General features: G+C 41.2%; 4 protein-coding genes across 7 annotated transcripts in view; 1 reads left to right on the forward strand and 3 right to left on the reverse strand.

The window, feature by feature from the left end:
- LOC139458868 (integumentary mucin C.1-like) overlaps positions 1-3,117 on the forward strand; it is a 9,548-nt gene extending 6,431 nt beyond the window's left edge. For all 4 annotated transcript variants that reach the window (XM_071240303.1, XM_071240305.1, XM_071240302.1 and 1 more), the window contains exons 6-8: positions 244-513; positions 1,364-1,499; positions 2,874-3,117. In XM_071240303.1, the coding sequence (XP_071096404.1) occupies positions 244-513; positions 1,364-1,499; positions 2,874-3,054 (587 nt within the window). In that variant the 3' untranslated portion in view covers positions 3,055-3,117. The remainder of the gene's footprint in view (positions 1-243; positions 514-1,363; positions 1,500-2,873) is intronic.
- Positions 3,118-16,031: 12,914 nt separating this feature from the next.
- On the reverse strand, positions 16,032-34,308 carry LOC139459604 (uncharacterized). The gene is made up of 7 exons (XM_071241167.1): positions 34,196-34,308; positions 25,698-26,111; positions 23,555-23,735; positions 22,686-22,771; positions 20,846-20,932; positions 18,191-18,412; positions 16,032-16,177 (listed from the first exon to the last, which is right to left on the reverse strand). Exons 2-7 carry the CDS (start codon positions 26,094-26,096, stop codon positions 16,133-16,135), a joined length of 1,020 nt encoding a protein of 339 aa, XP_071097268.1. The 5' UTR covers positions 26,097-26,111; positions 34,196-34,308; the 3' UTR covers positions 16,032-16,132.
- Positions 34,309-40,577: 6,269 nt separating this feature from the next.
- LOC139458870 (peroxiredoxin-6-like) lies at positions 40,578-55,545 on the reverse strand. The gene is made up of 6 exons (XM_071240306.1): positions 55,379-55,545; positions 45,563-45,719; positions 43,963-44,103; positions 43,173-43,246; positions 42,056-42,128; positions 40,578-41,063 (listed from the first exon to the last, which is right to left on the reverse strand). Exons 1-6 carry the CDS (start codon positions 55,462-55,464, stop codon positions 40,938-40,940), a joined length of 657 nt encoding a protein of 218 aa, XP_071096407.1. The 5' UTR covers positions 55,465-55,545; the 3' UTR covers positions 40,578-40,937.
- Positions 55,546-57,957: 2,412 nt separating this feature from the next.
- On the reverse strand, positions 57,958-60,640 carry LOC139459453 (uncharacterized). The gene is made up of 2 exons (XM_071240899.1): positions 60,630-60,640; positions 57,958-60,070 (listed from the first exon to the last, which is right to left on the reverse strand). The coding sequence occupies exons 1-2, from the start codon at positions 60,638-60,640 to the stop codon at positions 57,958-57,960; spliced, it is 2,124 nt and encodes a 707-aa protein (XP_071097000.1).
- Between the last annotated feature and the right edge of the window lie 3,703 nt (positions 60,641-64,343).

Raw genomic sequence — 64,343 nt, forward strand, 5'->3', positions numbered from 1 at the left:
GACTCGATCATTTACAGACCGCCGTCATATATCTAACATACAGCTGCGCATCTTCCCGAGGCAAGGGAATTAACTGAGTTTCCCGGACTTTATTATCAGTTAACGCCCTTGCATGGGGAATATGATAACTGCTTGATGCGTTTCAAACAATAAACAGCAAAACATGTTGATCATATGTGTGATAAGTCAAATAATATGATCAATGGCAAAAACACATGATGGCATGGCAACTTCTATTTTTAGCACTGTACGGTCATTATTTCCCGGCTACAACTAATGCAACCGCTACAACGCCTCCTTCAACATCACCGGCCACAACTACTGCAGCCACCACAACACCTCCTTCAACACCACCGTCCCCGAAACAACAGACAAGCACAAGTGGAACAACAAAAACAACAAAAGTCTCAACAACACAGACGTCAGCAACGTCGTCGAAACACGGCTCTTCCACCTACAGTATTGTTTCCACAACCGGCTCTTCGCCCCAAACAACGACAGGACGAGCAGGAGGTAAGACGTATAAATTGTAATAAGACTTACCAAGATCAGTTTCGGATACAAAGGGTTGGTTGGTTGGTTGGTTTGTTGTTTAACGCCGCACTCAGCAATATTCCAGCTTTTTGAAGGCGGTCTGTAAATAGTCGAGTCTGAACCAGACAATCCAGTGATTAATATCACGAGCATCGATCCACGCAGTTTGGATCGATGACATGCATCCACCAAGTCAGCGAGCCTGACCACCCGATCCCGTTAGTCGCCTTTTACGGCAAGCATGGGTTCTGAAGACCTATTCTACCCCGGATCTTCACGGGTCTGGATACAAAGGGCGAGAGGTGGGGTGTTAACGTTCTAAACCTGCAGCTGCAGGGTGAGTAGGGATGGGTTTGAATCACATTTCAAAGTTTTACAGATTGAAAAAGCTGAGATCTTAAGAAAGGATAAGAATAGAAGAGCCGCTTTCCTACTTTGAACATTCTTACGACAAAACACAGCGCGGATTTGTTTATGAAACGGAAAATTAGTTACGTTTTTGTTCAGATTTAGATGAGGTATAAACGGGCGGGTAAGGATGGGTTTTCGAATTTGATGTTTGTTTGTTATTTAACGCCGCGCTCAGCAATATTCCAGCTTTTTGACGGCGATCTGTAAATAATCGAGTCTGGGCCAGAAAATCCAGTGATTGATATCATGAGCATCTATCCACGCAAGCGAGTGTGTGTGTGTGTGTGTGTTGGGGAGGGGCTGTCACTTGATAATGAACGCCACTGTATGAAAAACAAAGGGTGTGTGTGTGTGGGGGGGGGGGGGGGGGACGAAGCTCGTCCTATATATTACCATTGCATCCGTGTACTTGTTTCAGTACTGTGTGAAACCTGTAGTGGCCCCATGTGCGGCTTGTTCCCTGTACAGACCGCAGTTCAGTGTTCTGGGGCCACACCCTACTGCATGAACACACTGGTCAACCACCTGGATACAACTAAAACCATTACAAAATCGTGAGTATCATCTACAGTGGCCCTGATTTTCGCCCTTTATGAACAGAGAAGTAGGGGTAGAGCGTCTGGGTCGTGGGTTTTATCCAAAAAGATGTTAAAAGATGGTACTTGTTTTTACCCTGCCTGGCGCACGGCATGAAGGGGCTAAAACAAGGACTGGTCAGCTCGGCGTCATCATACTGTGTCTGAATGGGGTAATCATAATAAGCTATGGCATGGTGTCTCAGGTGGGCTACCAGTATAAAATCGGCATTAGTCCGAACTATTACAAGCAGCCACACACACGTGCATGCACGTCGCTATATAAGTGCAATAATACAGGCAAACACAGACACAGGCACACACACAGACAGACACACATACAAACACGTGCATGCACGTCGTCGCTATATAAGTGCGATAATGCAAGCAGACACAGACACCCGCACGGGATCGGATGGTCAGGCTCGCTGACTTTGTTGATGCATGTCATCGTATCCCAGTTGCGTAGATCGATGCTCATGATATCAATCACTCGATTGTCTGGTCCAGACTCGATTATTTACAGCCCGCTGCATATCAACAAACATGTGCATGCACGCCGCCATATAAGCGCAGTAATCTTGAACCCCATTTCATCTCACCGCCTTTGTGAACACCATACCCACGGCGCCTGGGGACCAAAGTGGTATACGTCTCATCACATCGAGTGTTTTCCCCACCCTAAACCAAGCAAGCTATGGTGATGAACGAGTCCAGGGTATTTATCATAACCAAACTTAGATACCCTGGACATACGAGGTTGGCGTAAGGCTGAAACGCCGTAAAATGGCAGAAATATTGTGAAACATTGAAGCAAAGCATAGATACAACAATAGTCTGTCTCACAGTTCCTGAACCAGATCGATTTCCCTTCCGCCCAGTCCTTACTGTAATGTTGTAGCTGTAAATGATTTGTGGTTGGTTTGTTGTTTAACGCCGCACTCGGCAATATTCCAGCTATATGACGGCGGTCTGTAAATAATCGAGTCTGGACCAGACATTCCAGTGATTGATATCATGAGCATCGATCCACGCAACTGGGATCGATGACATGCATCAACCAAGTCAGCGAGCCTGACCACACGATCCTGTTAGTCGCCTTTTACGACAAACATAGTCGCCTTTTACGGTAAGCATGGGTTGCTGAAGATCTATTCTACCCCGGATCTTCACGGGTAAGCTCTAAATGAAGCAAGTCTAGAGTGTCACGGCGTTCTCAATCTCCCATCTCGGTGGGGCTCCTTTTCAATTTAACAGTGGTTGCTTTTTTCTATGAAACATTTATTTTCAGAGACGAACGAAGCGTCAGCCTAATACAACAGCTGAATTGTTCTTATTGCTTATATCCTACAGGTGCGCCACTGTGGAGGCGTGTAGAGCAAAATGGTGGCATCAAACCTCGGACAGGGGCGAATGCACGGGTTTTAACCCAGGTCAGCCATTAGCGGTTGAGTTTACCTGTAATTTCTGCTGTGTCAAAGACAATTGCAACAAACCAATAGTTCCTGCTATTGGCACACTTTTCCGGGACTAAGAGGATCATTCTGCATGGGAATAGAGATTATATTTTTGTTCCAATAAATTGTTACCAATGTTACATCGATTCTACATGTTCCCTTTAGAGTCTGGGGTAGATTTTAGGACCCCTGTGCCCCATGCCGTTAAATGAGGCTCGGGTGGTGGTGATGTTTGTTTGTTTGTTGTTTAACGCCGCACACAGCAATATTCCAGCTATATGACGGCGGGCTGTAAATAATCGAGTCTGGACGAGACAATCCGGTGATTGATGAGCATCGATCCACGCAATTGGGATACACGTGACATGCATCAACCAACTCACCGAGACTGACCGCCCGATCCCGTTAGTCGCCTCCTACGACAAGCATGGGCTGCTGAAGACCAATTCTAACCCGGATTTTAACAACATATAGGGATTACTGCACAATATGCAATGATCTGTTTGTGGTTACATAAGTTTGTTTGTTTGTTTGCTTTTTAACGCCGCACTCCGCAATATTCCAGCTATATGACGGCGGTCTGTAAATAATCGAATCTTGACCAGACAATCCAGTGATTGATATCATGAGCATCGATCCACGCAACTGATACACGATGACATGCATCGACCAAGTCAGCGAGCCTGACCACCCGATCCCGTAAGTCGCCTCCTACAAGTGTGATGGCAAGCATTGGTTGCTGAAGACCTATTCTACCCCGGATCTTCACGGGTTCAGCCACATAAGAATGATAGTAGTAATGGCTAAAGAGGTGGTAAAAAGGGGCTCTAACGTCGAGGTTATTGCACTTATATAGCAACGTGAGTGCGTGAGGGAGTTGGGTTTAACGCCACTTTTAACAGTGTTCCAGTTATATCACGGCGTGTCAGCTTAATGTGGTAGGAAAGCCCGAAGTGATGCAGGTCTCAGACGGTTACCACTTCGGTGAAGCCCACGAGCACGGGTATGGTGCTGACAAACCTAGAAACATAATCGGGGCGAACCGGGATTCGGACACACAATCATAGGTTTCTGGCGTGCCCAAGGGACGCAACTCTGCACAGCGAATCGCGGCGCCTTAGACAACTATATATAGCAACGTGCATGTGTCTGGCTGTCTCTGTTGCTCTGTGCGCTTGTTGTGTATTGCTAGCCCCCTGGGAGACCTTGCCGAGAATACCCAACTCGGACACGGTATGCCGACAACGAGTCGACCAGTCCTTAATCCCGAGCGCCAGGCATGGAACGTGTATCTTTCAACGTCTTTTGGGGGACGCACCTTATCGGTTCGGCCCGATGTATTATTCTTTTACGGAATATGCCGTGTGGACCTAAATTTCTTCGACCATAAGGAAATAGAAGAAAGGCAGGAAAATTCGGTTTCCTTTATACAGCAATGATCAAATGAGAATTACTTCAACAGTAAAATTAGAATGATGGACAAATGATGTAAAAGATACGTGAACGAAAACAATCACGAAAAGCAATAAATATGTTTCAAACCTACTTAATGCAGAAAACGACAAGTGAAGATCCGGGGTAGAATAGGTCTTCAAAACCCATGCTTGCCGTAAAAGGCGACTAATGGGATCGGGTGGTCAGGCTCGCTGACTTGGTTGATGCATGTTATCAATCCAAATTGCGTGGATCGATGTTTATGATGATAAACACTAGATTGTCTGGTCCAGACTCGATTATTTACAGACCGCCGTCAAAAAGCTGGAATATTGCTGAGTGTGGCGTTAAACAACAAACAAGCCAAACAATAATACAGAAAACACATAAACATAACCATATATACGTGTTGGTACTGTTACCATGGAAACGAATCTCTGGAACTTGGTTTGATTGTATAAACCAAGAAACTATACAAACGATACAACCACCTCGTCCTGAACTCCTCAACACTGCCGCTTCAGTGTCTCCACTGCGAAGACTTGTGGTTGGTTCAAGTGCAGAGGCATGTACCGTAAATCTTTGAATAAACGCCCGCTTGGTCCCAAGGCCCTGCCTTTTTGCAAGGCAGGTGTTTACTTTTGTTCAGAAGGGGATTTTAATATCGAAGACTTGTGTTGATTTCCTCACGTTCTGCACCTCATACTGATATGGTATACGGTATGTATCCTAACATTAATTGGTAGGATTCACGGTGAATGTAGAGCCTTACGTAACTAGATTGTGTAGACTAAAATACGACCCCGCACTTATTCAAGGCAGAGGGTCGTTGGACCCGGCCTCTGTTCAAAGAGAGCGTTTATTCACGGATTTACGGTAATTAATTAACACAAATCTTAAAAGCATTGATAAAATGGTGCGATTTGAAGTTAAATTACTGAAATAAAAATTGAAAAATAAAATTGTTTTTACGTACACTATCATTTAAGATGTTGAATCATCGTACGCTATATGATTTTATGTTGTCCCGCACACCACACTGATGAGTCCCGAATGGCCTCTAAATAGACTCCCGAATCCTGCGCTCCTTTCCCGTGAAGATTCCGTGGTAGAACAGGTCTTCAGCAACCCATGCTTGCCGTAAAGGGCGACTATGCTTGTCGTAAAGGCCGACTATGCTTGTCGTAGACTAATGGGATCGGGTGGTCAGGCTCGCTGACTTGGTTGATACATGTCATCGATCCCAATTGCTCGGATCGATGCTCATGATGTTAATCACTGGATTGTCTGGTCCAGACTTGATTATTTACAGACCGCCGTCATATAGCTGCAATATTGCTGAGTGCGGTGTTAAACAACAAACAAACAAACAAAACCAGAAAGGAGTTGACAGTCTCAAAACATGGAGTACTGGTACTCACCTGTCCAACATTGATACATCATCAGCAATTCTAGCCCACGTTCAGCTGCAAGGGAGGGAACTCTACAGATCTATCTATCACGTGCATTCAAATGCTCATCAACATGCAATCCATTGATTATATACGTTCATAAACAAACAAAACATAACATTGCTTTCAACAAACTGTAAACAAAGTCATTCCATCATCAACAATTTTAATTGACAAGGATGCCTGATTATTGAAACCAAGTGAACAAATCTCCAAAACCATAATGTTTTCGAAACACTCTTAACAAATATATCAGCTAAAAAACATAACACAAAAAATCATAACATTTCCATTTGTATGCAAACAAAATAAAAAAAATTGAGAAAAAGCACAATCAAAAAGCTCTGTGGAACACGATTCACATGACAATATAAACTCTGAGCATGTGAACATCTTTGAAAGTAAGTTAGTATATTTTTCTGTGGCAGTAGTGGCACTGTGAGACAGCCTTAAATATAATCAAGGGAGTCAACACAAGGGCCAGCTTATATATAAATATAGATTTCCTGATGGAATAAAATGAAAAGTACAATGCTCACATTAGACCATAGTTATGACATTTAAACATATTTTCCAATATTAGAATATCAGACCATAGCGCTGATATTAGTCCATGGAGCCACTATTAGACCACAGTGCCAATATCAGACCAGATAGTGCTGCTACTACACAATAATGCCAACATAAGACCATGGTGCCAACATTAGACAGGGGAGCCAACAATAGACCATAGTGCCAACATTAGACCATAGTACCAACATTATACCATGGTAACATCTGTAGACCATGGAGCCAACATTAAACCTTGGCACCAACATGAGACCATGGTACCAACTTTAGACCATGGTGCCAACATTAGACCACGGTTCCAACTTAAGACCACAGAGCCAACATTAATCACTGGTACCAACATTAGACCATAGTGCCAACTTTAGACCATGGTGCCAACATTAGACCATAGTGCCAACATTAGACCATAGTGCCAACTTTAGACCATAGTGCCAACATTATACCATTGTGCCAACCTTAAGCAATGGCGCCGATAAGCAATCTCCCTGGACCATCATACTGACACTGATATGTACTGATCATGGAATCGGGGTGTGGGGTGGGGGTGGGGGTGTGTGGGGCTGTGGGGTGTGTGGAAATAATACTGACACATTGCCAAATAAACACCATTCACCGAATAGAGCATAACTGCAGTTCTTCTTCGCCAACAAACTCGTGAAATAACCTGATCCATGGGTGACCATATGTAGGTTCCCACTGTGTCCCCAAGTATCATGTTCTTTTGTGCAATACGAGAAAGACTGTTGAGCAAAGTGTGTTCATGAATTGGTGCTAATTATATTTTAAACCTGGAAATATTCAATATCCGAAAGCAATGTTGCTCAACACACTACCACTTGTGTCTGTGTCCAGTTTTTTATTGCAGTTTTTTTCACTTACGGTATATTAATTTTGTAATAAAACCGATATCTACCTGATAATATCAGCTTTATTATTCTTTACACCCAACACGCTGACAAAGAAAGTGTGAACATCAAAAAGAAAATGGAGTGCAATAACATGATACAAACATCATAAAATATCATTTGTTTATGTACTCTTAACAACAAGGGGCAAGACACTCTATCCTTTTAATAAATATCATCACTGCCTGTGTTAATGACTGAGAATCAGGGGTACAGAAGCTCACCTATATACAAAACAATCACACAAACATTTCTAGAAACAAACCACTAGAAAAGGCTGTGACAAATAGCACTACATCGATAACAAGCTGATTACAATCTTAACTACGGTATCAAACTTAATCAAAATGAAATCTACTACATATAGTACATTATATACAAATCATTCAAAATTTCACACAAAATAGAATGGTTAAAGAAAGAAATTGTCGTATTCTTTTGGTTCAGTGTTGATCTGAGTATAATTCAAAAAACAAAAATGCTTAAAACAAAGGTTTCAGCAAGATCAAAATATGTTTAGGAAAATTTAAATAATTTTTTTTTTTAGCAAATAAGAGCTTGGCATGTCTGTAGACCAACAAATTTGCCAGGCCTTAAAACTAAAAGCTTAGTCCCATTGGAAATATGAGATTTCAAATTCATGAAAAACATTTAGAGACTGTTATGAAAATTGTCAAATATTCATATTTCTGACAAGCATTTTTTTCAATCTTACACTAACAGTACTTTGATGTGACCATGACAGTTAACTCAGAGTATTTAATGAGCATATTTAGCTTTGAGCAAGACCTTGACCCACCATATGTTTGTAATATCTCCACCTAAATCTCCTCAGGGAGTCAACTGGAGCCCCAACACTTCTCACTTATATGCATACATCTGTTCAATGTTCATTTGTGTTATGTATTTAGTAATGGAAACATAAACTCAATGTTTTACTCCAGAGAAATGACACATTATGCTGGAACTATTTTCACTCTACCTGACTGACAACAGTCATAAAACTACATCATGAATAGATCATGTTGCTTTTCCTGTCAGTAACCTGTGTTTTCATCTTGTGACATTAACAAGTGGACATTTTCACCATGCATAAAAACCTCCGGGAAAAATCTGCATTTGACTGTATCAATTGTTTTGGAACAATGTTGTCTGTTTGTTGTTTAACACCACACTCGGCAATATTCCAGCTATATGACGGTGGTCTGTAAATAATCGAGTCCAGACCAGACAATCCAGTGATTAACATCATTAGCATCGATCTACTCAATTGGGATACGATGACATGCATCAACCAAGTCAGTGAGCCTGACAACCTGATCCCATTCGTCGCCTCTTACGACAAGCATAGTCGCCTCTTACGACAAACATAGTCGCCTCTTACGTCAAGCATAGTCGCCTCTTACGACAAGCATAGTCGCCTTTTACAGCAAGCATGGGTTGCTGAAGATCTTCACAGGGACACAATGTTGAAAATGTTGTTTTTTGCCGCTTTCTGTTTGTGTTTAAGGGAGTGTGAGAGGTAATGTGTTATTGTCATACAACGGAGACTACCACAACCTACACTCGACCTTGCTGCTCGGTCCGACATGTTGACTATTTGTCTGAATGAATTCCTGATGTCCGCGAGTGATGGCAGGTGATGGAATGAAGATAAGAAAAACAACAAACACACGACATTTGGAGAATGACAAGAGGAGAAAACAACATAGTTAAATTTTATATTTTATGATTGATAAATATAAGTGCTATAGAATATTACTACAAATATACACATATATATCATGTATTGTACACTAACAACACTAGCATCCCATGCAGAGAGGAGACCACAGGCAGCGACAATACCAAAATATTATTAATGAAGCGAAGATCACTCCAACTGTTGGTGAATTCCGGTTTAGAATTGGTCCCCAACAGCTATTACTGGTTGTAAGACCAAAAGGAAGTGAGTGAGTGAGTTGGGTTTAGTGCCGCTTTTAACATTCCAGTTATATCATGGCGTGTCAGCTTAATGTGGGAGGAAAGCCCAAAGTGATGCAGGTCTCAGACGTTTACCACTTCGGTGAAACTCACGAGCACGGGTATGGTGGTGACAAACCTAGAAACATAATCGGGGTGAACCGGGATTCGAACCCACAATCATAGGTTTCTGGCGAAACGAGTGCTCAGTGACTTGATAGTGTGGATCATTTACTTTAAGTATCGATCAATGGATCGACTGGTCCAGACTTGATTATTTACAGACCATCGTCAACAACAAACATGGTGAAATTAGGTCAGCATCAATCATTTGGCCCAGAGTTGTGTCCCTTGGGCACGCCAGAAACCTATGATTGTGGGTACGAATCCTGGTTCTCCCCGATTATGTTTCTAGGTTTGTCAGCACTATACACGTGCTCGTGGGTTTCACCGAAGTGGTAAACATCTGACACCTGCATCACTTCGGGCTTTCCTCACACATTAAGCTGACAGGCTGCGATATAACTGGAATACTGTTAAAAGCGACGTTGAACCCAACTCACTCACCCAATCATTTGACCTTCTAATTCTGACCTCATCATTGTCAACATATTCAATTTGGATTATTGCAGCATAAAAGTAATAACATATTAATTCAATTTTTTTACATTATGTCCCTTTTAGCTGATTACAACTTCTTTCCATTTATAAAACACAAAATAAAAAATAAACTTCTGCTTCATGTAATGAGTAAATCTGAAAATTAATAATACGTCTGTTGCTTTTCGGGTAGCCTAGTGGTTAAAGATCTGGGTTTGATTCCCAACATGACTACAATGTGTGAAGCTCATTTCTGGAGTATTGCTAAAAGGGGCATAAAACATACTCACTCACTCAATAAGGTTGAATTTCTATCATTCCATAATGGCAAATGTGCAGATAACTTAACAGACAATTTACATTCACATACATGCTTGCCGTAAAAGGCGACTATGCTTGTCGTACAAGGCGACTAACGGGATCGGGTGGTCAGGTTCGCTGACCCAATTGCGTGTATCGATGTTCATGATGTTAAGCACTGGATTGTCTGGTCCAGACTCGATTATTTACATACCACCGTCATATAGCTGGAATATTGCTGAGTGCGGCATTAAACAAAAAACAAAACAAACACTCACATCCAAGTAATATAAATGAACTGTGACATATTATCATGAACTGTGCAATTAAATAAAGAAAGTTGGGTTGATGGTAAAGAAGAAGATGACTTATGACAGTACTTGCATGACTAAAGTGTTAGAATCTACAGTGAAATGATCCTATCTATCAAATCATGTGACATTGTGACATTATGCTGATAATTTCATGAGTGAGTGAGTATGTTTTTACGGCACTTTCAGCAATATTCCAGCAATATCACAGCAGGGGACACCAGAAATTGGCTTCACACATTGTACCCATGTGGGGAATCAAAACCGGTTCTTTGGCGTGACAGAGATTTTCATGAATATGAATTTGAATTAAATTATTGTCTATTACATAGTATGAGTAACTTTTGTTGTTGATGTAATTTATTATAGGTAAATAAACAGTTATTAATATTTGGAAGAAATATTACAAATTTGCATAAATCTTTCTACGGTAACTATTTCTTTCTAAAATTTACATATTTACATTACATTTTTCAACAATATGCAATGCTTGAGTATCCAAATCACAAATGATTTAGGTATAAATGAATGCTTAATAGTAATATCTTTATATGTAAATAATGAATGAAACAATATAATGTAATGTTTCGATATTTGTTACATGTGTGATCTGTGTAACCAAATACCTTACAAATAGAGGTACTCTTGAAAATAGCATTACCAAACATGGAGATGTCCCTGTCACCAGGGGAGGTAATCTGGATTACGTTTGTTTAGATAAGAGACCTGTGAACAATACCAGGGCCCACTTGCACAAAGCGATCTTAGCGCTAAGATGATCTTAACTCCCATATTTTAACATAGGCTAACAATAGTCGTAGCGATAAGATCGCTTTGTGCAAGTGGGCCCAGGACTGTAAGGGTTGACACCCTGCGAATAAACCACATGATATACTGATAGGAACAAATAAGGAAACTATGAAAAATATAGGGAAATAAGCTTTACTGTCAGTACATTGGAAATAACGTGCATCAAATTCAACACGTCAGAATCTCATGTTGAGATGTGTTTCCGTCCATTGTTTCCAGCTTGTATTTGGTAGACAAGGCTGGAAACCAGTGATAGCATATCATTTTACTGTGTCTAAAACTAAATGTTCCCTTTTTAATTTCCATCAGTATATGTGATTCTTTGTTTTATGGGCACGTATGTGTCATTCATCTTTCAGGCATTGGTAATATTCCTAATAAAACATCATAAGACATATACACAAATATAACAAATGTTATATTTGTGATAACACTTTCTTAGTAAAGTACTGATTCAAGTACTATTTTGGGTTAAGTCCAATTCGCAGAGCTGTGCCAATTTACACTTGTCAGAGGGGTACACAAAGTACATGATCTAAACTACCAGTGTGTCAGACTTTCATTTTGTGGATGCCGCGAGGCTGAGTGGGTTAGATAGCTGACTTTGTGTGCTGGCGATTAGGTGCCTCACTCTGGCAGTGAGGGTTTAATCCCGGATGGGACTCCACCCAAAAATGTACTGGAATCTGTACTTTACTTAGAAAGTGTTATCCCTAACATATAAACCTAATCATTGGGATCGCCATTAAGTAAGAGACTTCTTTCTATAGGCATTAAAACCTGTTGTGAGGTTTTACTTTCCAGTCCGGTTAAATCTCATAAACAGGGACGTTGTAATGTCCCTGGGATTTTATATAATGTCCTGCGTATTTTATTAATATAACTTCCGTTCAGATTGTAACATGTAATGAAATGTAAAATCAAATGACAAATGTTTTCTTTATATTCCCGAGGATCGAACTCGCAACCTTCATATCTGTAGCCCAGTGAGTGTACCACGAGGCTACAGAGGTGTTAATAAGACTCACTGGTTTTTAGAATGTCCTTTTCAAGATCCGTACGCCAGCAACAGATATTTTACGAGCGTTTCCTAAGGTTCATGGAAAGTATGTTTCGAAACATAAAAATGTTGAAAAATGTTGTTTTAAGTTTCTTTTTTCGGTTTATAAGCATGGAAAAACACTTTCCCTCGGCTTCGCCCCCTTGGTTTTTCCCTCTCCCCAGGGCATGCTCTGTCTACCAAAACCTCGTGAGCGTGTTTTCTCCAATACATAACATTTGTTACATTTGACCACTTTCTAAATGGCATTGTGTGTTTATATATACAAATAGTTTTATAATATTGATGCCATGCTAACACAAATACTTCAATATTTCAGTACACTTCCCCACAAAGGCTCAGTTGAACCACATATACTACTCAAAACAAGTTAAGGAACACCCACAATTGGAAGGCAGTGTGTAGCAATACCAACCAATCATGACAGAGTAACTACAGGCATATGAACATATCGGGTGTTACTTTACTTCTTTTGAGCAGTATACATATCAGTGCATAGAAAAAGCATGTAACTTGTGGGGGAATACAATAAATATAGTCTAGCTTAATATACAACTTGCATACATACACAATATGATAGGAGATGAGTGATTGTATTGGGAATAACACGACTTGAACAGCCTCTGTATGTCCAGGGCTCACATTTCGGTAAACCTCGATATTCCTATGGTTCCATTCCCGTGGTATTTGCGATCTCATATTACCAACTCATAAAGAATTCCTTTCCTCCAAATTGAATTTGGGGGCTTTCTTTTTCATGTCAGTCAGTTTTTCAACGTTGAATTTCTTGCAAACTCTTTTTCGTAATCAATGGGACTGACGGCCATATTGTTTACACCGCCAACCCAAATTGAGGCTGGTTAGTAACTCACTTTCTGATTGGTTGGTTAGTGTAGGGTATAGGGCTGGGACAGGTCCAAATTTACTACCCGGGTACCCGACCCCCCTTTTACCCGACCCTACCCGGGTATCCACTGTAGGTCTCAAGAGTTGGTAACACAATGTCAAATTGGGAATAGTTTAACTGTAGCCCTGGCAAAAACTGTTAGATACAGATGGAAGATACATGTATGAAACCAAATCATGCGTACACTGAAGCTGACTAAAGCTTTATCTTTACTCAAACATATACAAGTCAAAAGGAATGTGTGCATCATCAGAAAGAAACATTAGCAACTTGTAGTGTAACCAGCTACTGAGCTATAGTGAGTTTTTGTCATTAAACAATACATGTCACAGGACTAACCACGGGTTGGGGTAATACTGTGGGTACCCAGGTCCTACTCAGGACCCACCTGACCCGAGTGCCGAGTTACCCGTCCCAGCCCTAGTAGGGTAGCAAATCAAATTGGCTAATGAATATCAAGGGCTTGTAATTCAATGATCACAAGAACCACGGGAATGGACCAAGGGTTTAGTCTAGGTTTACTGGAATGAGAGCACTGGAGACATGGAGGATGCTTGAACAGTACATCAGTTATATCACGGTGTCAGCTTGACGTAGTCTCATTAGAGTCTCATCTCTTACTCCGATACCATACCTCTCACAGCGTGAGGACCTGGGGACACATCCCAGGTTTTGTCATGTGAATATCTTAATCAGTAAATCAGCATCAAGGCTTATAAATTCTTGATACAAATAAGCGAAGCATATCTGATTTCCATCCTCGAAAACAAAGGTAATCGGCATGTTCCGAATGAAAATGAAAAAGGCTGCATCATTATATTGGTGGATATCTACACACTTCCTGAAAACCATGTTACCCACACTCAAAAAGGAGAACAATTGAAGGAACATGTGTGTCTTGTGTGGTGTTTCTGTTCTAAATTTCCAAATCGAGGAGGTAAAGAAATGAAACAAAACTATTTTTAGAAAGTTGACATCAATTTTCTCAAGAACCTGTGCATTATTTACACAGTGTTCCTCTGATATGACCTGCTGGGGAGGTCAGTCAACATTGGCTCAGGGTTCCTCTGATATGACCTGCTAGGGAGGTCAGTCAACATTGGCTCCGTGTTCCTCTGATATGACCTGCTGGGGAGGTCAGTCCACATTGGCTCCGGGTCCCCTGATATGACCTGCTAGGGAGGTGTCTCGGACCTTCATGCAAAGAGGTATCGTATCGGAGTAAAGATCAGATCTTAATGAGACTGGGCAGGCAGCTTCAAGATGTACATACTTAACACACAGCAAGGTGGAGACACTCCATGTTGTTGCACTTCCTGAAGTATATATATCGCCTTATATTTTTGATAACTGGCAAGAAGTCAGTGACTGGCATTGGCAGCACACAAATGTAGTACAAACAATGAAACCAGAACCATGGAGGGGAAATAATAGGGATTGCAACTAGCAGTTTCCCTCTAGCTTGGGTATATTAGTGCTATTTCAAAGCTGAGGTGAGGTGAAGTGAGGTGAAATGGAGTTTAATGTCACTTCCAAGATTATTGCACTTATATAGCGACATGCATGGACATGTGTGTCTGTGTGGCTGTTTGTACTAGTCAGGACTACTGCTGATTTCATAGTGCTCGCCCACTGAGATACTTTGCCGCAGTTTAACATGAATACCCCACGCAGACACAGTATACTGACTCCAGGCCGACCAGTCCTTGTTATAGCCCCTTAATGGGGTGAGTTAAAATTTAATGTCGCATCAGCATTTTTAAGCAATAGCGACCCTTAATAGTGAGCACCAGTCAGATTAACAACAAGTACTATCTTTAAACATCTTGTGGTATGACGCGGCCGGGGATCGAAACCCCGACCTTCCACTCTCCAGGTGGAAGCTCTACCACTAGACCACGGATGTCAAAAAGAGTCCCAGCAAGTTAAAAATCATTTTGTCTCTTAACAAATATTACACATAGACTGATAAAAACCCTTATTACACAGAAACAGTGTTTGAAATGATTAAAAAAACAACAAGACAGTCAGACAGGTGACCCATAAATGTTGCCTGCCCATCTTCAAAGTTACCTGCCCACATTCAAACATTATCAACATTGAAAAATGGTCTGCAAAGCATTGTGATGCAATTTCATTGCAGCGATATCTACAATGTAGATTTCACTTGATCTCACCCAAGTGATATCTCCTGTGGGAGCCACGTTTGGATAATAAATTGAGTTCAACTCCTAACTTGAAATCCAGAAGCCTGATAATATCAGTCAACCCATCAACACAGGTGCCACAGTTTATAAACACCACCATGATGAGGATACGATCCCTTATTACCTGAAACTGACACCACAGGACATGTGTCTTGGAGCAGATCAAGTGACATCTCCTTGGAGATTTTGCTGCAATGAAATTGTATCACAATGGTTTGTGGACTATTGTGATGTCATCAGTTACCTCAGTTACCATGACATCACAATCAAGGCCATCACTAATCTCCCTGCCACTAATGATGGTTACCTGTACTGTTTACACTCAACACACTAGTTACTTCAGTTTAAAAACTGAAGAATGATTTTCGATGATCTCACTAGAGTGTCATTAGACATGAAATATATCTACTTTTGTTGATGTATTTGATATCAAAAGACACTTGGCAGACATTCTATATTTCACATCCGTCAACTGAATTACAAATGTTGTGGCCAAAATATTTTATCAGCTAGCCTGTATGGCTTGTACTGTTCGCACACTCATGGTTTGTTGTTTATCTGTTGCCCTAGTAAGTGTTGCTTGTGTTAATTGAGACTGCTGACTGCTGACGGCTGTGTTGGCCCTGGAGGGTTGTCTATCATTGTCTCACATCCTGCCGACATATTGGGCATGTGGAGTTCCTCTGCAACAACAAATGGCCAATGTTATACCAGGCTCAATAGAAGGTTGGTTGGTTAGTTGATTTGTTGTTTAACGCATCACTCAGCAATATTCCAGTTATATGACGGTGGTCTGTAAATAATCAAGTCTGGACCAGACAATCCAGTGATTAATGTCATGAGCATCGATCCATGCAATTGGGATCGATGACATGCATCAACCAAGTACGGAGCCTGACCACCCGATCCCGTTAGTCGCCTTTTACGTCAAGCATAGTCACCTTTTACGGCAAGCATGGGTTGCTGAAGACATATTCTACCCCAGAATGTTCAATATAAGGAACTTGATTTAACTTGCACCAGGTGCATATGTTGACATGAAAACAGTTGCACCAAAGAAAACCAGGTTGCACCCTGGTCCCATTAAATTATGTAAGGTCGGTCTGCTGCCAGTGTCACATTAATTAATGACATATTGCTGTAAAACATAATAGGAATATGACCACATATTGTTGGTGTACCCACAGTTTGATGATGAAGCATTACAAATTAAATGTTACACAGGGATTAGTGATGTAGTGTGGTACATAAAGCTAAGAGGTATTGGTTGTGTTCAAAGATTAATTTTATGTGGACAAGTAAGGGTTAGTCAGGCACAAATTTGACCCTGAAGATCCAGGATATAATAGGTTTTCAGCAACCCATGCTTGCTGTAAAAGGCAACTATGCTTGTCGTAAGAGGCGAAAAAACAAGATCGGGTGGTCAGGTTCACAAACAAACAAACAAACAAACAAACAGACAGACACAATTTTGAATTCTTTTGACATGCACTTGGTGCATGTAGACATAAATATTAGTCTGCATTTTACAACAATATGTTGCACATGTGCATGTTTTATACAGCACTGTATACACAAGTACATCAGACCAGAAAAGGACTCATCGAGGCCCATATTTGGCACCATGTCTGCAGCAAATGTTCCCCAAAATACCCTGAATGGAACGTCTTCATCAGGCAAGGGAGGTAACTGACTATTAAAGTCCAGTTTCCAACCCTTGCCGAACTGGGCAGGTATTATGGAGTTACATTTTGGTTGGACAAACGAGTCTCTGCATAGTCCAATCAAAATCACATAACGAAATCGACATCTGGTTCATGAACTTCAGCGCAGTTTTCAGTCAATTGCAAGATTTGAATAGTGTGTGTACCATCAACATTTTTACAGTGGTTTAATTCCCTTGCCTCAGGAAGATGTAACTCTAATTAAAGATAGCATTTGTGTTTGTTTGTTTACTGTTTGATGCTGCACTCAGTAATATTCTAGCTATATGACAGTGCTCTGTAAATAATTGAGTCTGGACCAGACAATCCAGAGATTGGCATCATGAGCAACCAAGTCAGTGAGCCTGACAACCCAATCCTGTTAGTCGCCTCTTATGACAAGCATGGGTTGCTGAAGACCAATTCTAAACCGGATCACCATAGGGTCATTTTGTAGGGTGCATTTGTAGGACTAGGCTGAGCAGACGATCCACAACCTGGGGGGCGATGTTGGGAGGCTATGCTACCCACGCAGTGGGGGAAGCATATTGAAACCTTGGCGGGACTATCTTACCCCATGGAGTGCAAGGTTTTACCTGACCTACAAAACTAGGGGTCCAAGAGGAGAAATGGGGTAGTGTACGTCAAGCAGGGATAGAAACTAGCACTAGCCCACCAGCCTGAGGCAGTTTCAGTAATGTTAAAGGTACCCTTAGAGCATATAGAATTTCAAACATTTTCTGATTAGATTCTTTCTAGGTTAATTTCTATCAATGTTAAGATGTGATAATTACCTCAATTACAAAACCTTCATATTTCTTGCCCACAGTTTGATCCAATGAATATTACTTTGTGTCTCTTCAATGGGAAGCAAAATCATATTTTTTCCACGTCCTTTCTGGACACTTGTGTGAACTGGACACACATAACTACGTCATGTATAACCCTGGGAGTGACAGTTCAAAGTTGCCAGTCAAAGTTGAAGCCACCTACCTTAAGCCACTCGTCAATGCACTTGCTGTGATAGTCGTGTAGACAGGGTAGAGTGCGGAGAGTCTCCCCGGGCTCGAAGGCACTCAGACACACCTGGCAGTCTGTGTTCCGAGCAGCGGAAGCCCCGGCCTGGTACAAGTATGTGGGCAGATTCCCGATGTCCGCCTCACTCACCCCTTTCCTCTGAACCTCCCCCAGCCGCTCCGCTAGCTCCCACAGCCCCTGAACACAATCCATACAACCATCCAGAAAACGTTTCACATACTAGAGGGGAGCCATGTTTGTTCTATAAACTATAATTTGTTCAGGAAAATACTGGAACATTTATATTGATTCAGGATTTACCCACAAAAACGCAGTTTTGATGTAACCTTGCTGGATGTCCTGTAAAAGATGGGTTGTGAAAAGATAGACTTCACCTCTTTCTCAATATTCCTTGCAGTAGTGACCGGAAAACATATTCTCTTTCTCACAAACAGTTTTAAAGGAAGCATGTGATCACCCATTGTATCATATATCAATGTATCTATATCAAAATGCAGACAATCATTTATGTTCTCAGACATTCTTATTAAAATCAGACCTTAGTTCTCGCTCTGCTAAACAAAGATCTGAGGACATCCTAGTAGAGGTCACGTCAGAGCGACCTTTCATCCGACCAATCAGAGCGTCGCTTACCAGATCATGAAAGTGACAGTCGGAATGTGATTTCTAATCATGCATCCTCGAAAACAGGGTATTCCGAACGATAGTTACGGGTTTAATGACTGAATCCATACAATCTCGACCATCTATTAGCCATTCCAGAATGCTCTTTTGTTCAGGTTTCAAATTTGTAATCAGGAATTTGTCAAAATATGTTTCGAAGCATTGACGCCAATTTCAAAATAGTGCAGTAAAGCACGAGAAAGCTGCCTTCTGATTGGTCATTCCACTGGTAGGTCAAAGTTCGCGCAAGGTCCTGTAATGGGATGTCCTCAGATCTTTGTTTAGCGGTAGCGAGAACTAAGATCTGATTTTAATGAGATTGTGTTTTCAGATTTGTGGGTTTTATGGTGTATTTGATGTCCGGAAATTGTAATGTTCTAATTTCAAATGACATTTTCCGGGCACCGAATACTCAATAAAACCCGCAAATCACAAAACACATCTAATTTATCTCCTAAAAGATTCTCTATGATAAAGACTGCACAGAGACCATGTACCGAGTAACAGGCCTTGGGGCTTGTTGGAGTTAGTGGGTATGGTTTTATGCCGCTTTTAGTAATATTCCAGCAATATCACTAAGGGGAACATCAGAAATGGGCTTCACACTTTGTACCCTTGTCGGGAATCGAAACTGGGTCTTCGGCATGATGAGCAAACGCTTTAACCACTAGGCTACCAGCCACCCCGAGGCTAGTTAGAGACTGATCAGACAAGACCAAGCGTCACTTTCACGCGATACTGTCCGAGATTCGAAGTTCACATGCACGGGTTTTGTGAATTGACTACCGGTAATCAGCTGTCCAACCCTTTATAGATTCATAAACGTTGAGTTGTGTTGGTTTTCTTGAATTTTTAAAGGACATTTATAAAATATAAGTAACGATATGTTAGATACGTTGACATTTTTGCAAAATTAATTAATTCATTGTATTTCTTTGTTGTGGCATGATTTATATTGTTATTTATTTGGAAGTTTGTGAAGGACGTCCATCAGAAAGTATATCCCGAAAATGATTAATTTTTCTCAACTACACTTCATAATCCTACATATTATGGTACCTCATATTATGTATCTCAGTTAAATATCATAATAATAAACTAAAAGTAGACTTTAACATTTGACCATCATATTAAATTCAAAATTTCATTCATTAATGCTTACATTAATGTAATCCTCATAAGTAACCCCTAAGCCTGAATCTTTACATGACAATCAGGCAACTATGCTTGTCTTTACTAACAGGATCGGGTGGTCAGACTCGCTGACTTGGTTGATGCATGTCATCAACCTCAATTGCATGGATCCATTCTCATGATATCAATCACTGGATTGCCTGGTCCAGACTCGATTATTTTACAGACCGCCGTCATATAGCTGGAATATTGCCGAGTGCAGTGTTAAACAACAAACAAACAAACAACCCCTACTCACTGTTTTTTACAGCCCTACTCACTGTTTTTTTTACAGCAAGCGACAAAGTGCTACACTTATGGTTATTAATATAATTTTGTATTATTAATTATGAAGCTGCAACTAAAGTAACGTGATAGTGGAATATATAATTGCTGGAAAAATAATAATTTCAGATTCAATTTCTTCCGATAATTCCATCAAAATAGTATAAAGTCATATCATATTTTAACAAAGTTACGGTAGATCCAGGAGTAAATGTGTGGAGCTGATTGCATTTAAAGACTTTTAAAGTCAGTTAACTCTCTTGCCTTGGGATGATGCTGCCAGGGGAAAAGCAGCAGGGCTTATCAATTACATTCATGGGAGCAGCAGTGATCGTTACTGAAGATCTACGGCTGAGGCCTGTCCCTCCGTATATGGTCTCTAGACTGCAGAACCAAACCAGATCTTCGACACTAAAACCACCGTCACTACCCGTCTGTTCAAAGATTGCTTTGCACCAAGCATGCAACATATTAAAAGGATATACTCACATCATAGTCACTGACATCCACGTTCTGCTCATTGCCTGTGAAGTTTGATGCCCGACTCATGGCCATCACTAACAGCATCGGGTCTTGCTGCAACACAGGCAGAGGAGTGAGATAAAAATTCAGTTGAAATGAATAAAATTAATTTGACATTCAAACATATTCAACATAAAAATTATAAGGCAGTTTGGTTGTTGATTATCGATGCATTCAGCAATATTCCAGCTATATGATGGCGGTCTGTAATAATTGAGTCTGTACCAGAAAATCCAGTGACTGATATCATAAGCATCGATCCACACAACTGGGATACAATGACATGCATCAACCAAATCAGCGAGTCTGACCACCCTCTCTTGTCAGTCGCCTCTTAAGACATGCATAGTCACCTTTCACGACAAATATTGGTTGCTGAAGACCTATTCTACCCGGATCTTCAAAGGTATACAAGTATCGATCATAATTGCACAATAAGAAAAAAGTATCGATTCTAACCTTAAATGTATTTATTAATAAATGTTACAACAAACACTAATTACAAGTGAAAATGAGTAGTCAAAAGGTAAATATTTACACCAATAGTGCCATACTTGATACTGCCAACAGTAATTTGTTCGTGTGCCAGGTGTTTGGCCATCCTGTCTATGAAAAAGATGGCTTACGCGTCACTGATCAGAGCACATACAAGTATCGCGATACATATGAGACGTGAGCAAGGTATCGTGATACGCTTCATGTGTTCAATTAGGGCTACCATCACACAGTTGGTGTATCGTCCCAGCCCTAGAATATAGCCCTCAGATACCACTTGTGTTCAATGAGGACTACCATCACACAGTTGGTGTATTATCCCAGCCCTAGAATATAGCCTTCAGATCCCACTTGTGTTCAATGTGGACTACCATCGCACAGTTGGTGTATCGTCCCAGCCCTCGAATATAGCCCTCAGATCCCACTTGTGTTCAATGAGGACTACCATCACACAGTTGGTGTATCGTCCCAGCCCTAGAATATAGCCCTCAGATACCACTTGTGTTCAATGAGGACTACCATCACACAGTTGGTGTATCGTCCCAGCCCTAGAATATAGCCCTCAGATCCCACTTGTGTTCAATGAGGACTACCATCACACAGTTGGTGTATCGTCCCAGCCCTAGAATATAGCCCTCAGATCCCACTTGTGTTCAATGAGGACTACCATCACACAGTTGGTGTATCGTCCCAGCCCTAGAATATAGCCCTCAGATACCACTTGTGTTCAATGAGGACTACCATCAGAACAGTTTTACTTGTCTGCAATACAAGTTAGTAGTCTCGGGCTTGTGAGTTGCATGAATTTCATAAGTTGTGACAGAAGTAACAAGAGTCATCAGAAGATGACAAATCCCCCCAGCCCCAACAAATTCGAAAGAACAAATCATCTGACTGTTACTTTAGGTCCAACTTGATGAGAGAATTTCTATCTAATCTGTCTGTCCGTATACAAGACTAGTTATTGAGCTATCAAAACAACACCATGGAATTGGGATTTAGAACTTTGTATTTCTATGTCAGAGAAAATAAATAAAAGTTCCTAAATAGCAAAAGGCATCAGCTGACAATGGGGTGTCGACTATATCCCCCTGCATTATATGCCCGTGGGGATACAAAAATACACAGAGTAAAAACATAAATACACCATAATAATATAACTGAAGGAAATGAGCACTTGTTTGTTCCACACAAACAACACGGAAGGGAAAGAAGTTTATGCCAAATACAAGTATTGACACTATGTTGAGAAAAACAATATTTCATCCTACATCAAAATAATTATTTATCTATGATTCCAGTTTTCACTCACCATGATGTTGATGAAGTCGCTGTTCATGCCGCCTCCGATGGACAACAGCATCGTCTCCGGGTCAGACTCTCCATCTGGGAGCTGGGCTGCAGGATAACGCAGGTTACCACGGTTACTATCATCAACTATGATTATGCCAACTTACAGGCATGTAATACAGATTTGATTTGATTTAGGAGCTAAAATCAAGTTTTGGTAGGAATTTAGGGCTTCTATTTAATGTCAATATTGTTTCCAACACTGAAATGTTAACATCAGAGCTCCAGATAAGCTGCGTATCAGCGTGAAATACGCATCAGAAATGCAGAAATATGCAGTAAAATAAAATCCAAGCGTATCAAATACGCAACGAACATTACAGATACGCTACAAAAATAAAACTTGTGCGTATCATCAAAATATTGTGAAGTAACCCTGCATATTCGATTAGCAAATCAGCAACTTATTTTGAAATTATAAGTTGGCATTCCGTCAACCTTGCCAAACTCCACGATGACAGTCAGATCATGATCATTTGCCATCACACTTTCTTGTGGAAGTATCGTGGTATTTTTGAGTCCTATAAAGCTCTCGAACCCACACGACACCAGTTTGCAGGGACTAGATGAATAGTGTTTTTAAATATTTAACTTAAATACCCACATGTGTAAAAACTAGTGGGTAACAGAAATTTGAATATGCAGATAGAATTACTGATTCCCAATGATTTTAAAATGCATGGGTAAACTACCCACAACACCAAAAGCTTATCTGGAGCTCTGAACATGAAATATTTCAACATTGAATTATCACCACACAAACTCTAGGCTGTTACAAAATAGGATTCAATGTTCAGAAGATACAATGGTGAGATTCTCCATATTTATTACCGGCAGGGGGATGCTGTCGTATCGGAAATCTTTGCCTCATGAACGGATTCCCTGAGCCGAACTGTATGATGTTCCTACGCCGGCCCCCGTTCTGAACCACAGTCACTCTTTGAGGGGCGCCAATCACACGAGGTCGAAGGCTCGGCCCCTGGTTGCCAAGATCTGAGTCTGACACGCCCACCTGAAGACAGATTTCAACGAATAATTAATTTACAAATGCACTATTCTGACAACATATTGTTAGCTTTTTCATGTTTTATGGAAGTTTCTGTGTACTGTGTTGTTGTGTGCATTATGACTATCATTTTATCATTGTGTGAGGTTATGTATGGATAAAAGAAACTATCATTTAATCATTGTGTGAGGGTATGTATGGATAAAAAAGATTTATCATTTTGTGAGGTTTTGTATTGGATAAAAGTGACTCTCATTTGTAATTTTGTGAGGTTATGTACTGATAAAAGAGACTATCATTTTATCATTTTGTGATGTTTTGCATGGACAAAAGTGACTATCATTTTATCATTTTGTGATGTTTTGTATGGATACAAGAAACTATCATTTTGTGATGTTATGTATGGATAAAAGAAACCATCATTTTGTGATGTTATGTATGGATAAAAGAAACCATCATTTTGTGATGTTATGTATGGATAAAAGAAACCATCATTTTGTGAGATTTTGTATGGATAAAAAAGACTTTCATTTTGTGATGTTATGTATGAATAAAACAGAACTCGTACAGGGACTATTCGGCCCTGTGTCTGCAACAAATGTCAGTAAACATTCCCAAACTGAAACTTAGAACTTCCCAACTGATAATGTTCAACTACTGTTATGGCTTTGTAGATGTGACTTGTATTTCACTGATAGTAAGACAAAGATACAGATGCTTAGTTTTATGTTTTTGCAATGAATGAGTTTCAGGTTGTTTTTTTTAAAATGCCAATTTTTAACAAAATGATTATTTTCCCCAAATTGGCAGCCATTACAAGGGCACTTAGTTTGGAATCCTAGATGCATCCCTGCATGTATATATAGAAGGACAACATGCCATCTTGATGGTCCACGAGTAGATGGCCAATATTAGGTCAGAAGTTGACAAGATATGTTGAAGTTGTACCATAACATCCAATTCCACAACAGAATAGCATTTGTTCTTAATGTCCTTAGTTCCTTAATGTCACAATTTCATAAAAATACATTCACAAGAATCATCAGAAGATGACAAATTCACCAGGTCCCCACAATAGCAAAAGGCACCACTTCAGGCCCTTGTATACTGCATGTACCAAGTTTGGATGCAAAATGTACTTGGTACATGTATTAAACCAGGGGTTTGTAATCATCATTTTGTGAGGTTATGTACAGAGAGTATTCAGCCCCATCTTTGCAACAAATATGGTAATTGATTCCCTCAAAAAGCCAAACACCATATTTTTTTGAGCACTCTAAAAGATACAAGAGGACAACGTCATCGGTACCCCTACAATGGCAAATACTTGTTGTGAAGAAATATGTGAAACCTGTTGCCATAGAAACTCGAAAAAATTACAAACTATCAAATGGCACCAGTTCACCACATGATCTATTTATGTAATAACTTTGCTGAAGAAATTTTGTTCGGTTTTCAAGATCTGCTCAAGAAACAAACACTACCGCCATTTCCAGCCAAAGTCAAAGTTGTTGCCATTGAAACTTGAAATATATATATATTTTAAATCCCAAACTGTCTATGTACCAGGTTTGCTGAAGAAATATTATATGTTTTTCAAGATCTGCTCTGGAAACGAGCACTACCGCCATTTCCAGCCTAAGTCTAAGCTGTTGCCATGGAAACTTGAAATAAATATCTTTTTTAAATCCCAAACTATCAATAGACACTAGTTCACCACTAGACCTAACTATGTACAAAGTTTGGTGAAGAAATATCTTTTGTTTTTCAAGATCTGCTCTGGAAATGACATCTTGCACAGACGGACATACAGATGGACGGTGTCCATTTTAAATAAACCTGCAATACACGTTTAAGGGGATAAAACTTAAGCTGTGTCAAAGGGTGGGTGTTTAATACATGCATACAACGAGAGGTCACACACAATTTTAATTATTATTTCCAACCATGAAAAGATGCTAATCCTACCTCTGGGTCGTCTCCCCTGAGCTGCTGAAAACCGAGGCGTTGCTGTTGCTGCATGTGTCTCCGAGCGTTCACCGTCTCCTCCTCCTGCCTCTGAAGCTGCCGTGCCAGGAGCGAGTCGACCTGCGTCATTCCGCGATAGCGATTAAACTCTCTCTGTAATTGTTCAGCACATTCACCATCACTGACCTCTCCGTTTTTCTGACTATTTATCTCCTCGGCGAGCTGCTGAGCAAGCAACTCATCGTTGTGGAACTGCTCTGACCTCTGTTCCTCTTCTTGCTGAATCTTTCTTGCCAGTTCCTCATCGTTGGCCAGCGCTTGCTGCTGTTTGAATGCTCGCAGGGGGCGCTGTATTAGAATGGGTTTGCCTCCCTTTTTTCCCTCGTCAGAACTTGCCATTTTTTAAAAATGTTTCTGAAGAAGTGAACGAATAATCAAGAGTCGTGTTATGCATCACTTATTTAGTGATTGAGTGAGTATGGTTTTATGGTGCATTTAGCAATACTCCATCAATATCCAGTCTGGAGACACCAGAAATGGGCTTCACACAGCAACACTTAATTAAAAAAGGGTTTATCATCACTTAGATTCCAATAGCAGATGACAGACAAAAATGGACAAATATCATATTCATATTACACAAACCTTTTAAAACTTTGCATACCTGCGTATATGTAAATTTACTTAAGAATTGACCTTCACTTTGTGTGAGTTCATTGGAGTATGAACCTTCATAGAGTGAAGGCCAAACTGCATGAACGTCGGAGCTTGCGACGACGTTTATACAATGTTTGGCCCTCACTCTATGAAGGTTCATACTCCAATGAACTCACACAAAGTGAAAGTCAATTCTTATAATTTTTTTAACCCAATTTCATACCTGAAAGGATATAGGCCAAGATCTAAACACAGTTTTATTTAGTACGTGTGACTTCATGTTTACACTGACAGCCATACAACAACCAGCTATATCACGGAGTAAAATAGTTCCTCAAAAAGAGAGGTGACTTGTGCGTATGGATGCGCAACTTGCTCTTCAGAAACATCCCTCACAGCACGTGTTCAAATCATATCCTTATTAGATGAGAAAGGTCTGTAAAGAACTACCTCAGTAAGTCAGTCACAACGACAGTGCATCGTAATACATTTACATCAAGTACAAGACGTCAAAATGGCCGACACGATAAACGTGACGGGAGAGATTTCCAAAGTTGTTAATGAACCTCGGGGGGTTACATGTGTTAGTCATCATTGATCAACTGGCCGATCATTGAAAGGTGAATAAATTAAAGATGAGTCAAACAGACACAAAGGTAAATTCAAAGATTGCTGGAGACGGTCAATGTCAGCATAGGCACGGATCGAATCGATACTACGATAGTTTAGATGTACATTTCTTCGTTTGTTCATTATTTAAGATGGGCCGTTGCAAGGATATTCGTGAACAATCATGCAGTCACGCTCTCTGATATTTCTCAATGTATACTGAAACGCTGAGACCAAGAATAAAGGTTCTAAATAATCAGAAAGAACGTTTATGCATGTTTTCGTGCTAGGGAATTCCCAGGGGTTTCTCCGGGAATGTGGAAGTAGTCTGTCAGTGTTTACGTCATTTCAAGAACACGGTCTCGTGAAAAACGTATGAACGTCAAATTGTGTCGTTCATACACTTATGAACGTCAATTTGGAAAAGCCGTATATCGTGTAAACTTCAAATTAAAAAATTATTATGCATTCACATGAAAAGCATCATGCACATTTACTAACGTAAGTAATTTTGCATATGTGTAACTATACATATGTGTGTATGTGTAAATTTACTATGCGTTTACATGAAAAGCATCTAAGGTGTGTAAATAAAGTATGCACACATATTCATCTGTCTGTTCACGACTTTCAACACAAAACGGGTTGTTTTCAAATTAAAGTTGAATGAGAAGAGAGTTACTTCACCGAAAATGTTTGCATAAATGGACAGGTGTTTGATTTAATTTGTACACAAAGTTTTGACTCCTTGAATGACATTTTGTTTGGTGTTGGCAAAAGAACAGATATTAATTAGATCATCCTCTTACGGTGACAAATTTACATTTACACCTGCTCCAGACAAAATGCAGATTTGCTCCTGGTGTAAATATACACACATGAGTGAACGCGTTCACAGGACAAGTATACTCACGTATGTATTTCTACACACGTATGCACATATGTATAGTGAGTGAGTGAGTTGGATTTAACACCGCTTTTAACAGTATTCCAGTTATATCGCGGCGTCTCACCTTAATGTGGGAGGAAAGCCCGAAGTGATGCAGGTCTCAGACGTTTACCACTTCGGTGAAACCCATGAGCATGGGTATGGTGCTGACAAACCTAGAAACATAATCGGGGCGAACCAGGATTTGAACCCACAATCATAGGTTTCTGGTGTGTCCAAGGGGCGCAACTCTGCACAGCGAATCGTGGCGCCTTAGACGACTGACCCACCCGTGCCCCCACATATGTATAGAGGCGCCTATCAACGGGGTATTAGCATAACATTGACGTGTATCACTGCCCTCAGTTTATGGTGCATGAGACTGACCTGGGGCAGCACATGAACAGGTGAGTATAGTTTTACGCCACTTTTAGCAATATTCCAGCAATATCACAGCGGGGGACACCAGAAATGGCTTCACACACTGTACCTATGTGGGGAAACAAACCCAGATCTTCAGTGTGATGAGCGAACACTTTAACCATGAGGCTACCCCACCGGCCCCATGAACGGATGAATAGGAAATCATTTTTAACAGAATTATATTTAAGAAAACCTAATCGCTGGTTAAAATATATCCAACAGACTGGACTAAGACAGTAAAAAGATATTGAATACCTATATTTTTTTATATCTGGAGCCCTGAAATGGTTAGAAGAAGGGTTAGGAACATCTTCTTGAGGCAAGGAAGTTAACTGAAGATAAATGTCCCGTTTCCATCCAAACTAGGCTGGAATTTTTTAGTTTGTCTGGCCTTAGAATCCTATGCATAGTCCAATCAAAAATCGTGTAGTGATTATACATGGCATCATGGCAACGTCTGTGCAGATTTTGATCGACTGCAGGATTTGCAAAACATGTGTACTGTCAACTTGTCGTCAACACATATTTTCCAAATATTTTCATGTTCAGCAAGGGTTGAAACTCGACTTTTATAGTCAGTGAACGCTGTTGCTGCAGGAACATGGGTTTGTAATTATAATTGGATTTTTATCACTTATCTCATCACACAAATCTCTTAGTCATTGCAAAGCATAAGTAAAATTCTTGAAAGATATTATCTAAAAGATAGAGAAAGATTTCTTTGGCACAAAATATCTATATCAATATCCTTTTTTGGTACAATTTTGCTTACAGATGACAATGTAATGCTGTGATGATAAACAGTTTTAACATGAAGAACCACAATATCAGCTAGAAAATGCTGTTAAAAACATGTGGCCTGATCTGGTTTCAAAGATCTGTTTTGATTTATCACCCCTTAATTGCCAAATAACCAACAAGAACCAACGTAAGGGTGTCAGCTAGTACTGCCTACAATCAGTTTTGTCTACAGCTACTAAAGCCTATCAAGTTTGTGAAATCAAGTTTGTAAAATCAAGTTTGTGTGGAACAGTACCTACACTCTTGAAATTGCTCCCCCATGTATAAACTATGAACTTGCCCACCGTTAAGTGAGTGAGTGAGTATGGTTTTACGCCGCTTTTAGCAATATTCCAGCAATATCACGGCGGGGGACACCAGAAATGGGCTTCACACATTGTACCCATGTCGGGAATTGAACCCGGGTCTTCGGCATGACGAGCAAACGCTTTAACCACTAGGCTCCCCGACCGCCCCACTGAGATTAAAGGAAGGCTCATGAATACATTACCACGAAAGAGGGGAGATCGCCAAAACTTTTCACAACTATAGGATGGGGGAGGGAGGATCATGAAAAGAAACATGCAACGGCTACCAACCACACCACCCAACCCTACCCTACCCCACCCCACCCCACCCCTACACACACACACCACAGCACTGAATTTAACTTAACCTTACAACATGAAACTTTTAATTTGAGAATATAGGAGACTCTAACAACATCGGACATGTCAGAAGCCCGGACAGTTGACACACATTGACAGTATGGCAAACCAGAAGCATTTTGAGTTGGTGACTTCACAAATATGGTTAATAGGAAGACACCAGGTCTTGTTAGAAGGATATCGATATCAGCTGAACAATCGGAGATTGACATGTGACACAAGATGTATGGGAAAGTGAACCATTATTGGAGCATTTGTAAGAAATCAGTCAAGGAAATCACTGAACCACATCTTTGGTTATTAAAGACGGTAGGTCAAACTGGCTGTAGGCAACTGGATGTGACCAAATAAGTCACAGTTGAAGTTCAATGTATTGACAAGAGCAGAAGCTTAAATAACAACATAATACCAAATAGTTGCATACAATGGTGTGTTTTCTTAAATCTATTGAGATCTCATGACGACAAAAGAATAATGAATACAAACTCATATTTCACACTCATTTTTCCAGATATCTATGATTCCGATAAAATTCATTCACATAGACAGTCAGACACTAAGAACTTCTTCTTTTCTTATTGATTGTGATGTTCAATATTGACAGTGTGTGGACCAACTGAATAGGGAGTTTTCTGATCAGCCTTTCACACTGCCAAGATTTACCTTAACTTTGGTCATCATGTTTATCAGATTGTGGTACAATAAATGATAAATATGACGGTCAAATCATTAACGCATCAATAATGATCAAGTCTATATAATATATTACTTCATCAGAATAAATCAATATCAGAATTAATAGTAAATAGAGTAAGGGAATATAATATTACCCAGGTACCCTGTCCCCAACCCGACCAGGGTACCCAGTCTCCTATTACCCAACCCGACCAGGGTATCCAATCTCTTATTACCCAAAATGACCCAGGTACCCAGTCTCCTAAAACCCGACCCGACCAGGGTTCCCAGTCTCCTATAAAACGACCTGACCAAGTCTCCTATTACCCGACCCGACCCAGGTACCTGATCTCCTATTACCCCACCCAGGTACCCAGTCTCCTAAAACACGATCCCACCAGGGTACCTAGTTTCTATTACCCGACCCGACCAAGTCTCCTAAAACCCGACCCGACCAGGGTACCCAGTCTCCTAAAACCCGACCCGACCTGGGTACCCAGTCTCCTAAACCCGACCCGACCTGGGTACCCAGTCTCCTAAAGCCCGACCCGACCAGGGTACTCAGTTTCCTATTACCCAACCCGACCAGGGTACCCAGTTTCCTATGACCTGACCCGACCCAGCCTCCTAAAACCAGACCCAACCAGGGTACCCAGTCTCCTAAAACCCGACCCGACCCAGTCTCCTATTACCTGACCCGACCTAGGTACCCAATCTTGCATTACCGACCCGACCCAGCTATCCGATCTCCTATTACCCGACCCAGGTACCCAGTCTCCTAAAACCCGACCCAGTCTCCTATTACCTGACCCGACCCAGGTACCCAATCTTGCATTACCCGACCCAACCCAGGTACCCGCTCTCCTATTACCCAACCCAGGCACCCAGTCTCCTAAAACCCGACCCAACCAGGGTACCCAGTCTCCTAAAACCCAACCCAACCCGACCCAGTCTCCTAATACCCGACCCGACCAGGGTACCCAGTTTCCTATGACCTGACCCGACCCAGCCTCCTAAAACCAGACCCAACCAGGGTACCCAATCTCCTAAAACACAAACCGACCCAGTCTCCCATTACCCGACCCGACCCAGGTACCCGATCTCCTATTACCCGACCCAGGTACCCAATCTCCCATTACCCGACCCGACCCAGGTACCAAGTCTCCTATTACCCGACCCAGGTACCAAGTCTCCTCAAACCCGACCCTACCAGGGTACCCAGTTTCCTATTACCCAACCTGACCAAGCCTCCTAAAACCAGACCCGACCAGGGTACCCACTCTCCTATTACCTAATAGGTACCTCCTAAAACCAGACCCGACCAGGGTACCCAGTCTCCTATTACCTAATAGGTACCCAATCTAAGATAAAAAAAACAAAAACACTAAAAACATTTGTTAACTGCTTAACAAATTTTGACATCACATAGATGCATACCCTGTCTTTGAAAAAAACTGTTACCTTTCAAATCATAAATAAACACAAAATATTGATGTTAAGGTATAGGCAAAAAACTAAAAACTGCATCCACATTAAGACACATTGTTTATATTTCATTGTCTGAACACCAGGTCACAACATCCATCATACCATCAACATCCAATCAGATGTGTCGAGGGAAAGTATGGGGTTGAAATGAAGGCTGTGATTGGTCATTATGACAAGTCAATTGCTACTGGCAATAAATGCAGTACATATATCACTGTTATATCCAGGTAGGAATAGTTAGGTACAAGCTCCAATGCATATAGTTTTAGATACATAACTTGCTTATTTTGTCAAAGGAACAAATCCAATAAATTCCAGTAAAAATATTTTTCTCTCCATGTATTCCATATCAGATACCGCCAGGTGTGACTGATGGAATGATGGGTACAAATTGTCTTGGGTATGATATTGTTAAATTGAAGACTTAGCAAAAATTTGTCTCCACAGGATTCCAGATCATTCTTAATACCAATAAATCTCATTTACTAGTCAGATCTATTCATGTCCGAACTAAATTCTCAGCACTCTGATCATATTAGTGGTGCTGTCGTGACTGACACAATATCTCATTTACATATTACCGTATTCGACGTAATTAGCGCCCCGCTCTAATAAGCGCCCACGGCGATATTTGCTAATATATTGGCAAGTGAACAATCCCAATTAGCATCCCTTCCCATTGATCAATGTACACAAGACTTATTTATTTGTGTATAATACACACTCGTGCGTTATATGCACCCTTAATTATGGGCAATTAAATTCTGGAAAAATATATCTGTCGTATATAAACAGTTCAGACTGCAGCATAAACCACGAAATGTATCTTTCAACTTTTTTCCCCCGCCAAAATAATATTTTAATAAGGGCCCCCTATTTCTAATTTTGAGAGCGCCCTGGGCGCTTATTATGTCGAATACGGTATTATTTACCAGCTGAATCAGCTGTAGGGGGGCAAATATACAGTCAGGTCCCGTTAATCCGACATAAAGAAATTAAGTATTATCAATACTTTCTTAGAGTTGTACTGGATGCAGACATTCTAATGAATGGTACAAGGCAAGTCATGTTTCTTATTCCCATTTGACTTGTGAAGATACGGGGTAGAAGAGGTCTTCAGCAACTCATGCTTGTCATAAAAGGCAATTATGCTTGTCATAAGAGGCGACTAATGGGATCGGGTGGTCAGGCTTGCTGACTTGGTTGATGCATGTCATTGTATCCCAAATGGATTGATGCTCATGATGTCAATCACTGGAGTGTCTGGTCCAGACTTGATTATCTACAGACTGCCGTCATATAGCTGGAATATTGGTGAGTGTGGCATTAAACAACAAACAAACAAAAATATACCAATTTATATTTTTATCTGGCTTCATGCATATCTATTGAGCTTCGATTTGTAAATTAGGTTTACCTGCTTCATTTATGAAAAGAATTAATTGTTAATTGTTACATTTATCTCTGCAGCCATTGCAATTAGCAGGCACTAGCTGACTCGGATTGCATCAAAACACGGAGCTGTGTACAAACAGTTAGATGACCAAGGAAATAAAATAAAATAAATAAAATAGGCTTGACCTGGAAAGTAAATTAGCCCGTAATTGTGTTTCAGTAATTAGCTCCTTTGTACGCATGCTGAAAAAGCTTCATGTGGGTAATTACGCGAGCTGTTTTTTATACATTTGAGTTTTTCAGTAAATGCATGCATTTCTGTACGCAAGTTAATTGAAAGTAATTGGGTTTTGAATATTTTTGGGGGGGTATTTTACGCAGTTACGCTGCTTATCTGTAGCTATGGATTAACGAGTCTAAATAGCACTGTTTTAGTCGGCATCCTATCAATAGTGTTGGATAAAGCCAATTGTTGGATTAACAGGAAATGACTGTATGGCAGGATGGTCTGTGTGGCAGGATGGTGTGTTTGGTGCGTGTTGTGTGTTTGAACAGGGGTGTGGTTGGGGGTGGGGGTGTGGTTGGGGGTGGGGGAGGGGATGTATTATGTGGCGAATCTGCAGGCTGGAGAGGTGGGCGATTTGGCATATATTTCACTATTCACCTTTAATCAGAAACACGTGCAGTTAACAATAAGAAATATAATGTCAAAAGGGAAAATTCAGTCTGCGATGAATCACGACTGTTATTCTCAGTTCCTCGCACTCCACATTGCTAGTTCCCTGTTCAGTCTGGCTATTACGTAATGGGTGTCTAGCAACAACACAAGGAGTTGACAACCACGAATGAATACAACAGACTTAACGTATACTTACACCTCGCACATGGATGTACGTATTCAAGGCAAAACATTTTTCAATTTCCTCTTTTCGCTTTCGGACATTCGGTACGAGTGTATTTCTTTGAAGTTATGGTGATTCCCCTTACAAGCTCCTCACAGCGATAAACCGTTCTCGGAGCTCTCAACTACCCCGACTGTATAAACTGGTTCATCAGTTAATGTGCGCCGCAAGCTCAGCGTTTAAAGCCAAAAGGATTAGTTAGTCAAGGAACCCAGCCAAGGTGTGAAGCGAAGCTGTCACGCGCTGGGAAAGAGCTGTACAACGGGGAGCAACTCTAAAATACCTCCGTACATAAGAGGGCCACAGCAATATTGTTTAAATTTATTTCGACTGTTTTGATCAAATATAATCAATTATATCGTGATACTATGTTCATAATCGGGGTCATGGCTCTTTGTGTGTTTTGACAATTATGTATGAAAACACTACCGAATGATAAAAAGCATAAGGTTTTGTAATCAATAAAGCAATATCTAAAATGTAGGAAGCTGTCATAATATATATATATTCTGTGAAAATATCGAATGTTCTCGTAGTTTTATTCGTATGTTCAAAATAACTTATAAATAGCACATATTTTTTTTATTTCTAATATTTATTAACCACGGGAACTCAAATCTACCAGAACCCTGAGAACTGGCGTTTTATTTTACATTCAACATATTTTAACACCAGCAATTCACGTTAACGCAAAGGTCAGGTCACAGGGTAATACAGTGCACTGTTGTCTTCTGAATGACTCACAGTTTGTTACCGACCAAACGCGATGCAGATTTTGAAAGAAACTGTTTACAAGTGATTATGCAATAACATGGAACCCAGGGACTCTCTTCATCCTAATACTGCAGTAATCTAGACTTGCCAAATATTATAGATTTGCATGGTCTATATTTGATATATTTGTATCAGGGTCTGTAAGACAGACTGTAGTTATTGTGGTTATCGCGCAATTACTTGCACGTTTAAATGATCAAGGCAAGTGCTTTTTTACAAATTATTTTGGCCTATTTCAAACGTACATAAATAATCTAGCATGTCTCAAGCCGTTATTATTTTTTGGCAATTATATAAAGTAATCATATAGAAGTATATAACAGAGATTGACAGTGAACATTTGGTCGGCATATCTAAAAATAAAGAAATATAATAAATTGTACAGGACTTGTTTTATCACCTTAACTTTTGATTTAGATCGGTAGGTGATTTAAAATCTTATTTTTTCGTGTCTAGTCATACAACAATCCCTAGCAATATTTTTTTTGTCTTTACCGTCGGTTGTACACACAAAAAACCTCGTTATTATTTTCGGATTTTGCTTATTTTTAAGATCAGCGGATCCGTACACTAAATAAAAGCTATTGTAAAGCCTTATACACCTATAACATTTATTCATATACTAAAGAAAGTATGCTCTTGAAAATTGGATTTGATAAAAAAAATACCATCACGATGTGTTCTATGCTGAAAACAGTCACTGAAACACTTCAAAGGTAAGGACCAAAACACAACTATGTATCAAATACATCACCAACGAATAACCATTTCTTGTTTGTTTCGTTTTTTGTCACCATCAAACATGGGTGTATAGTTTCTTTTGCTCGGCTGTTTAGCTTCGCGACACTTGGCTCTGGTGTGCTGACAAGTTTGAAACATGTCATTCAAAGAAACCCTGCTGACTGAACAACTATGGATTGTCCTGATTACCACGTCTGGAACTGCCCTGGAAATGGCCGTAGATCATGTACATGTACTTCAATAACTTCATACACTCAACAATAGTGAGTGAGTGATTTGGATTTATCGCCGCTTGTATGACTGTTTTGGCCACATAACAGTGTGCGACACATTGGTTTGACATATTTGGTTTGACATATTATACTTATGTGAGGAATCGAACCCAGGACTTCAGCTTGATGCATAAGCAAACATATTAACCACAAGGCTACCTTACCGCCATATCACCCTTTAATGTTGGCATGGTACCTTTAGGCTATGTACTCAAACACATGTTAAATCAGGTTTGGGGCGTTGTCTGCATCATGCAGGTGTCAGCCAGCATTGCCGCGTGATGTCATGGGAACGAGTTAACCAATCAGGGCTCACTTCCGTTGCACGAGTTTTTCACGCGCGTTAACTCGGACTGGACGAACGGTAGCAGACGGGCGCATGTTGAACAACCGTGCCAGTACGCGTCAGAGTAATTTCAAGAAGCTGGTGAGTATTAATCGAAATGAACATGACATAGACACTAATTGTTGATGTTTCTGCAACTTACGTGCTACAATTAACGTTCTTTTGGAAATTGGTTTGAGGTGCATTATTAAGAGCTTTAAGACCCCCCAGGATTTTTAGGGAATACAGAGCGTGTTAACAATGAGGTTAGTGCAGGAATAGATAATAAAATTAATAAATGTAACAATCTGTTCGTGGCCATATTGTGTGTAACATATTTTCAACTACCCACTCGTAACTTTATGTGTTGTATTATATACATATGAATCATGTCATGGGAAGGTTTCTCGGCATTTTAAACCAATAGATAGCACATCCGTTGGGGTCATTTACGGATACATTTTCAAATATCAAGGGCCAGGTAGGTACTTCTATGTGTTTACGAGTGAGTGAGTGAGTATGGGTTTACGCCGCTTTTAGCAATATTCCAGCAACATCACGGGGGGGGGGGGGGGGACACCAGCAGTGGGCTTCACACTTTGTACCCATGTCGGGAATCGAACTCGGGTCTTCAGCGTGACGAGCGAACGCTTTAACCGCAAGGCTACCCGACCGCCCCTTGTGTTTACGAAAAGGTTAGAGCACAATGACCTGGTGTCTGTTCTTTGAAATGGTTAGTTTTTGAGGCTCGGATTTTTCAATCATCAAGGCAAATTAAAGGGGACAAAAGAAGCTCCGACATTGCCAAGTGGTGTTTAACTTACACTTCAGTTTGTCAATGCACGGTATTGCGTCGCCAATGTTGGTCGGCGATTGTTTCAGATTACCAACATAACTGTTTTCATTATCCATGGTTTAAGATACCAATAATCGGTGCCTAAATGCGGTGTATATGCGGTAAATATCAGGCGTTTGGAATAAACACTATGACGTATTCCCAACAATATATTTACCATCTCCAAACACACTCACGTGGTAACATCGATGAATACACAGTTACTATAGTGAATGATTTCGGGATTGGCGTCGCTTTCAACACAGTGCTGGGGTTGCTGAGTTTCTTAAATTTCACAATGCGACAATGGTATACTATAGTGAGGTATAAACTGATAATGACATAATGAAGTAATCTTTCAGATGGTTTTAGTAATGGTAGAGGGGCCCCTTGGATGCAGTTCTGACCGATAGAAGTACGAAATTATTTGTTTACATGACTAACGCTGCTGATTCGGTAGAGTATCCGAGTAGTACAATGTGTGAAATCCACCCCTAATGCCTATAAGCGGTGTAAATCCACGCACACTCTCTGGTAAGGTTTATAACTTAGACTCTTCATTCACTGACAACATCGAAACGTAATTCGGCAAATTAAAACAATATGCCCACGGGGACCGATGAACTTAGAAACTCTTCCTACGCCGATGTACGTGTATAATAAGTGAGTACTAAAGATGTTCTCGGCGATGGGTACAGTGTGGGGGATTCCTCCCCCCTCATCTTGCCCCTTTTTGGAGTACCCCGCCACAATATTGCTGGAATACTGTTAGAAGCATCCTTAAACTCATTGTCATTCACTCAATCACAGTGCTCCGATAGAATTTGCGCCTCTCATGGTTTTTTCTCCACGAAGTGTTTATTGTACGATAAACAACTCCTACTCGTCGGATTATTTCTCAAATAATTGTGTGTTTTTTCAGTTTTTACGAAATAATCTGAAAATAATATCATTATACAATCGCATCTGAAGGCGCCGGAATTCCGTCGCTCATTTTTGACAGAAACCTTTGATTCAAGATTCGTCCTGATAATGTTTCAAGGTTTATAAGCACAAAACAAGTGGTCGTGGGTTACCATATCAACATCATATTTCAATAGAAGTCTTAGTAGATTTATATTTTTGTTACATGGCGATTTCCAAATTGAAACGCAGAGGTTAACCAAAAAATCGGTTCGTACAGAACTAAAATGTGTAATGAGTACCACATAGTACACACAATCAACGAATAATCAATACATCTTATTTAAACACAGCTTTATTTTTACAATAAGAAAGGCAGTTAAATGGGTTTAATAAGTGGCAGTAGCAATACGCCCTAGAATTAATGTTAGTGCATTCATGAATGTTCAGAATGTTGTCACTGTTGAATGACTCAATCAATTAATTCTGGTCCCTCACTTTCAGTATATTTTGCATCGCTCAATAAAGAAAAGATAGTGTTCTGGTGTAGTTTGAAAATCAATGCAGTTTTCAAACTTCAAAAGGAACCACTCAACTTACATATTAATCGGTGTGACAGTTAATGTAATTAGTATGTGGTGTAAATGCTAATGACTAGGATTTAACGTTGTAGTCAATATATTTTTTTATAAAGGTCATCATAAAACAATCATACCGAAATTGTCAGTGGAGAAATAGCAACGGAAACACGTACATACCCAAAATGTTGCTTATACCTATCGTGTCACTGGATTGTCTGGTCGAGAATTCTTCTGTAACTTGTGTGAGTGGCGGGTGATACCAGTAGAGCAGGACATGCTTACCCTTTCGCGAACACCAGATGTAATCGCTGATTTTCAGTGATACATTAATAAAAGTTTCACCACTATTTTGCCCTTTACACCCAATGGAATCTTGTTTGGGCAGTTAATAGAGACTGATTATTCGCTGGCGTTAACGTAACATATTTACTGATTTTGTGTTACAATTGTAATGGAAACAATTGGTGATTTAAGTACAATATGACTTTGTAGTCAGTATCTTTTATTAAAGGTCAATATTAAAATTGTCAGAGAAGTTGAGAAATAATGGAAACACATTGCATCCAAGTATTGCTTAGTAATGTTTATAAGACAAGGCAGTTTAGCATATCTTTGCGTTTTGTATCACTGAATAAGGTTGGTACCTCTGGCATAAATAATTAAAATATATCATCATCACCATCATTAGTGTGGGGGCCACGGGTGGCCCAGTCGTCTAAGGCGCCGTAATTCGCTGTGTAGAGTTCATGCCATAAACCTATGATCGTGGGTTTGAATCCGGTTTGCCCCGATTATGTTTCTGGGTAATTCAGCCACCTACTTCTGCTCGTGGGTTTCACCAAATGGGGAAACATCTAAGACCTGCATCACTTTCCTTCCACATTGGCCTGATAGACAGGCTGTGATATAACTGGAATACTTGAAAGCAGCCTTAAAGCCGATTAATTCACTCACTCATCACTGTGGTTTTCTTTTCAGAATGGAGGTGAGTGCTACAGTTGCAATGGACTACAGCTGCATGGGCAACCGTGAAGAGACTGAGTCGGGCTGTTCCATGCGGTTTAACAGTATTGCACTTATATCAGGGTGTGTCAGCTTAATGTGGGAGGAAAGCCCGAAGTGATGCAGGTCTCAGACGTTTACCACTTCGCTGAAACCCACGAGCACGAGCACGGTATGGTGCTGACAAACCTAGAAACATAATCAAGACAAACGGGGATTCGAACCCACAATCATATATTTCTGGCGTGTCCAAGGGATCATATCCCAATTGCATGAATTGATGCTCATGTCAATCACTGGACTGTCTGGTCTAGACTCTATTATTTACAGACCGAAGTCATATAGCTGGAATGTTGCTTAGTGCGGTGTTAAGCAACAAACAAACAAACACACAAACAAAGACCATTTGTGGAGGGGCTTTGAAATTTTCATCTTCCAAATAATTCTTGAGGTGGCCCAAAAGATAAAGCGGATACATGATCAATGCTTTCCAGTACCCCTTGGGATGGTCAGGTTCCGACCCAACTCTCCATTGGGTTATCATTGAGACTATCATATATTAAAAGAACAATCTTCTTGATTTGTTCAACCTGAGTATGGTTTTACCCTGCTTTTAGCCATATTCCAGCAATAAAAATAGGCCTCACACATTCTACCCATGTAGGGAATCGAATCCAAGTTTAAGGCATGAGGAGCCAAATCTTTTGACTAGGCTACCCCCACTGTCCCGATTTGTTCAAGATGAATACAACAAATAAACTTATGTTGAAGTGCAGCCTACCCTATATAATGAAAATGTCATGTAGCAGATGACAGGTGGTGTGCACTGATTTAATTCTCAAACAAGACAACATCCACAACATTCCAAACGGGCAGTTGAAGGGATACAACTCTGTGTCACTTTCAGATATCATGACAAAATATACAAATTGTTATCATGACTTTATTTCTTAAACAAACAAAATAGCATCTGAAACAATGACCTTAGCTAGTCTTTCCATACAATACAAAAGGCACTTTACAGAGAGACGCTTCTCAAACTTGCAAATCTGCTAAAAAAATACACCATTCTCTGTTTACATTTTATATCACATCTATTGTCTTAACAAACAACAATGGCATACAAGCTTGAATGTCTGCAGGCCTCTTGCAGCAGTACTGTTGCAACCGTAAAACCGTAGAATGTACAGCAATATTTTGCATATACTCCCAAATATTTCATTTCTGAAGCAGCCATTTTTTCAGAATATTTTTAACTTCAAATGACCTGTGGTGCAAACATTCAGTATTCTGTAGTCATACGGACATACTCTTTCCCAGAAGGAAGGTCAACCTTCGTGAAGTTGGGGAATAGCTTCTTGGCATCCTCATTGGACAAAGACGGCACAACCATACATGGTTTCCCACTCTGTAATACAAGACAGGGTAATATAACACCAGGTAGGGTAATATAGCACCAAGTAGTATAAAATAATACCAGGTAGTGTAATATAACACCAGGTAGGGTAAAATAACACCAGGTAGGGTAATATAACACCAGGTAGGGTAAAATAACACCTGGTTGGGTAATATAACACCAAGTAGGGTCACATAACACCAGGTAGGGTAATATAGCACCAAGTAGTGTAAAATAATACTAGGTAGGGTAACATAACACCAAGTAGGGCAATATAACACCCGGTAGGGTAATATAACACCAGGTAGGGTAAAATAACACCAGGTAGGGTAATATAACACCAAGTAGGGTCATATAACACCAGGTAGGGTAATATAGCACCAAGCAGGGTAATATAGCACCAAGTAGGGTAAAATAACACCATATAGGGTAAAATAACACCATGTTGGGTAAAATAATACCAGGTAGGGTAATATAACAAAAGATATGGGATTGAAATAAAAGACAAAAATAAGAGCAATGATAATTCAATTGAGGTTTGTAAGGGATGCAAAAACTGATCATGTAAATGTGATATTTTTTTAAGTTGTAAGCAAATAACGAGGTGTTTATATTTTGAAAACTGACCACCCGATCCCGTTAGTGGCCTCTTACGACAAGCAGAGTCGCCTTTTACGGAAAGCATGGGTTGCTGAAGACCTATTCTATCCCTGATCTTCACAAGTCCAACTTTATTTGAATGTAATCTGCTAGCACGTCAAGAGAAAAGATGGGGATAGTGCTGGACTTTTGCACTTTGTTGCATAACACCCTCAAGAGCTGTGTTTGATTTAACACCTTGTGTCTATCCTTGTTTTGACAGATTCCAGGAGGGGGTTTGAACAAAATATTTTTGCAGGAAGTCATGGTCAACTTAGTTGATGTTGGAATGACAAAAGATTGATTAAGTATATTGTTGTCATCAATTCAATGTATGTTTCTTGTGCTATTAGCAGTTATCTCACCTCCCAGTCAACTGGGGTGGCAACTTTCTTTGAGGCCGTAAGCTGGAGAGAATCAATCACTCTCAGGATTTCACTGAAACCAGAACAAGCATAATACAATCTACTGCAACCAGAACAGGCATCATACAACCTACTGCAACCAGAACAATCATCATACAATCTACTGCAACCAGAACAGGCATCATACAACCTATTGCAACCAGAACAGGCATCATACAATCTACTGCAACCAGAACAGGCATCATACAACCTACTGCAACCAGAAAAATCATCATACAACCTACTGCAACCAGAACAATCATCATACAACCTACTGCAACCAGAACAATCATCATACAACCTACTGCAACCAGAACAATCATCATACAACCTACTGCAACCAAAAAAATCACCATACAACCTACTGCAACCAGAACAATCATCATACAACCTACTGCAACCAGAACAATCATCGTACAATCTACTGCAACCAGAACAATCACCATACAATCTACTGCAACCAGAAAAATCATCATACAACCTACTGCAACTAGAACAATCATCATACAATCTACTGCAACCAGAACAGGCATCATACAACCTGCTGCAACCAGAACAATCATCATACAATCTACTGCAACCAGAACAATCATCATACAATCTACTGCAACTAGAACAATCATCATACAACCTACTACAACCAGAACAATCATCATACAACCTACTGCAACCAGAACAATCATCATACAATCTACTGCAACCAGAAAAATCATCATACAACCTACTGCAACCAGAAAAATCATCATACAACCTACTGCAACCAGAAAAATCATCATACAACCTACTGCAACCAGAAAAATCATCATACAACCTACTGCAACCAGAAAAATCACCATACAACCTACTGCAACCAGAACAATCATCATACAATCTACTGCAACCAGAACAATCATCATACAATCTACTGCAACCAGAACAATCATCATACAACCTACTGCAACCAGAACAATCATCGTACAATCTACTGCAGCCAGCACAAGATTCATAGAACCTACTGTCACCCCATCCCACCCCACCCCTACCTCAGCTAATAATTATGACACATTCATGCTATATAGAGAGATAGGAGACAACTCACGCAAAGTTTCTGCCAGTTGTAGCAGGGTAGAGGAGTGATAGCTTCAACTTCTTGTCTGGTCCAATAATGAAAACCTGGGGAACAAGACCATGTTATATTTATCTGGGTTAAGTGGAGTCTAGAGTGTATCAGGTGCTGGTCATTTGCCATATGCATAGTTACATGTGTGATAATTGACCTTACCTTGAACACAGAAAGTAGAGAATTCTGCAAGATATCATTAGCATTGCTGGCATCCGATTTCCCAGGAAGATGGATCCTCTAGAATCCCAAGTTAGATGGATGCTCTCGATCCCCCAACCAGAATACACAGGAAGATGGATCCTGTAGAATCCCCAGTTAGATGGATACTCTCGATCCCCCAACCAGAATACCCAGGAAGATGGATATTCCAGAACCCCTAAGCAGACAGATCTTCTGTAAACCCCAAGGATACTGCACCCCCAACCCACAGGTAGATAGATACTACAGACCACCCAGGTAGATGGATATGCCCGAACCCCCAAGGTAGATGAATACTCTAGAACCCCCAGGTAGATACTACAGAACCCCCAGGTAAATAGACACTTTAGAACCCCAGGTAAATAGACACTCTAGAACCCCCAGGTAAATACTACAGAACCCCCAGGTAAATAGACACTCTAGAACCCCAGGTAAATAGACACTCTAGAACCCCCAGGTTAATACTACAGAACCCCCGAGTAAGTAGACACTCTAGAACCCCCAGGTAAATAGACACTCTAGAACCCCCAAGTAGATGGATACTCTAGAATGACCAGCAGCTACTCACTGCTCTACAGGTAAGGGCCAGGCCTGCAGCATCCTTCTCGGCAGGGTCCACCATACCCAGCTTGACCGCTAGAGACCTGTCCTTGTCAGAGATGATAGGGTAGGGGAAGTCACCTGATTGCTTTGCATAGGCCATCACATCCTGTGGAGGAACAAGGATAGCCTTGTAATGCCAGGATGAGGTAACAGGGGTGAATGTTTGTTCTTTAGTGCCACACTCAGCAATATTATTATATTATGAATTTGTATAGTGCACTGTCCAATTTATAACTCTTATTGTTACCCAAGTCAATGGATCAGTGCTCACTTGATTTATATTCTCAGCTCCCTGGTGAGTATACAACCCAAGCAGCGTGTGAGGTCACCATTTCCTCCCACAAGGTACCATTTCATTGCTGGGTGAACAGAGGCATATATCAAACAAAGTCACTTGCCAAAGGAGACACCACATGTTTTACTGTGCTTCAGTGTGGGGCAAGCAAAACTCAGGAATCAAGCTGTCAAATATGGTCACCCTTTCAATTATTCTACGAAACTGATTCAAACAAAGATGAGCCAGCTCAAGAGGTATAAACATGGCCGCCTGACACAAAAAGAAACATGGAGAGATTGGACTATTTGTTTTCTCTCTAATTAGTTGCTTAACATAAACCACTGATCGAAAACGGGTGAGTGAATGTTGTCATCAATCAATCAGTCAGTGAGCATGACCACCTGAGCCTTAAGTCGCCTCTTAGAACATGGACAGGTTGTCATGGACCAGTTCTAACCAAGGGAACCATGAAGATCCAGAGTAGATTAGGTCTTCAGCAACTGATGCTTGCAATAAAAGTCAATTATGCTTGTCGTAAGAGGCGGCTAATGGGATCGGGTTGTCAGGCTCGCTGACTTGGTTGTGCATGTCATCCTATCCCAATGATCATGACATCAACCACTAGATTGCCTGGTCCAGACTAAATTATTTACAGACCGCTGTCATATAGCTGGAAGATTGCTGAGAGCGATGTTAAATTACAAACAAACAAAAACCAATCTAACCAGGGATGCAGATGTGGATATGGGTTAGGGTTGGACACTGTTTGTTTGTGTGTTTGTTGTTTAACGCCACACTCAGCAATATTCCAGCTATATGACGGCGGTCTGTAAAAAATCGAGTCTGGACCAGACAATCCAGTGATTGACATGAGCATCGATCCACGCAATGGGATACGATGTGATGCATAACCAAGTCAGCGAGCCTGACCACCCGATCCCATTAGTCGCCTTTTACGGCAACCATGGGTTGCTAAAGAACTATTCTACCCTGGCTCTTTTCACTGCCTCTGAAGGATTGGACACTATGCAACACTGAGGTGAAATGGGGTTTAACGTCACGTCCAAGATTATTGCATTTATATAGTGCTTATACACGCGCATGCACGTGTTGTTGTGTCTGCTTATACTAGTTTGGACTGATGCCGATTTATAGAGCTTTTGAAAAGATGCGGCCAGGGATCGAACCCCAGACCTTCTGCTCTCCAGGCGGGCGCTCTACCACTACACCACGGAGGTGGTCTGTGCAACAATTGCTTCTCAATGTCTCTGAAGTGATGCTACCTCACCTTTGACCAGCCCTTGTGGCTTACTACATCATCACAGGACAGAGCAATCATCTTCACCGCCCGCTTGCTGAACTCTGGGACAAGCTGGACGACTCGGCCAAGCTCGGTGGTGCACACAGGAGTGTAGTCCGCGGGATGGGAGAACAGGATGGCCCAACTGAGGAACACAAAACAACATACAACCTTGGGAATAGGAAGGACATGAAGGACATTTGTTGTTTGTTCTGTTTTGCTTTAGACCCAAACTCATTAGAATCAGATCTCAGTGCTCACTATAGACTAACATTTAGTCTCTGAAATCTTATATTACACAATATCCTTCTTGACTCTAAAAAAAATTAAAAAATTCCCAATGCTGATTTCAGATTTGGAATAGAGCTAGCTTGAGCTGGCTAGACTTGCTTTTGTATGCATTTCTAGATTATTAATTTTTCATAAAATAAATATATTCCACGGTCATGGTGCAGGACTATGCTCACTGCTGCTAAACTAAGATCTGGGGACATCCCATTACAGATCACATCAGAACAAACTTTTGTGAACTTTGGCCAACCAGTATAATGACTTACAAGAAGTTGACATAAACCAAATCACAAAGTAGCTTTCTTGTGCTTTATGGCACTAATTTCAAACTGGCAGCTTCCATTCCAGACTAAGCTATGACAGATATCGATTCAAAATTTGAAAACTGAACAAAAGAAAATTGTGGAATGTCTGATAGATGTGCAAGATTCTATGGCAGTGCTTTGCACAGACTATAGAAAGTCTCTCCCACTTCAAATTGAAGTGGCACTTGGAATACACATTCTGACTGTCTATTTCCCAATATCATAAGTGATTTCTGTTTAGCATTAGCGAGAACAAAGATGTGATTTTAATGATTGCTTTACATCACAGTCAGCAATATTTCATGGCGGTCAGTAAATAAAATGTACTTACCTTGCTGAAAATCACATTTTGTGCAGAAATCATGCAGAATTTTGCATTTATCTGCTACGGAATTTGTGAAATACAATGCAGACATTCTGTGTCTAGCTGTGAATAAGTTTATAATAAAAATGCCTGCCACAAGTCAAACAGGTGCAAAACTACGAATTGGCAGCGAAATACAAGACGCTTAATGTGGGAGAACGTTGCTGGCAGAACATTGATTATTATCGGGATTTAAACCCTGCAGTTGGTACTTCTGATCAGGTTACTCTTCGGATCCGTTGAATGCCAATATGAGTTTTGGACTCTGTCTTAATAAAATATGAGGTCTTTGAGCAGTTATGTAGCAGCCAATTATATATGATGTGAAAATCAACTTTCTAATCTCTGTTGATGAGACTATCAGTTGGCAAATGTTGATTTTACACATGAGAAAACTCCAAGAGAAACCTTTTACAAGCCTGCAATTAGTCTGCAAACTTAAGTCTGGTTTAACACAACTTTGAACAGTTTTTCCGTTTTATCAAGACGTGTCAGGAAGGGGTGGGGGGGAATGATGATAAGTCGGATGGGGGGGGGGGGGGGGGAGAGAATGGATGTGTCAGGATGGAGCGGATATGTTGGGTTGGAAGGGGGATGCGTCAGGATGGAGAGGGATGTGTCTGGATGGAAGGTGGAAGGGTGGATGTGTCTGGATGAAGGGTTGGATGTGTCTGGATGAAGGGTTGGATGTGTCAGGATGAAGGGTTTTTGATGCGTCAGGATGGAGAGGGATGTGTCAGGATGGAGAGGGATGTGTCTGGATGGAGGGTTGGATGTGTCAGGATGAAGGGTTTTTGATGCGTCAGGATGGAGAGGGATGTGTCAGGATGGAGAGGGATGTGTCAGGATGGAGAGGGATGTGTCTGGATGGAAGGGTGGATGTGTCTGGATGAAGGGTTGGATGTGTCTGGATGAAGGGTTGGATGTGTCAGGATGGAGGGGGCATGCGTCAGGTTGGTGGGGTGGATGTGGGGAGAATGCTGAAAGTGACACAGGTTGTAGACTTTGACAGTTTTATTAGTCACAGATTATCTGGGATTCCAAAAAGAAAAGAGCCCTTAAAAAAAAAAATTGGGATAAATTGTTATTGTGTTGATGAAGTTCTTACTTTCCTAAATTCAGAGGTTAAAATCACATTCAATGCAGTAATGTTGAACTAAGCATGAAAACCTCCTCCTCCATACTGGTCCTGTTGTCAGTGAAATACAAGTTACCGCTACAAAGTCATAACATTAGTGAAACCTCAATAACATTAAATGGGAAATGTTTCATTTCAGTTTGGGAATTGTTTTACTGACATTTGCTGCAGATTTTGCAGCCGAATATTTGCCTCAAGACACATTGAAATATATCCCTGTCAGTTGGCTTATCCCCTCATTCTAAATACAAAACATTTGTTCATATCAAATGTGTTTTTGAATGACCTTGTGATCTTCAGCAACCCATGCTTGTCATAAGAGGCGACTATCGGGATCGAGTGGTCTGGCTCACTGACTTGATGGATGCAAGTCATTGTGTCACAAATGAATAGATTGATGCTCATGATGTCAATCACTGGATTGTTTTGTCCAGACTCGATTACTTGTAGATGCAACATGGCTGAGTGCAGCATTAAACAACAAATAAACAATGTAAGTAACTTTTACGAAGCCATTCAGCACTCTAAATGCTGTATGCCCAAACTATGATTTTTTTCCAGATTCTTCATTCCATACAGATGCATGCATGCAACATTCAGCACCAAGATCACAAGTTCATAGCACAAAGAAGAGATTATCATGGCAAACATACCAAGTCACGGTTCTTGCACAAAGCCTACTTGATGCGGTCTACTGACCACCACTTTGCACACAGAAGATATATTCTACACAGTCAGCCGGAACAAACATGTTGTGTGAACATGCTGACTCATGTCTGGTGGTTTTCTGATTCAACAGAATGGACAGAATCTCCTGAACAGAATGGATAGAATGGATAGAATCTCCTGAACAGAATGGATAGAATCCTCTGAAATGCAGTTATTAGGTGGAATTGTGTTCCGATAGAGTGATTGAAATATATCTCGATAATGATACAGCATCTCCTCAAGCATCCAATTTGAAGCTCTTAAGAAAAGAATCATATTCTATGTATATGTATATATAATATATGATTTTGCTGACTTACACTGATGCACTGTGTTATGACCAACTAAATCAGGGCTTGATTAAGGTAACTTGATCTAACTTGCACCAGGTTCACATATATGTTGACATGAAAACATGTTGACAAGTTGCACCCTGGTCCCATAGACTTATCGAAGTTGAAACATAGACAGGTCTGCTGTCAGCGTGTAATAAAATAATGACGCACGGCTGTCAACCTTGATAGGAACATGTGCACATAATCTTGAAGTACCCACAGTTTGATGATGTCAAGCCAAAAAAAGTATGACAAATTACATGTAACTTTGGGATTTGTGATGTAGTATGGGAAATGAACTTTAGAGGTATTCAGTGTGTTCAAAAATCAAGTTTGTGTGGACAAATAAGGCTTAGACCTACACAGATTTAATCATTTTTGACATGTGCTGGGTGCATGAACTGAGGTAGGCAAATATTAGGTTATATTTTTCAATAATAGGTTTCATGTTTCACAGATCTACATCAAGCCATGTAAATGATCAGTGAGTGATAACGTGAGTAAATACTCAATGGTTAAACAAATTATCTGTCTCCCTGTTTCAGTCATATTTATGGAACAAAATTAATCCAAAATGTGTCTTGGAATGTGCAGAATGTGCTGTCTCTTTTACGAATCTGGGTGTTCCCATACTTCAACATATACATATGATAGTCGTTGCAGTATGATCACTTTGTGGAACAGTTTGTTTGTTGGTTAACTCTGCAGGGCCCTATTGCATGTGACAGTGTCCAATATGCATCGGTACATAGCACAATATTAACTGGCAGTATTCATCCATACAAACATGCCAACACAAAAGCTCATGTTTAGATGAGAAAATCAGCCAAGCAAATCGCATTTACCGTATTTACCGTAAGCGCCCAGGGCACTCTCAAAATTAGAAATAGGGGGCTCTTATTAGAATATTATTTTGGTGAAAAAAAAAAAGGGTTGAAAGATAAATTTCGTGGAGCTTGAAATGTTTATGTAAACAGATATAATTTTCACGGAATTTAATTGCCAATAATTAAGGGTGAATATTATATGCGAATAAATAAGATCAATTGTAAGGGGTGCTAATTGGGATTGTTCATTAGCCAATATCTTAGCAAATGTCGCCGTGGGCGCTTATTAGAGCGGGGCGCATATTACATCGAATACGGTATAAGATTTCAGTATTAGTACTGATAGATAGAAGGTGATCTATCTGTACAAGGTGGCTGATCTATGTACACACATAGCCTACAGCTCCCCTGAATAAAACAAACTGAACTGAACAGCACTGCAGCCACTACGTGAGGTCTGACATGGTTCATGTAGTGAGGTCAAGGCTGCTGTGACAATTGTCAACCCATGAACAATACAAATGGGGGGTTTTATATTTCGTGCTGAGTCACTCTCTGGACCAGACCACACCAACGAGACATGTTGTTGATATATTGTGTCAGGCATGGCTGATCTTGTAGTACTAAGTATACTGTTTCCAAACAACTAAGTCTGCTATCCTCTTTATCTCCAGGGCCCCATTCCACAAAGCGATCTTAGCACTACGATCATCGTAAGCCTATGTTAAAGTGTGGGAGTAACGATCATCTTAGCGCTAATACCGCTTTGTGGAAGGGGACCCAGGGCTTGTATTTTGGTAAACCTACACTAGCCTCTGGATTCATTCCTGTGGTTCTCACAATCTCAAATTATCCACCCTTGATTGTCACTAACATTTTACAGATCAATCAAACATTGAGCTTAGTAAAAAAGAAATAGTTAAGGGTGGACTTTTTATAATTTATTTTTTTATTCCATTTTCCATCATATTTTACATTTCAATTTCATACATAGAGGGTGCATGGATGTATTGTGACATTGGGTGGGCTTGGTATGCTGCAAAACAGATGATTAAGTTTGGGTAACAACAATGATTTAAAATAGTACAACATTTCTCCCCATAGGTGTCAGGGTTCTTTTCCCACATTTTCATTTCCTTTTCTATCTTATCAAAGTTTTTTAGTGTTAAGTTTCTCTCAAACTCTTTTGTAATTAATGGGACTGGCCACCATGTTGTTGACATCGCCAACTCAACATTGAGACTGGTTTGTAACCATCATTCTGATAGGTCTGTTACACTGATTAACGTAGCATATCAAATTGGCTAAAGGATATAAATGAAGGGCGAGCAATATGAGATTGCGAGAACCACAGGAATGGATCCAGATGTAGTTGATGTAGGTTAAAGCGAGCCCTGGAGATATAGAGGATACTGCTAAATCAGTATAGACTTGCTCCGTTTAGAAATTTTTGAAGATTTGGAGTGGGTGGAATATTTGTTTTTTTTACATTAAAGGAAATTGTTCTTCACTCTCGCTAATATTTGATTCAGAAACACGTTCACAACACTACACAAACACTTTCACAACACTACGCAAACATGTTCACAACACTACACAAACACTTTCACAACATTACACACATTCACAACACTACACAAACACATTCACAACACTACACAAACACATTCACAAAACTACACAAACATGTTCACAACACTACACAAACATGTTCACAACACTACACAAACACTTTCACAACATTACACACATTCACAACGCTACAAAATCATGTTCACAACACTACACAAACATGTTCACAACACTACACAAACACGTTCACAACACCACACAAACACTTTTACAACACTACGCTTTCACAACACTACACAAACATGTTCACTACACTACACTACACTACACTACACTACACTACACGTTCACAACTCTACACAAATATTAAAATCACTCTACATTATCTTGATACACTTGTACTTGTGAAGACAATGCAACTTAAAGGTCTTTGAACGGAGTCCTTATCGACACTTCTGTGTGAGATAGGCTATCCACAGTAAACTACATTTATAACGAACATGCTTACAAATGAACTCACTGATATAACAAACTCATTTTTTAGTACGGCCATTTGTTGTATATATGCTTAAAATGAACTACAGTCATTACAAACGAAAATTAGTGGTCCCTTAGAGTTTGTTATAACCGTAATTTACTGTAGTTATGAAAGACTTGTGAGTGAGTGAGTGAGTTAAAGTTTAACGTCACATCGGCAATATTTCAGCCATATCGTGACGAGAAAGACTTGTGGAACCAGTTAGTTCTTGTTTTCAGCAAACAAAGCCGAAGCAGCAGATATTTTTCATTTCATTTATTTTCTTATCTTTTTATTTGTCTGATCCAAAATAGAGCAGATGGGATTATAAAAATAAATAAAACTGTTATTATTATATTTTCCAATTTGGACCTGGCCCCATTTTGCATCCAGTAGGTTGAATCCATCAACAGATATTTTTTGTAATGCCACCCCGGGCAATATAGAATCGCTAGCAGTGTCAAAGCTGTGTCCTGGCCGACAAACTGAAATGTCAGGACAACATACCTCAATAAGGTCATGTGCCAGTAAACCATTACATTCATTCCTGTAATCTGTATCACAGATAAAAAGTAGTTGTCAGAATCACATTCTAGTTTAAATGGCCTGCTTCTTATTATCACTAAGTGATGTGCAGTATATGTGTCTGAGCCGAGTCAGAGTGTCAGCATGGTGATGTAGACAGAGCGGCTGATGCAACAATTTAGTTCTCTTTCACACAGGATTTAACAAATTTCTCTATCAAATGATATGGGCTCAAAATGAGCATGTTCATTAGGCCAGGACAACATTGTTTGTGCATGTTTTATAAAGTTACAAAAACTAATTACAAATGCTGCATTTGACTGAAAAAAGGGTATTTTGAAAATTGCTAATTTTTGTTAGAACCTTTCATTCATGATATATTTTAAGTAAGTCATTTTATTGGTTTAAAAATATTTATTTTCACAAAAGTGTGAAAATGGCTTGGTAAACAAGCGCTTATGTTAATACCGTTCCATTACACATAGGACATATTATAAGTCATTCTATTTAAATACATGTACAGCAACATTCTTTAGTTTACTGTCAGTTTGGGTACATTGTTTGGGGATAAATACTGAAACAGCTGAACAGTGAGTCTGTTGAACATGTGAGCCAGTTGAAGCCTAACAGCACGAACGACATAGCGTAGAATGAACTAGGGTCGCATATAAATCATGTACTGGTAGATCTGTTCGTTTCCCACCAACACTCAGCATGTATTATCATCGTCACATTCATTTCCTGCTTTCAACTCACTTGATGTCCCCGTGACACGACACAACTTTCCCTGGAAATCAACTATGAAGTGAAACTTCTGTGAATGAAAACCAAGGGCACAGTAAGGTCTGTCGTCTGTGTCAGTCCCTGAACCATATTATTTTCTCTTCTGCCAAGCCTTTACTGTAACACTATAGTTCTGAAAAAAGCGCTCCAGATTTTTCCCAGGTTCAGGTTCTGAATCTCCCATCTCACTGGGGCTCCTTTTGAATTAAAATGCAGTTGTCTGTTTCTATCAAAATCATATATTTTCAGAGACTTAGCATTAGTCTACTAGGTCTGTATACTATAATAACTGACCTGTGAAGATCTGGGGTGGAATATGTCTTAAGCAACCCATGCTTGTTGTAAGAGGCGACTAAAGGGATCGGGTAGTCAGACTCGCTGACTTGGTAGATGCATGTCATCATATCCCAATTGTGTGGATTGATGCTCGTGATGTCAATCACTGACTTGTCTGGTCCAGACTCGATTATTTTCAGACCACTACATAAATCTGGAATACTGCTGTGTGCGGCGTTAAACAACAAACAAACTATTATAACCCAGGTACTTTCATAAACGTTTTTGATATAAACATTTTATGTATGAAATTCTGTAATGCAGAATTTCAGATGGGATTTCTCAGTTGAAAATATGTAACAAAGGATAACTGCACATTGGTGAGGCAAGGACCTCAGTCACAGAATTTGTTTATATCCTCAGGGAGTGACCCAAAACATATTCTGACTGAAAGAAACATTCCAGGCCACCAGAATATTAAATGTTTGGCAGACCCTACAAGCCAAGCTTACAATCATACATTTGCCATCGATTAAAGAAACAGAGTATAGAAAACTCCTTTTAAAGAGAGTCTAAGCCCTGATAAATTGGCAGGGTCAGCAAGTTTGTTTCAAGACATTCGATCCAAGCCAACTCAAATTTCATGATTAATATCAATCTGTCGGTCCACAAATGTCTCAATTTCTCTTGTCATGAATCACAGCAATATGTACCCAACTTGGGCTCACAAGGACACAGGGATGTGGATAAAAGCCCAGCTTTAAATTTTCCCCTACTCATACTATTACCATTTATATAGCTCTAAGTTATTTCTGCTTGCGTGCTAAGGTGCAGGTAACCTCAGCTGTGATAAGACGTTCTAACATCAAGGTCAACATTATCTTATCACACAGTTCATGCATTGTGGGAGTTCGCAATGAAAGCCCTCATATAATCTGCTATTGGTCAGAATCTCCTTGTGATTCAAATCCCAATTTTATTATTCATATGAACATGCTTCAATGAGAAAACCTCTCCTTGCTTGTCAAATAACATCTGCTAAATCTACATATACATACTGTATATGTAAGCAAGTATTATATCCTACCTCAATATTATCCCGGGGGAAGTTTTACTCTAGAGTATAGTATAGGATAAGATTAAACACTCTTGTATGGGTTCAAATTCACTAGGGAGAATCATCCTGGCAGTAGAGAATTTCATCCCCGGGATAAAAAATAGGGTAGGATAATATTCACTCTTACATATACACAGTTCTAAACGACTTGCTCCCCTAGGCCCCACCCTCCAACCCCGCCCCGACCTATTTTTAGACCAATCTGTAAGTAATCTTCATAAGCAATCCTTAAGTCTGAATATTTACATGACAATCCATATTTTCTAGTGATTATTACACATTTTTTTACAAAAAACACAGCAGCGTAGAAGGGGTATGTAATTGCCTAGTTACTATTACTGGAAAGTTTCAGTTTCATCAGGGTTTGAACAAAGTTTATGCGCTACCCTTTAATCTCTTGAAACAAATTCAACTCCTTGTCACAACTCGCTTTGTCAATGTTCTAAGACCACAGGGCGCATATTATGTCGAATACGGTATATATATATCTATCTATCCATACATCCATACATGCACCTACTTTAAATTTGTTTACAGCAAGACTTTGTCCCTTTTAACATGTAACATCGAGTATGTAATACCATTGTGAAACATTGTTGTAAGTGCATTTCTAATGTGTTCTTATGAATGGCATAACTTGGTTTTATCACCTTCAGCTATACAATACCAATGATTCAAATGCTAATTTTCTTTATTTACTTTTCTGCAACTTGTGCACTAGCAATAAATATTGACATTAATATATAGTTACCATTGCATATGACAAATATGTTCTGTCCTTTCCTGAAATGAATGTTGAACTTTTATTTCCACAACTCCATTAAACTAATCTTAGTTTTAATCCTTATACAACAACACTAATCAATACAGTTAAAGAATTAGGTGATAACATTATAATAATTATATATGCAAAAATCAGATAAAAGAAAAACATGTTTGAAATTTTGAACTTCTGTCTGGATAAAGCCCCACCCCTCGCTAACCTCGCTACCGTGTCGCATGACATATAAATATTTAAGCGCCACGCAGTTTTGAAATAAACTTACCTTCCACCAAGCCATTCGTGGAAGTCTATGGAACCAATGGTAGTTTCAGCTTTGAAATTAGGGAATATGTCGCCGAGGTTCACCATTTTTTTTCCGAGCGTTGGACCGGGCTGACAGTGACACGCGTTGTTGCCGGGACTGATAGTGAAGTGCGCCAAGCGTCGCGATAGCGGAGATCTAGTTTACATGTGTGACTACCGTGTTGCGTCTTGCTCTGATTACACGTAGCAATGTTTTTTTTTATTCAAGTCTTGTGTGAACATTCCGGTGATGTGAATTAAATATCATTGTGCTGTATTAGATTAGATGTGAGACGAGTACGAAACATCGAAACAGTGTTTGAATACAGCCTTTGGAATATTCGAAATTCGTGTCTGCAGGTGGGCGGAGTGGGGGAGTGGGGGGATTTGGGATGCCGGTGTTGCGGAGTGGGTGAACGGAGCGGGGTGCGAGTGGACGCGAAGTGGGGTGCGGGTGGACGTGAAGTGGGGTGCGGATGAATGGACTTGGAGAGCGGGTGGGCGGAGTGATGGTGCGGGTTTGTTGGTTGGCCACACTCAGCAATATTCCATTTATATGACGGAGGGTTGTAAGTAATCGAGTTTGGACCTTACAATCCAGTGATTGACAACATGAGCATCGATCCACGCAATTGGGATCGATGACATGCATCAACCAAGTCAGCGAGCCTGACCACCCGATCCCGTTCGTCGCCTCTTACGACAAGCATAGTCGTCTTTTACGGCAAGCATGGGTTGCTCAAAGACCTATTCTACCCCGCATCTTCACGGGTCGATGGTGCGAGTGGACGGAGGGGATGCGAGTTTCACAAAGCGTCGGGGCAGCAAGTAGTAAAAAATGTTGATTATCTTGAAACAACTGAGGCATGTTTTTAGCTGTTGACTTCGACCTGTGCTGCGAACGCGCTGGTTTAGTGTGGAACGGACTTAAGGCAAGATGACTGATCATGTACAATTATTGAAAACTGAAAAAGTAATAATAATTATGAGTATATAGATTTATGACTTTACAAAGCTGTCAATCTTCTAACTGTGTCGATAGAAGCCAGGTTGGGACTGATGCCGTGTGAATGCGTATCCGGGTCAAATATGAAACCTTTTATTGGTCAAACCTCAAATATTCTGCGCATTTCAAACTGCTAGCTGTATACGTGTAATGGGGACGAAACTAACCAAACATATTACCAAACTTTGTGTAGGACTTATTGTCCAATTATGTAACGGTACGTGTTAAAAAGGCGTTTATTTATTTATTTTAATTGACCTTATTTTGTTGGTCAGTGTCATATGGACTTCGTAAACATTGAAGCGCCATAAAATATCATACCATTGTAGCTCAGCAGTCAGCTGTTTGCTGCCGGTCTGTACATTATCGAGTCGAAACAAGCCAGTAACAGGGAGCATGAACAACGACGATCCACGTCATCGGGTTACGACAACATACAATTAATCAACTATGCCTGCCGTAGGAGGCGACTGACGGTTGGTTGGTTGGTTGGTTTGTTGTTTAACGCCGCACTCAGCAATAGTCCTGCAATATGACGGCGGTCTGTAAATAATCGATGCTGGACCAGACAGTCCAGTGATTTACATCAGGCGACTAACGGGATCGGATGGTCAGGTTCGCTGACTTGGTTGATGCGTGTCATCGTGTCCCAATTGCGTAGATCAATGCTCATGATGCGAATCACTGGATTGTCAGATCCAGACTCGATTATTTACAGACCGACGTCATATAGCTGGAATACTGCTGAGTGTAGCATTAAACAACAAAGAAAACTTACTAAGTGAGTGAGAGTGAGTGAGAGTGGTTGAACACCGTTCCCAACAGCATTTCAGTTATATCACGGCTTGCCAGCTTCTGGAAAGTGATGCAGGTCTTAGACGCTACCACTTTGGCGAAACGGGTATGGCATTGATCATGATCATATAGATTTCCATCAGCCCTTCGGGATGCAACTGCACATCAAATTCTAGCCTCATTGACGAATGGGTCTCCAGAGATCCTAATACAACATGGAGTAAGCGTGAGTTCTTGTCTCAGTGGGCTAGCATTATAAAATCAACCCAAAGCCACAGAGACTGAGACAAGATATTATTCCAGACTGGTACAAGTCGCCACACACACTCGCTCGCGCGCATGCAAGTCGCTCTGAGAGTGCAATAATATTGAACGTGACGTTAAACCCCATTTCAACTCCCCTCGCCTCATTCATTTGGAAGCAGCGGGTTCGTTTTTCGTTATTTGTTCTTTGAGTAAGGAAAAACAGGCCAGCAAGCTAGAGAGATGTGGTGAAATACACTGATACCCATGTAATAAGTAATAGCAGGTTCGACTTACAGGGGCACCATCATCCAAAAGCTGTTTACTTATTCAGAAAAACCGGAAAAACGAACCAGCACCGGGTTCGATACTCAGTTTATGTCCAACAATTCTATCAAATATACTGCGTGTACCGCGCGGCATTACTTTTATATATTTTTAAAGCGCCACGGTTTTGAAATAAACTTACTTAAAGCGTGGAAGACGTTGTGACCAATAGAAGATCAGCTTGGAAATTAGGGAATACTTCGCCGAGGTTCACCATTTTCCATCCGAGCGTTCGACCAGACGAAGTGGGGATGCGGGTGGGTAAATAGAGTGAGGTGTAGGTGGACGGTGGGCGAGGTGGTTGAACGGGGTGGTGGTGCGGGTGGGTGAACGGAGAGGGATGTAGGTGGACGGTGGGCGAGGTGGTTGAACGGGGTGGTGGTGCGGGTGGGTGAACGGAGAGGGATGTGGGTGGACGGTGGGCGAGGTGGTTGAACGGAGTTGTGGTGCGGGTGGGTGAACGGAGAGGTATGTGGGTGGACGTTGAGTGGGATGAGGGTAGACAGAGTGGTGGTGCTGGTGGATGAACGGAGAGGTATGTGGGTGGACGTTGAGTGGGATGAGGGTAGACAGAGTGGTGGTGCTGGTGGATGAACGGAGAGGTATGTGGGTGGACGTGGAGTGGGATGAGGGTAGACAGAGTGGTGGTGCGGGTGGATGAACGGAGAGGTATGTGGGTGGACGTGGAGTGGGATGAGGGTAGACGGAGTTGTGGTGCGGGTGGATGAACGGAGATGGATGTGGGTGGACGTGGAGTGGGGTAAGGGTAGACGGAGTTGCGGTGCTGGTGGATGAACGGAGAGGTATGTGGGTGGACGTGGAGTGGGATGAGGGTAGACGGAGTTGCGGTGCGGGTGGATGAACGGAGAGGTATGTGGTTGGATGTGGAGTGGGGTAAGGGTAGACGGAGTTGCGGTGCGGGTGGATGAACGGAGAGGGATGTGGTTGGATGTGGAGTGGGGTAAGGGTAGACGGAGTTGCGGTGCGGGTGGATGAACGGAGAGGGATGTGGTTGGATGTGGAGTGGGGTAAGGGTAGACGGAGTTGCGGTGCGGGTGGATGAACGGAGAGGGATGTGGGTGGACGTGGAGTGGGGTAAGGGTAGACGGAGTTGTGGTGCGGGTGGATGAACGGAGAGGGATATGGGTGGACGTGGAGTGGGGTAAGGGTAGACGGAGTTGTGGTGCGGGTGGATGAACGGAGAGGTATGTGGGTGGACGTGGAGTGGGGTAAGGGTAGACAGAGTGGTGGTGCGGGTGGATGAACGGAGAGGGATGTGGGTGGACGGTGGGCGAGGTGGTTGAACGGAGTGGTGGTGCGGGTGGATGAACGGAGAGGGATGTGGGTGGACGTTGAGTGGGGTGAGGGTAGACAGAGTGGTGGTGCGGGTGGATGAAGGGAGAGGGATGTGGGTGGACGTGGAGTGGGGTAAGGGTAGACAGAGTGGTGGTGCGGGTGGATGAAGGGAGAGGGATGTAGGTGGACGTTGAGTGGGGTGAGGGTAGACGGAGTGGTGGTGCGGGTGGATGAACGGAGAGGGATGTGGGTGGACGTGGAGAGGGGTGAGGGTAGACAGAGTGGTGGTGCGGGTGGATGAACGGAGAGGGATGTGGGTGGACGTGGAGTGGGGTAAGGGTAGACAGAGTGGTGGTGCGGGTGGATGAACGGAGAGGGATGTGGGTGGACGGTTGGCGAGGTGGTTGAACGGAGTGATGGTGCGGGTGGATGAACGGAGAGGGATGTGGGTGGACGAGGAGTGGGGTAAGGGTAGACAGAGTGGTGGTGCGGGTGGATGAATGGAGAGGAGATGCAGGTGGACGGAATAGGGGTGCTGAAGGATAGGGGTTTTGTGTGCAGGTGAGGTGGGGGTAGACGGAGTGGAGATGCAGGTGGGCGGAATGGGGTGCTGAAGGATAGAGCGGGGTGCAGGTGAAGTGGGGGTAGACGGAGTGGAGATGCAGGTGGACGGAATAGGGGTGCTGAAGGATAGAGCGGGGTGCAGGTGAGGTGGGGGTAGACGGAGTGGAGATGCAGGTGGACGGAATAGGGGTGCTGAAGGATAGAGCGGGGTGCAGGTGAGGTGGTGTAGACGGAGTGGGGATGCAGGTGGACGGAATAGGGGTGCTGAAGGATAGAGCGGGGTGCAGGTGAGGTAGGGTAGACGGAGTGGAGATGCGGGTGGACGGAATGGGGTGCTGAAGGATAGAGCGGGGTGCAGGTGAGGTGGGGGAAGACGGAGTGTAGATGCGGATGGGCGGAGAGGTGATGCGGGTGAACGTAGTGGGGATGTGGCTCGCTGCACTAATGGGATAAAACAAGGACTGGTCGGCTCGGAGTCAATACACAGTGTCTGAGTGGGGTATTCAGGGAGTATGCGGCAACTTGTTTATTTGTTGTTTAACGCTGCACTCTACAATATTCAAGCTATATGACGCATCAAACAAGTCAGCAGGCCAGACAATCCGTGAAGATTCCGGGGTAGAATAGGTCTTCAGCAACCCATACTTGCCGTAAAAGGCGACTATGCTTGTCGTAAAAGGCGACTAACGGGATCGGGTGGTCAGGCTCGCTGACTTGGCTGATACATTTCATCGATCTCAATTGCGTGGATCGATGCTCATGCTGTGAATCACTGGATTGTCCGGTCCAGACTCGATTATTTACAGACCGCCGTCATACAGCTGGAATATTGCTGAGTGCGGCGTTAAACAACAAACAAACAGCAGGCCTGACCACCCGATCCCGTAAGACTCCTTTTACGACAAGCATGGGTTGCTGAAGACCTATTCTAACCCGGGTCTTCACGGGACCACGGCGGTATGTAAATAATCGAGTCTGGGCCAGGCGCTCTGTGACTGACCTCATGAGCATAGCTCTACGCTATTAATAAGATATGATGATATACAGTCAACCAAGTCATCAAACCTGACCACTCCATCTTTTTGGTCGTTTCTTACGACAACTAAAGGTTCAAGGGGCCTATATATTCTTACCCGGAATCCTCACAGATGGGCGACAAAAAGAGCAAGAGTGAGTGAGGATGCTATTACACCGCTTTTGGCAATATTCCAGTAACATCACGGCGAGGGACACCAGAAATGGGCTTCACAAATTGTACCCATGTGGGGAAACGAACCCGGGTTTTCGGCGTGAAGAGCGTACGCTTTAACCACTAGGTTACCCGACCGGCCCCAAAAGAGAAAGAGAAAGCAATGAATTTAACATTACACACACTATTGATGTTTCCTGTAGTTTATGCTCGGGGCCAAATGTGATGCGCAAGCAGTCAAAACTTCCTGGTATTTCAGCCTTAACTTCCTGCCTCAACAATAGCAAATTGCTTGGCGTGTGTGAAGGAACGGATGAGTTCGCTCAAATGACGATCAATGTGCATAATTGCACAGGTCGGCCTAATTCACTAAATATAGATACACGATTTTACGCTGCAATAAGTGGAATTTCCGACGAACTTACAACTTAAAACTCGGGAAATTTGTAAATTGAAAACTAGAGATCTACTTAGGCTGAAACTATAGAAATGTTGTTACCAGCTAAATTGTCTCTGTAGACACGACCCTATTTACGGCGACAGTACATTGTGTTAATCTAGCAGCTAGATTACGTCAAAGCCATTAATGTTTCAGCTATATGACCGCGGCAGGCGAAGTGTGTCGCCGGTCGGGTGCATACACACCAGTGGCGTACAATGTGGGAGCATGGGACGTCACTGTCGGGACCCGATCACACATCATCTCAGCCAGGTCAGTATGGACAGTTGGTTAATGGTATCTTGTGGTCGTCTGGTATTCTTACTGACCACATTCTTTATGTTTCCTTACTGGGGTGAGTGTGTATAGGGTTTAATGCCGTTTTAACAGTACTTAAGCAGCTCTCACACTTTCCGAGCTGGTTGCCGAGCTCTCTCGAGCCTAACTCGGGTAGGACTCGGGAAGAGACAACATATATACGAGTACTCTACGAGTGTGTTACGAGCCCCATAGGAGTCCAATACCTATATAGGAGTCTAATAGGAGTATATTAAGAGTTGCATACGAGCACAACGATCTCGATGCGAGCTGTTCGAGTTTGGTACGACTTTGATTCGAGGTGGCACACTCGTATAGCTCGTATTAGACTTGGTACACTCGGCAATAAATTTTGCAGACGATCCTCATGCGAGTTCTGTACGAGCATCACGAAGTCGCCACGAGGAGTTCTACGAGTAGGAAGAATGTGTTACGATTTTGTTACGAGTTGGCTGGCGGCCCGACTGTTTTGAGCAGTTCCAAAACTCTCGTAGATCAGTATACGAGGTATCCCGAGTTACCCCGAGTTTAGTACGACCTCGCTACGAGTTCCATGCGAGTACCCCCGAGTCAGCTCGGGTCCATACTCGGGACGCAACTCGGCAAAGTGTGAGAGCCCCTTTATAAGTAACATAACAGTGTGTCAGCTTTATTTAGGAGGAAAGCCTCAAGTGATATATGTCTCAGACGTTTACCGTTTTGGTGATACCCATAAGCACGGGTATGGTACTGATAAACAAGACTCAGAATCAGGGTGAGTCCCGGATTCGAACCCTCTAACAACTCACCCGCCCACCCGCACCTCTGCATAGCTCGTGTTTGTCACTAAAGGCGGTAACGTCCTGTTGTGAATGACGTTAATCCTGAAAGAATATTTATTTCCGTGTTATTTCAATTATCCATCACGTTGAAAAAAATGTTCATTCAGTCAATCCTCCTTTCGTTCAACCAACCATCCTATCAATTATTCAACAATTCAATCAATCATACAATCAACGGGTCATCCATAAAATTATCAAGACACTCTATCGTCATCCAAACACCCTACATTCCGTAAATCAATTAACCAATCATTCGGCCGGTCAATCTATCTAACATGCTTGTTTGTTGTTTAACGCTGCACTCAGCAATATTCCAGCTATATGACTGGACCAGACAACTCAGTGTTCGATATTATGAGCATCGATCTACGCAATTGGGTGGGATACGATGACATGCATCAGCCAAGTCACGGTACCTGCATGACCACCTGATTCCGACCTATCATTAATTCCTTCCACTATCACGGGGGACCCACCAGTATTTACGACGCAGCAGTTCGTCATGCAGTGTTACGTCCCTTAGCAGTGACAGGATCCGTTGTCTTGATATCGAATCCTGATTGTCTGATTATATATACCTTGGTCTGTCTGCATCATACCGTCCGAAATTTAGCTCATATGAATGAAATACTTTAAAATGGCGTAACAATCAAACCAAACTCAATGCATGAACATTCGTTCAGTTGCAAACACGACAGCAGGGCTATTCTTATGACACGTATATGTGACATTGTTTACAGTCTTGGTTGCATGGAGTTTGCAGATGAACACATGCTTGTGATGACACAGAAATGAACGCAGGCTCCTTGAAGTCTCGGGGCCGAACGTGAGAAATACCGAGATCAAATGCTTTCCGTCCGTCACTTTTCCTTCTGCGAAGCGACGCAGATCAGCAGGGAGTCATGTGTGCTTTGTCATGTTCGTCAAACTATTTTTCGACTTCACAGCGCAATCAACACATTCTTCTGTGTCAAATGACATCCGACGGATCGTACTTCAGACCACAATAGCCCATAAAACATTTGAATCTTTTGAATCGTTAAAGAAGGCAGACCCTGGTAGTCGAGAACTGTATCATATATTCAAAGGGATGCGTCAAGGTGTCTGACTGCCTCGTTGATACACATTAAATGCGGGACTTTGAGGTATGTCTTTGTTAATTTCCTGGATTTAATACGGCAGAAAAGTATTAATTTCGTAACAACAGATTTTGACAACTTACAATAAATGCATGCACCATATGCACAGAAAGAGATAGGGGGTGGGGTGGGGGTGGGGGGTGGAGAGGAGAGGGTGAGAGATAGGGGGGGTCGACGGTAATCACAAACATTCATCCAAGATTATCAATTGGAGTAAACCTCCGTCCTATACGCTCAAAGGCAAAAGTAAGTATCAACATTGTTTTATTGCATTTTAGTCCACGAGCCAGACCCCAAAATTGTATAAAGCGGTGCCACTTGGCGTGGCAACATTTATTTTGTAAACATATTTTTCGAAAGCAATCCGGGGGATTAGATTTCGGGATAGGGGAAACAAGAAAGTTAAAAAAAAACTTTGAAGCTCAGCCAGAAGGGGGTCGGTTGGCAAGGCTCTCTTCCTTGGTTGAAACGCGTAACAGTGTCCCAAATGCGTAGATCGATGCTTATGGTGTCAATCACTGGATTGTCAGGTCCAGATTCGAATATTTACATACAGTCGTCATATGGCTAGCATATTGATGTGTGTGGTGTTAAGAAATATGTGTCAAACAGAGCAAAGAAATATTCCTGTCATCAGAATGAGTGTGGCTGTTATATAAGATTGGGCATCCTCGGTTATCCGGTGAATAAAATGATATCCATTCGTTTTGTAAGTAATGATATAATAGAAGAGAGATATGATCCACTAGATAACCGAGATCTATGGTGACATTCCTGTTTCTTATTTTTAGTGTTTTGAATCCGTCGA

Source organism: Haliotis cracherodii, unplaced genomic scaffold (genome assembly GCF_022045235.1).
Source record: "Haliotis cracherodii isolate W230 unplaced genomic scaffold, xgHalCrac1.p SCAF_13, whole genome shotgun sequence".
Classification (NCBI taxonomy): Eukaryota; Metazoa; Mollusca; class Gastropoda; order Lepetellida; family Haliotidae; genus Haliotis; species Haliotis cracherodii.

Coding starts and splice junctions, on each gene's coding strand:
- LOC139459604 (XM_071241167.1), bottom strand. CDS start 26,096: ATGGCAAGTTCTGACGAGGGAAAAAAGGGAGGCAAACCCATTCTAATA. Junction 23,736..25,697: donor TCAGGGGAGACGACCCAGAG/GTAGGATTAGCA, acceptor ATCTGTCTTCAG/GTGGGCGTGTCAGACTCAGA. Junction 22,772..23,554: donor ACGACAGCATCCCCCTGCCG/GTAATAAATATG, acceptor GTTATCCTGCAG/CCCAGCTCCCAGATGGAGAG.
- LOC139458870 (XM_071240306.1), bottom strand. CDS start 55,464: ATGGTGAACCTCGGCGACATATTCCCTAATTTCAAAGCTGAAACTACC. Junction 45,720..55,378: donor CACGAATGGCTTGGTGGAAG/GTAAGTTTATTT, acceptor TGTGTTCCTCAG/TTGGGCCATCCTGTTCTCCC. Junction 41,064..42,055: donor CCACCCCAGTTGACTGGGAG/GTGAGATAACTG, acceptor CTTGTATTACAG/AGTGGGAAACCATGTATGGT.